Source organism: Rutidosis leptorrhynchoides, chromosome 1 (genome assembly GCF_046630445.1).
Source record: "Rutidosis leptorrhynchoides isolate AG116_Rl617_1_P2 chromosome 1, CSIRO_AGI_Rlap_v1, whole genome shotgun sequence".
NCBI classification, from domain to species: domain Eukaryota; kingdom Viridiplantae; phylum Streptophyta; class Magnoliopsida; order Asterales; family Asteraceae; genus Rutidosis; species Rutidosis leptorrhynchoides.
In genome coordinates, this window is record NC_092333.1 from 95,268,387 (window position 1) to 95,340,475 (window position 72,089).

General features: G+C 30.9%; 1 protein-coding gene and 1 non-coding gene across 2 annotated transcripts; one reads left to right on the forward strand and one right to left on the reverse strand.

Moving 5' to 3' along the window:
- The first annotated feature begins 27,279 nt into the window (after positions 1 to 27,279).
- LOC139863143 (protein IQ-DOMAIN 22-like) lies at positions 27,280 to 32,232 on the forward strand. The gene is made up of 4 exons (XM_071851793.1): positions 27,280 to 27,757; positions 31,000 to 31,176; positions 31,367 to 31,432; positions 31,541 to 32,232. Exons 1-4 carry the CDS (start codon positions 27,419 to 27,421, stop codon positions 32,168 to 32,170), a joined length of 1,212 nt encoding a protein of 403 aa, XP_071707894.1. The 5' UTR covers positions 27,280 to 27,418; the 3' UTR covers positions 32,171 to 32,232.
- A 439-nt stretch (positions 32,233 to 32,671) lies between these two features.
- LOC139887499 (U6 spliceosomal RNA) lies at positions 32,672 to 32,773 on the reverse strand. Its single transcript, XR_011773320.1, has one exon. It is a non-coding gene; the product is annotated as a U6 spliceosomal RNA (small nuclear RNA).
- Positions 32,774 to 72,089: the final 39,316 nt, after the last annotated feature.

Here is a 72,089-nt window from a genome sequence, read left to right on the forward strand (position 1 = left end):
GTTAATAATGTTAATAATGATAATAATAATACTAATACTAATAATAATAATAATAATAATGATAATAATAATAAAAATAAATGAAAACTACCTTATAAGTTTTTCTAAAAAGAATATGCCCAAAACAGGGATCGAACCCAAGACCTCTCGCTCACCCGCTAACACTCAACACCATCTTTCTGTTTTAACTTTTCTGAATTTATTAGAACACAATTTCATGTATGATAGCCCACATGTAAACCGAATATAATAGCCTAAGAAATCGGCCCAATATGGATCACAGCCCAATCCATTTACAGTTTAATTAACCCAAGTAACTGAAATTGCTGTTAAATAAAAAGAAATGCTGCAGCAGCTGAGATTCGAACCCAGCACCTCTTCCTCAACAACACCACCCCTAACCATTGAACCATAAGACTATTCTCGTAATAATTCGTGCAGTTAAATATTTAACCTATACGAAACTGCTATCATCTTCCCCAAAAATTGACTATCATCAACGAGTTCTTCGCACTCATTAGTTTTGTTTTTTTTTTTTTTTATCAGTAAAAAAAAAAATATTATCATTATCATCTCAGTTCTTCACTCGCCATCATCATCCCGAATATCATCATCTAATCTTAGTGACAGTGAACAAGAAAAAAAATATGGATCGTTTTAATTTTTTTTTTTCTTCATTGTTGTTTGCGACTGTTCAAACAAAGAAAAAAAAAATATAGTGGTGTTTGTTTATATGATGATGGGTTTAGTAGTAGCTCGATTTGATAATGGCGATTATGGGGTTTTAAGTTTGAGAGAGAAATAGAAAGGTGGCGGGTTTTAAGGTGGTGGTGGAAGCCGGTGGTTGTGGTGGTTCTTGAGGTGATCGTACAGGAAGGTGACAGGCTGTGTGGAGCTTGACAAGAACAAGAACAAGAAAGAAGAGGAGAAAGAAACGCAGGTGTTGGCGGTTATTGTTCGAAAAAAAATATATTTATATATAGTAGTCACCATGGTGGTTCATGGTAGTGATGAATTCAAGGTGGTGGGTGTGGTTGTTCTTGGATGTTTGGCTTGATTAAAAAGGAAACCCAGAACTGGGTTTAGTTGCACTGAATATTTGCATAAGTATATGTTTATGCTTGTGCCTATTATATACCTATTATCTATTATATTATATATAGCCTAGTTAGTTGGATTAGGTTGAAACAATGAAAAGCAAAAGTAATATCCCATAATTAAATCACGGGGGGAATATATCTTGTGCCGACACTATATCTCGAATAGTGATATCGTGGTTCATTGCTAAACAGCTATCGTATAAAAATGTTCCTAAAAATCCCAAATTTTTAGATTAAGCATATTAAATTATTTCACTCATTACCTGTTTGAAACCTGATCGAAAAGGTTTGAAAATTATTTATTTTCTATCCCAATTTCTATGTACGGAGTACTAAAACTTAAACTAAAAAGGGTAAAAAATATTTTTATCAAGCCCATACTCTCTTTAATCAATATGCGGACCAACTTTTATTTAAACCCTGATAGATACATATATATAGGTCTATATTAAAATCAACGAAATGTCAACCGGGTGTTCCAAACGTTTACAGTTTAGACTCGAAATCATTTTTATTTAATGTATACTTTAAATATATAAGAACATTCATAAATTTTACTTCGTAAATAAATGTATTAGTTAAATATATTAAACATTTAAATTTAATATATTAATATGTATATACAAGTAATATTCATATATATATATATATATATATATATATATATATATATATATATATATATATATATACATATAATAATAGTTTTCGTTACAACGTATTTTATTTTAATTATTTAGTCATAATAATAATTCGTATAATAGTTATTATTGTTTTAAGTTATATATACACATATACATACATTTATATATACACACATTTCCAAATAATGGTTCGTGAATCGTCGGGAACAGCCAAAGGTCAATTAAATAAATGAAACAGTTCAAAATTTTTTTTTTTTTTGAGACTCAACCTAACAGATTTCTCTTATCGTGTCAAGACTACGAAATCGTATCGAGAGTTTGGTTTAAAATTAGTCGAAATTTTTCGGTTCGTTACACATATATATTATATGAAATATTATCCATGCATTTTGAAACTCCTATATTTGTTACTATTCATACTCAAACGTATATAACTCCCTGTTATATCACGTACCTATATGCCTTATGCCTTTATGCATCGGTTTGCGAACCAGAAAATGTCATTGAGTTATCGAGAATCTCAAAAACATTATAATGACATCACTATTCATATTCATTACTTTCTTATTGTTTTGATCATTGAATTTTCTTGACGGATGACTTCTACGAAACTATAGAATAGAAAGCCTTTGGATTACTGATTTAAAGAATCCTATAGCTCAAGCCCCTGGACCTGAATAGGTCATTACGAATTGAAAATCTTTAAACAAAAGATTATCAGATTACATACTTATCATCTAGACACGTCATACTGCCATTATTAGAGTGTAGACACATCATATCTTATTATATCTTATCGTATCTATCCCAATAATCGTTGGCTAACATTTTTCCTAAATTTCCTCCGTAAATTACGGAAATCTTTTTGCTACATATACATATTCAAGGAGATGAATATATCATCCAGTATTCAACACTAATTTCATATCAAACCCTATTCCAAACACATAATATGAATTTCTCTAACTCCTCGAGCTCCCATGGCAGCGTAACCGGAACAAACGAACCAATCAGCCATCATCTATTCTGGATGAATTGGGGATGGGTTCGTAGCTGACTCAATCAATGGAGGCAAGAAGAAGGTGATCCCTTCCACCAACCAAATTCACCTCTTGGCGAAGAACCTGAAGCTCTTACCGGCGAACCAGTCCGAAACACTATTTTCTCTCTTCTTTCCAGGGTATCCCGTCACGAATATATAATATCAAAGATTCTAGATCTTATTCACCCCCTTGTTCCAACTACCAATCATCCCGGAATAATAAAAGAAGTCAACGAGCTTCGCGCTCGAGTGGTGGCTCTGGAGAATATGGTGCGAAACCTACGAACACCAGAAGCATAACCAGCATCACCACCAGTACCATCAGTACCATCAACATCACCACCAACAACATCAGCTTCATCAAGAACAACATCCGCATCCCACGCCTCAACATCACACTCAGTACCTCAAATATCAACATCATACGCCCATAGATACCATGGAATATTAATAATAATGAGTTAAGATGTATTGACTCATTCTTCGTAAAGAATTATATATGTATACCTTATATATATATGATTTGGAACAATAATAAATCTTGTCGTACTAAACAATTACGTGTGAATCTCAACTAGTATGTACTACTTGGTTAATTCATATCACTAGTATGCTATGATGTACACCTTTCGTTAACGACTTAACAATTGTTAATCACTGCTTCAGCACAATAAACTCCATTTCATAATGAATCAAGTGTAACGATGAATGTATTGATTCATAACTTCATTAGCGAAATATTTCACGACAATTATGAAATCTCTAAGGTTTTGGAGATTATTTACTCTCGTACCAAACCGCAAATCAGATGAGTTTAATATATATTAACTCATTAAAAAAACATATATGAACGTATATCTTCATAAAGATTGTAAATTCTGTTGTACAAACTGTTAATTGTGAAAATATTTTAACGGGTAGGTAATACCAGAGAAATATTTACATCTCACATTAATACACTGTACATTCTTCAATTTCGATTCATAAATCATTAATTATACGCATCACCTTCACAGTGATACACAATCATTTTCATACCAATTTAATTACACATTCTGAAATTAACATATCAGAATTCAGGTAAAGCTTTAACAGGTGTTATTTTCCTAAAGATCACTACATTCACGAATTATATTCATTTGTATTCTGCAATGAATTATCACATCAAACCACCGAAATTATCATTCATTACTTTCGAAATCAACAACGCCTATTCGTTAACCATTAGATCCGTTAAAGATTACAATCAACGTTTAATCATCTAAAAATAAAATTTCTTGAAACCATCTCGGATTGATAACCAATGATTCAGATATGGTAACATTAAATGCAGAGGAAACAAAAGAATTTTCCTCGTCATTGGATCTTAGAAATTCTAAGATACCATCGTATCCTTCGTTATAAATATCCTCTATATTTCTAAAGATATCTTCATAACGATTCTTGTCCGCAATTAATTATCTCTTTGCGATAACTTTATCACATCATAAAGGAAAATGTTTTAGTTTAAATTATAAATGTTTTGAAGAAGTGTTGGGAATTGAAGCATGAGTTAGTATAATATAATGACGTCAGGCCAACATGATTATATTACAGTAAGTCATGCTAAATTTTTAATGGAAGATGATGATTCATAGATTTTATAATCATCATTTGCCATGTTACACGACTCTTACATTCTACTTAAAATCTCTAAACATATCAAGAACATATTTTCTTGATAGTTCTATCTTTTTCGGATATTCTGGTAATTTGACAAATCAAATCGTGCTATTTCCTTTCCTTTCTACTTTGTATATTATGATTATTCGAAACTTCATACCTATGAATTCTGGACCATTACTCGCTTTACTTAGAGTCGAGAGGAGAACAAAAAGGCAAAGAGCTTCGACATATAAGGGAAAATATAAAGCTCGATAACGATACTGAAATTACAAACCGTTTATATCAATGCGTATAGCAATATAAAGACACGGGAGAACTAAAAATACAATAAATCCTAGAGCATAATAGAAGTAAATAGACTCCTCTGGTGGGAGTTGGAAAAGAAGGAAGATTGTGGCTATAACCAATATAAGGTCAAGAACAAGAACTGGATTGAGCATATTAACAAAACTTTTGAAAGTATGAATTGAGAAAGAAAGTATAGAAGTGGTGAAGATAATGAAACAGAAGAAGCTAATTTATAGCAAAATTCCAAACACATCATTCGAGGCAATTCACCATATTTAATTAAAGAAAATCCTAATTTCCGTAATTACCGGAAAAATCAAATCTTATAAAGATTTCGAAGATTTCTTTAATTTCTTGAAATCCGGAAATTAATCGTGACTACGTCAAAAGTTAAAGCGAACATTTAATTTTCTCATTTACTCTTTTACGATAGCTTCATTTATACGCTTCCTATAATCGAATCATTTCATCCATAATACCTAATGTATATAAAACTCTAATTTTCAACTCATATTCATCATTCTTGTTGTGAACAATGACAATCTCTATCAAATCTCATAACTGTGATTTACATGAACTACTCTCTATTTTGTCTACCCTGATATTGTGACATACACGCTCAAGATTTAAATGAGCTCAATATTATTCATAACACATTTCATGTATCCAATTTACTGAAATGACTTGCATAACACCATCATTTTGAATGATCTCTGCATTAATGACAAAATGCACTTCATCGAAGAACCTGTAGAATTTATGATTTGTAAGATTTAAACTCTTGAAAAAAAAAATATTCTATCTGTTGGAATTCACGCAAGGCCCCGAGCATACCTGGGAACGTGAAAACCAAATAAAACGAAAATATCCTCACCTGTTTACAAACAACGCCGACTGATGGCAACAACTAAAATTTCGGGACGAAATTTCTTTTAACGGGTAGGTACTATAACAACCCGGAAATTTCAGACAAAATTTAAACAAAATTTTTTTACATGGATTAAATTATACTTCGACAAATTCCAACGATTCACGAACAAATAAATAAATATATAAACTTGAAATATAATACGACTTAATTATAACTAAAAATGTAAAACTTTATACAAAATGATAATGTTGTTATATTATTACTTTATTGTTATATTTAACAAATATCATCATTATCATTTACAGTTATTATTACTTTTGATATCAATATCAATATCAATATCATTAGTGTTATTATTATTATTTGTATTATTGACTAGTATTAATAATTATTATTTTTATTATTATTACCATAATTATTATTATTTTTAAGCATTATCATTATTCTTATTATTGAGATTTTTTTTTTATTATTATCAGTATTATTATTTATATAATTATAATTAATACTTATTATTATTAATATAATAATTATTATTGTTATTATTAATATATTTATTAAATACCAATATTAATTAAAGATAAGAGAAAATGACAACAAATACCTAAATTAGGTTTTCAACTTTTAATTCTTCATATTTTTTTTAAAAAAAACCACGATCTACTTTATATCTGTATTATTATCATGAGCTGTTATTTTATAAAAAGAAGATTAGCTTTTATTTATTTAATCTCCTAAATATTTTTAATCCCTACTGGTTTAGCTTTTAACCTCTAGTGATCGAGCTGTTATTTTTGTTATAAGAATCAGTTGGTGCAATATCATGAAGGATACAAAAACGAATCCACCACTGCAAGCTATTAATCAAAACAGAAATACATTTTTTTTTCTTTCATGTATCTCGGTTCTTGTTCATTTTTCCAAACACCCAAATTCGAAACCCATTTTAAAAAATGTAAATGCAGAGATGTTAGGAATCTCCTATGTAAACTATCTGCAAAATCTTAAGTCTCAATTCCTAGTATCGAGCTTTAATTCGCGAGTCAAAGTTTTGAATTGAAAAGGTCAACATTTGTTCATCAATCAAATTCAAGTTTTATGTTATGTTACAAGTCAAATTAATGGTCCAGAAAGTTTATAGGATCGATTTTGAACTTATTTCATGTAGTAACCTTTATCTAAAACGAGCTCGAATTCGATAATCACAATTTTTTTTTTTAAAGTGGTGCGACAGCAGCAGCGACTGCTCTAGTTTTTTTTAATTTTTTTTATTATTTTTCTTTTCTGTTAAATCCACTCACCACCATAGATCGTTTCTGTTTCAAAATTCATAATATAAATTCCATACACTAAAATAGCTGAGTTAAGAGTGATCGATTTATATTTGAAGAAGAAAGAAGGAAACAGTTCAGACACATAGATTAGGATAAATAGATGTAGAATACCAAATAAATCAGAAAAACGTGAGCAGAGCAATGGTATAGGTTGTTTTCGGGTTACGAGAGGTCACGGGTTCGAGACCCTGCTGTGACATTACATTTTTTTGGGACTTCTTTTAAGGTAGTCTATTTTCTTAATTTGTTATTATTATTATTATTATTATTATTATTATTATTATTATTATTATTATTATTATTATTATTATTGTTATTATTATTATTATTAATTATTATTATTATTATTATTATTATTATTATTATTATTATTATTATTATTATTATTATTATTGTTGATATTAAGATTATTATCGTTAAAAGTAATTGAATCATAAGTATTATTATTATTGTTATTATTATTAGTATAAGAATCATTTATAAATTGTTATTATTATTGATAATACTAATATTATTATTATCTTAAAATAAAATCGTATCATTTTATTACTAAGTATAAATATTATTATCATTATTACGATTATGATTATTATTATTATTATCAAAAATTATTATTTTCATTATCATTATTATTAAACCCTTCATTTTATTTAAAAACTACTAATATCATTATTACTATTATTATTGTAAATATTACGAAAATTATTAGTATTAACATTATTACTATTATTATTGTATTGTTATTGATATCTTTAATTGTTATGATTAAGATTATGTTTATATTAAATATTGTTATCAAAAATTATAAATTTTATTATTATTATTAAACTTTTCATTTTTATTAAAAACTGTTATCATTATTATCTTTATTATTAGTATTATTATATTAATAAAATTATTATTACTATTATTAGTAAATCATTATGATCAAAACTATCATTTTTATTGAAAACATCATTTTAGTAAAATTACCATTTTTACTATCATTAAAACTATATCATTATTATTATTAACATTTAATTACCAGAAATATTATCATTATTGTTATTACAAAATGATACAACTCTTTATTCATTATCATTATTAAAATCATTTTTATATATAGAAAATACATAAACGTATATGTATATAGAAATATATAATAATTGAAATAATACATATAAACTTATTCGATTACAAGTATATGTGTTAATATATATACTTGATATAGATCCGAGGACAACTCCGCACTTGTTCAGTGCCATCATACACATATTAACCACAAACTATCTTATCGTATAGTTGACTTTTCCGTGCTTCGATCATCCATACTTTCTCTTTAAGGAATACTTTCACTTACCGAATTACTAAGGTGACTTTCATAGCCCTACTTTTATTGCTATAACACTTTTTATACTTACTGGGGTGAGACACATGCTGCTTTTATACTTTAAACAACTTAGACACAAGTACGAACTTAAACTGTGCTATGACTAGCTTATGCTACTAAGACCCCACAGTGATATTTTTTAATTGCTTTCAGGATAAGGCATTCTTAATTATTGGGGGTAGGCCTATCGGGAGTAATGTCCCCAATACATTTGACTGCGATGTCTTTGTATTACTTAATAATGATTTAAACATGGTGATAAGGTACTGCCAACTTATCATCGGGGCAACAAAACAAACGTTTAGTCTAAAATATCACGAATCAGTACTACTTTTGAATCTGCGAGATCTACTTTTATAACAAATCTTGTGGTCTAAAAACAAACGATCAATCTTATTTGTTAAACCTATGAATTTCACTCAACCTTTTTGGTTGACACTTTTAGCATGTTTGTCTCAGGTACTTAAGTATTGCTTCCTCTGTATATCTACTGCTTTGATGATGATTGCTTGCTATGCTTGGAGTCTTCATTACATATCATATCAATTGAAGACATTTTGTAAACTGTTTATCTTCCGCTGCAAAACTCAACAAAACGTCTCATATAGAGTCGTTCTCGTTTATACAACTGTGATTTGATGTAATTAGTGACAAATAACCCCAGGCCCTATTTGGGGGTGTCACATATTGGTATCAGTGCAGGTTGTTGTAGAGAACCAGGATTGCATTTTATGTGTGCCTTATACAATTAGGTACCTTAGCAATGTAGGACTACAACTTTCCTTGACCATAGTGCCTTTAATTATTGCCTTTAATTGTTAAATGCTACACTATACTTTAGAAACTTTACTTATCTTAGAATGCCAAGTCAATCTAAGAACTCTGTTCACTTTCCTAAGTATTATCCAATTACGCCACCGCATTTAAATGCGACACTATGATTTCCGAAATTCTTGACATTTCTAAGTCATCTATCATGGTTTGTGTATTACATATATATTATATGAAATATTATCCATGCATTTTGAAACTCCTATATTTGTTACTATTCATACTCAAACGTATATAACTCCCTGTTATATCACGTACCTATATGCCTTATGCCTTTATGCATCGGTTTGCGAACCAGAAAATGTCATTGAGTTATCGAGAATCTCAAAAACATTATAATGACATCACTATTCATATTCATTACTTTCTTTACTTTCTTATTGTTTTGATCATTGAATTTTCTTGACGGATGACTTCTACGAAACTATAGAATAGAAAGCCTTTGGATTACTGATTTAAAGAATCCTATAGCTCAAGCCCCTGGACCTGAATAGGTCATTACGAATTGAAAATCTTTAATCAAAAGATTATCAGATTACATACTTATCATCTAGACACGTCATACTGCCATTATTAGAGTGTAGACACATTATATCTTATTATATCTTATCGTATCTATCCCAATAATCGTTGGCTAACATTTTTCCTAAATTTCCTCCGTAAATTACGGAAATCTTTTTGCTACATATACATATTCAAGGAGATGAATATATCATCCAGTATTCAACACTAATTTCATATCAAACCCTATTCCAAACACATAATATGAATTTCTCTAACTCCTCGAGCTCCCACGGCAGCGTAACCGGGACAAACGAACCAATCAGCCATCATCTATTCTGGATGAATTGGGGATGGGTTCGTAGCCGACTCAATCAATGGAGGCAAGAAGAAGGTGATCCCTTCCACCAACCAAATTCACCTCTTGGCGAAGAACCTGAAGCGCTTACCGGCGAACCAGTCCGAAACACTATTTTCTCTGTTCTTTCCAGGGTATCCCGTCACGAATATATAATATCAAAGATTCTAGATCTTATTCACCCCCTTGTTCCAACTACCAATCATCCCGGAATAATAGAAGAAGTCAACGAGCTTCGCGCTCGAGTGGTGGCTCTGGAGAATATGGTGCGAAACCTACGAACACCAGAAGCAGCACCAGCAGCATAACCAGCATCACCACCAGTACCATCAGTACCATCAACATCACCACCAACTACATCAGCTTCATCAAGAACAATATCCGCATCCCACGCCTCAACATCACACTCAGTACCTCAAATATCAACATCATACGCCCATAGATACCATGGAATATTAATAATAATGAGTTAAGATGTATTGACTCATTCTTCGTAAAGAATTATATATGTATACCTTATATATATATGATTTGGAACAATAATAAATCTTGTCGTATTAAACAATTACGTGTGAATCTCAATTAGTATGTACTACTTGGTTAATTCATATCACTAATATGCTATGATGTACACCTTTCTTTAACGACTTAACAATTGTTAATCACTGCTTCAGCACAATAAACTCCATTTCATAATGAATCAAGTGTAACGATGAATGTATTGATTCATAACTTCATTAGCGAAATATTTCACGACAATTATGAAATCTCTAAGGTTTTGGAGATTATTTACTCTCGTACCAAACCGCAAATCAGATGAGTTTAATATATATTAACTCATTAAAAAAACATATATGAACGTATATCTTCATAAAGATTGTAAATTCTGTTGTACAAACTGTTAATTGTGAAAATATTTTAACGGGTAGGTAATACCAGAGAAATATTTACATCTCACATTAATACACTGTACATTCTTCAATTTCGATTCATAAATCATTAATTATACGCATCACCTTCACAGTGATACACAATCATTTTCATACCAATTTAATTACACATTCTGAAATTAACATATCAGAATTCAAGTAAAGCTTTAACAGGTGTTATTTTCCTAAAGATCACTACATTCACGAATTATATTCATTTGTATTCTGCAATGAATTATCACATCAAACCACCGAAATTATCATTCATTACTTTCGAAATCAACAATGCCTATTCGTTAACCATTAGATCCGTTAACGATTACAATCAGCGTTTAATCATCTAAAAATAAAATTTCTTGAAACCATCTCGGATTGATAACCAATGATTCAGATATGGTAACATTAAATGCAGAGGAAACAAAAGAATTTTCCTCGTCATTGGATCTTAGAAATTCTAAGATACCATCGTATCCTTCGTTATAAATATCCTCTATATTTCTGAAGATATCTTCATAACGATTCTTGTCCGCAATTAATTATCTCTTTGCGATAACTTTATCACATCATAAAGGAAACTGTTTTAGTTTAAATTATAAATGTTTTGAAGAAGTGTTGGGAATTGAAGCATGAGTTAGTATAATATAATGACGTCAGGCCAACATGATTATATTACAGTAAGTCATGCTAAATTTTTAATGGAAGATGATGATTCATAGATTTTATAATCATCATTTGCCATGTTACACGACTCTTACATTCTACTTAAAATCTCTAAACATATCAAGAACATATTTTCTTGATAGTTCTATCTTTTTCGGATATTCTGGTAATTTGACAAATCAAATCGTGCTATTTCCTTTCCTTTCTACTTTGTATATTATGATTATTCGAAACTTCATACCTATGAATTCTGGACCATTACTCGCTTTACTTAGAGTCGAGAGGAGAGCAAAAAGGCAAAGAGCTTCGACATATAAGGGAAAATATAAAGCTCGATAACGATACTGAAATTACAAACCATTTATATCAATGCGTATAGCAATATAAAGACACGGGAGAACTAAAAATACAATAAATCCTAGAGCATAATAGAAGTAAATAGACTCCTCTGGTGGAAGTTGGAAAAGAAGGAAGATTGTGGCTATAACCAATATAAGGTCAAGAACAAGAACTGGATTGAGCATATTAACAAAAATTTTGAAAGTATGAATTGAGAAAGAAAGTATAGAAGTGGTGAAGATAATGAAACAGAAGAAGCTAATTTATAGCAAAATTCCAAACACATCATTCGAGGCAATTCACCATATTTAATTAAAGAAAATTCTAATTTCCGTAATTACCGGAAAATCAAATCTTATAAAGATTTCGAAGATTTCTTTAATTTCTTGAAATCCGGAAATTAATCGTGACTACGTCAAAAGTTAAAGCGAACATTTAATTTTCTCATTTACTCTTTTACGATAGCTTCATTTATACGCTTCCTATAATCGAATCATTTCATCCATAATACCTAATGTATATAAAACTCTAATTTTCAACTCATGTTCATCATTCTTGTTGTGAACAATGACAATCTCTATCAAATCTCATAACTGCGATTTACATGAACTACTCTCTATTTTGTCTACCCTGATATTGTGACATACACGCTCAAGATTTAAATGAGCTCAATATTATTCATAACACATTTCATGTATCCAATTTACTGAAATGACTTGCATAACACCATCATTTTGAATGATCTCTGCATTAATGACAAAATGCACTTCATCGAAGAACCTGTAGAATTTATGATTTGTAAGATTTAAACTCTTGAAACAAAATAATATTCTATCTGTTGGAATTCACGCAAGGCCCCGAGCATACCTGGGAACGTGAAAACCAAATAAAACAAAAATATCCTCACCTGTTTACAAACAACGCCGACTGATGGCAACAACTAAAATTTCGGGACGAAATTTCTTTTAACGGGTAGGTACTATAACAACCCGGAAATTTCAGACAAAATTTAAACAAATTTTTTTTACATGGATTAAATTATACTTCGACAAATTCCAACGATTCACGAACAAATAAATAAATATATAAACTTGAAATATAATACGACTTAATTATAACTAAAAATGTAAAACTTTATACAAAATGATAATGTTGTTATATTATTACTTTATTGTTATATTTAACAAATATCATCATTATCATTTACAGTTATTATTACTTTTGATATCAATATCAATATCATTAGTGTTATTATTATTATTTGTATTATTGACTAGTATTAATAATTATTATTTTTATTATTATTACCATAATTATTATTATTTTTAAGCATTATCATTATTCTTATTATTGAGATTTTTTTATTATTATTATCAGTATTATTATTTATATAATTATAATTAATACTTATTATTATTAATATAATAATTATTATTGTTATTATTAATATATTTATTAAATACCAATATTAATTAAAGATAAGAGAAAATGACAACAAATACCTAAATTAGGTTTTCAACTTTTAATTCTTCATATTTTTTTTTTAAAAAACCACGATCTACTTTATATCTGTATTATTATCATGAGCTATTATTTTATAAAAAGAAGATTAGCTTTTATTTATTTAATCTCCTAAATATTTTTAATCCCTACTGGTTTAGCTTTTAACCTCTAGTGATCGAGCTGTTATTTTTGTTATAAGAATCAGTTGGTGCAATATCATGAAGGATACAAAAACGAATCCACCACTGCAAGCTATTAATCAAAACAGAAATACATTTTTTTTTCTTTCCTGTATCTCGGTTCTTGTTCATTTTTCCAAACACCCAAATTCGAAACCCATTTTAAAAAATGTAAATGCAGAGATGTTAGGAATCTCCTATGTAAACTATCTGCAAAATCTTAAGTCTCAATTCCTAGTATCGAGCTTTAATTCGCGAGTCAAAGTTTTGAATTGAAAAGGTCAACATTTGTTCATCAATCAAATTCAAGTTTTATGTTATGTTACAAGTCAAATTAATGGTCCAGAAAGTTTATAGGATTGATTTTGAACTTATTTCATGTAGTAACCTTTATCTAAAACGAGCTCGAATTCGATAATCACAATTTTTTTTTTAAAGTGGTGCGACAGCAGCAGCGACTGCTCCAGTTTTTTTTTAATTTTTTTTATTATTTTTCTTTTCTGTTAAATCCACTCACCACCATAGATCGTTTCTGTTTCAAAATTCATAATATAAATTCCATACACTAAAATAGCTGAGTTAAGAGTGATCGATTTATATTTGAAGAAGAAAGAAGGAAACAGTTCAGACAGATAGATTAGGATAAATAGATGTAGAATACCAAATAAATCAGAAAAACGTGAGCAGAGCAATGGTATAGGTTGTTTTCGGGTTACGAGAGGTCACGGGTTCGAGACCCTGCTGTGACATTACATTTTTTTAGGACTTCTTTTAAGGTAGTCTATTTTCTTAATTTGTTATTATTATTATTATTATTATTATTATTATTATTATTATTATTATTATTATTATTGTTATTATTATTATTATTAATTATTATTATTATTATTATTATTATTATTATTATTATTATTATTATTATTATTATTATTATTATTATTATTATTATTGATATTAAGATTATTATTGTTAAAAGTAATTGAATCATAAGTATTATTATTATTGTTATTATTATTAGTATAAGAATCATTTATAAATTGTTATTATTATTGATAATACTAATATTATTATTATCTTAAAATAAAATCGTATCATTTTATTACTAAGTATAAATATTATTATCATTATTACGATTATGATTATTATTATTATTATCAAAAATTATTATTTTCATTATCATTATTATTAAACCCTTCATTTTATTTAAAAACTACTAATATCATTATTACTATTATTATTGTAAATATTACGAAAATTATTAGTATTAACATTATTACTATTATTATTGTATTGTTATTGATATCTTTAATTGTTATGATTAAGATTATGTTTATATTAAATATTGTTATCAAAAATTATAAATTTTATTATTATTATTAAACTTTTCATTTTTATTAAAAACTGTTATCATTATTATCTTTATTATTAGTATTATTATATTAATAAAATTATTATTACTATTATTAGTAAATCATTATGATCAAAACTATCATTTTTATTGAAAACATCATTTTAGTAAAATTACCATTTTTACTATCATTAAAACTATATCATTATTATTATTAACATTTAATTACCAGAAACATTATCATTATTGTTATTACAAAATGATACAACTCTTTATTCATTATCATTATTAAAATCATTTTTATATATAGAAAATACATAAACGTATATGTATATAGAAATATATAATAATTGAAATAATACATATAAACTTATTCGATTACAAGTATATGTGTTAATATATATACTTGATATAGGTTCGTGAATCCGAGGACAACTCCGCACTTGTTCAGTGCCATCATACACATATTAACCACAAACTATCTTATCGTATAGTTGACTTTTCCGTGCTTCGATCATCCATACTTTCTCTTTAAGGAATACTTTCACTCACCGAATTACTAAGGTGACTTTCATAGCCCCACTTTTATTGCTATAACACTTTTTATACTTACTGGGGTGAGACACATGCTGCTTTTATACTTTAAACAGTTTAGACACAAGTACGAACTTAAACTGTGCTATGACTAGCTTATGCTACTAAGACCCCACAGTGATATTTTTTAATTGCTTTCAGGATAAGGCATTCTTAATTATTGGGGGTAGGCCTATCGGGAGTAACGTCCCCGATACATTTGACTGCGATGTCTTTGTATTACTTAATAATGATTTAAACATGGTGATAAGGTACTGCCAACTTATCATCGGGGCAACAAAACAAACGTTTAGTCTAAAATATCACGAATCAGTACTACTTTTGGATCTGCGAGATCTACTTTTATAACAAATCTTGTGGTCTAAAAACAAACGATCAATCTTATTTGTTAAACCTATGAATTTCACTCAACCTTTTTGGTTGACACTTTTAGCATGTTTGTCTCAGGTACTTAAGTATTGCTTCCGCTGTATATCTACTGCTTTGATGATGATTTCTTGCTATGCTTGGAGTCTTCATTACATATCATATCAATTGAAGACATTTTGTAAACTGTTTATCTTCCGCTGCAAAACTCAACAAAACGTCTCATATAGAGTCGTTCTCGTTTATACAACTGTGATTTGATGTAATTAGTGACAAATAACCCCAGGCCCTATTTGGGGGTGTCACATATTGGTATCAGTGCAGGTTGTTGTAGAGAACCAGGATTGCATTTTATGTGTGCCTTATACAATTAGGTACCTTAGCAATGTAGGACTACAACTTTCCTTTGTAGTGACCCGAACTTTTCCATGTTTATATATATTAATTGAGATTGATGTTTACATGATTAAATGTTTCCAACATGTTAAGCAATCAAACTTGTTAAGACTTGATTAATTGAAATAGGTTTCATATAGACAATTGACCACCAAGTTGACCGGTGATTCACGAACGTTAAAACTTGTAAAAAAACTATATGATGACATATATATGGTTAATATATAGTTAACATGATATTATGATAAGTAAACATATCATTAATTATATTAACAATGAACTACATATGTAAAAACAAGACTACTAACTTAATGATTTTGAAACGAGACATATATGTAACGTTTATCGTTGTAACGACATTTAATGTATATATATCATATTAAGAGATATTCGTACATCATAATATCATGATAATATAATAATTTAAAATCTCTTTTGATATTATAAACATTGGGTTAACAACATTTAACAAGATCGTTAACCTAAAGGTTTCAAAACAACACTTACATGTAACGACTAACGATGACTTAACGACTCAGTTAAAATGTATATACATGTAGTGTTTTAATATGTATTTATACACTTTTGAAAGACTTCAATACACTTATCAAAATACTTCTACTTAACAAAAATGCTTACAATTACATTCTCGTTCAGTTTCATCAACAATTCTACTCGTATGCACCCGTATTCGTACTCGTACAATACACAGCTTTTAGATGTATGTACTATTGGTATATACACTCCAATGATCAGCTCTTAGCAGCCCATGTGAGTCACCTAACACATGTGGGAACCATCATTTGGCAACTAGCATGAAATATCTCATAAGATTACAAAAATATGAGTAATCATTCATGACTTATTTACATGAAAACAAAATTTCATATCCTTTATATCTAATCCATACACCAACGACCAAAAACACCTACAAACACTTTCATTCTTCAATTTTCTTCATCTAATTGAACTCTCTCAAGTTCTATCTTCAAGTTCTAAGTGTTCTTCATAAATTCCAAAAGTTCTAGTTTCATAAAATCAAGAATACTTTCAAGTTTGCTAGCTCACTTCCAATCTTGTAAGGTGATCATCCAACCTCAAGAAATCTTTGTTTCTTACAGTAGGTTATCATTCTAATACAAGGTAATAATCATATTCAAACTTTGGTTCAATTTCTATAACTATAACAATCTTATTTCAAGTGATGATCTTACTTGAACTTGTTTTCGTGTCATGATTTTGCTTCAAGAACTTTGAGCCATCCAAGGATCCATTGAAGCTAGGTCCATTTTTCTCTTTTCCAGTAGGTTCATCCAAGGAACTTAAGGTAGTAATGATGTTCATAACATCATTCGATTCATACATATAAAGCTATCTTATTCGAAGGTTTAAACTTGTAATCACTAGAACATAGTTTAGTTAATTCTAAACTTGTTCGCAAACAAAAGTTAATCCTTCTAACTTGACTTTTAAAATCAACTAAACACATGTTCTATATCTATATGATATGCTAACTTAATGATTTAAAACCTGGAAACACGAAAAACACCGTAAAACCGGATTTACGCCGTCGTAGTAACACCGCGGGCTGTTTTGGGTTAGTTAATTAAAAACTATGATAAACTTTGATTTTAAAGTTGTTATTCTGAGAAAATGATTTTTATTATGAACATGAAACTATATCCAAAAATTATGATTAAACTCAAAGTGGAAGTATGTTTTCTAAAATGGTCATCTAGACGTCGTTCTTTCGACTGAAATGACTACCTTTACAAAAACGACTTGTAACTTATTTTTCCGACTATAAACCTATACTTTTCTGTTTAGATTCATAAAATAGAGTTCAATATGAAACCATAGCAATTTGATTCACTCAAAACGGATTTAAAATGAAGAAGTTATGGGTAAAACAAGATTGGATAATTTTTCTCATTTTAGCTACGTGAAAATTGGTAACAAATCTATTCCAACCATAACTTAATCAACTTGTATTGTATATTATGTAATCTTGAGATACCATAGACACGTATACAATGTTTCGACCTATCATGTCGACACATCTATATATATTTCGGAACAACCATAGACACTCTATATGTGAATGTTGGAGTTAGCTATACAGGGTTGAGGTTGATTCCAAAATATATATAGTTTGAGTTGTGATCAATACTGAGATACGTATACACTGGGTCGTGGATTGATTCAAGATAATATTTATCGATTTATTTCTGTACATCTAACTGTGGACAACTAGTTGTAGGTTACTAACGAGGACAGCTGACTTAATAAACTTAAAACATCAAAATATATTAAAAGTGTTGTAAATATATTTTGAACATACTTTGATATATATGTATATATTGTTATAGGTTCGTGAATCAACCAGTGGCCAAGTCTTACTTCCCGACGAAGTAAAAAGTCTGTGAAAGTGAGTTATAGTCCCACTTTTAAAATCTAATATTTTTGGGATGAGAATACATGCAGGTTTTATAAATGATTTACAAAATAGACACAAGTACGTGAAACTACATTCTATGGTTGAATTATCGAAATCGAATATGCTCCTTTTTATTAAGTCTGGTAATCTAAGAATTAGGGAACAGACACCCTAATTGACGCGAATCCTAAAGATAGATCTATTGGGCCTAACAAACCCCATCCAAAGTACCGGATGCTTTAGTACTTCGAAATTTATATCATATCCGAAGGGTGTCCCGGAATGATGGGGATATTCTTATATATGCATCTTGTTATTGTCGGTTACCAGGTGTTCACCATATGAATGATTTTTATCTCTATGTATGGGATGTGTATTGAAATATGAAATCTTGTGGTCTATTGTTACGATTTGATATATATAGGTTAAACCTATAACTCACCAACATTTTTGTTGACGTTTTAAGCATGTTTATTCTCAGGTGATTATTAAGAGCTTCCGCTGTCGCATACTTAAATAAGGACAAGATTTGGAGTCCATGCTTGTATGATATTGTGTAAAAACTGCATTCAAGAAACTTATTTTGTTGTAACATATTTGTATTGTAAACCATTATGTAATGGTCGTGTGTAAACAGGATATTTTAGATTATCATTATTTGATAATCTACGTAAAGCTTTTTAAACCTTTATTGATGAAATAAAGGTTATGGTTTGTTTAAAAATGAATGCAGTCTTTGAAAAACGTCTCATATAGAGGTCAAAACCTCGCAACGAAATCAATTAATATGGAACGTTTTTAATCAATAAGAACGGGACATTTCATCCTTGACCATAGTGCCTTTAATTATTGCCTTTAATTGTTAAATGCTACACTATACTTTAGAAACTTTACTTATCTTAGAATGCCAAGTCAATCTAAGAACTCTGTTCACTTTCCTAAGTATTATCCAATTACGCCACCGCATTTAAATGCGACACTATGATTTCCGAAATTCTTGACATTTCTAAGTCATCTATCATGGTTTGTGTATTACATATATATTATATGAAATATTATCCATGCATTTTGAAACTCCTATATTTGTTACTATTCATACTCAAACGTATATAACTCCCTGTTATATCACGTACCTATATGCCTTATGCCTTTATGCATCGGTTTGCGAACCAGAAAATGTCATTGAGTTATCGAGAATCTCAAAAACATTATAATGACATCACTATTCATATTCATTACTTTCTTTACTTTCTTATTGTTTTGATCATTGAATTTTCTTGACGGATGACTTCTACGAAACTATAGAATAGAAAGCCTTTGGATTACTGATTTAAAGAATCCTATAGCTCAAGCCCCTGGACCTGAATAGGTCATTACGAATTGAAAATCTTTAATCAAAAGATTATCAGATTACATACTTATCATCTAGACACGTCATACTGCCATTATTAGAGTGTAGACACATCATATCTTATTATATCTTATCGTATCTATCCCAATAATCGTTGGGTAACATTTTTCCTAAATTTCCTCCGTAAATTACGGAAATCTTTTTGCTACATATACATATTCAAGGAGATGAATATATCATCCAGTATTCAACACTAATTTCATATCAAACCCTATTCCAAACACATAATATGAATTTCTCTAACTCCTCGAGCTCCCACGGCAGCGTAACCGGAACAAACGAACCAATCAGCCATCATCTATTCTGGATGAATTGGGGATGGGTTCGTAGCCGACTCAATCAATGGAGGCAAGAAGAAGGTGATCCCTTCCACCAACCAAATTCACCTCTTGGCGAAGAACCTGAAGCGCTTACCGGCGAACCAGTCCGAAACACTATTTTCTCTCTTCTTTCCAGGGTATCCCGTCACGAATATATAATATCAAAGATTCTAGATCTTATTCACCCCCTTGTTCCAACTACCAATCATCCCGGAATAATAGAAGAAGTCAACGAGCTTCGCGCTCGAGTGGTGGCTCTGGAGAATATGGTGCGAAACCTACGAACACCAGAAGCAGCACCAGTAGCATAACCAGCATCACCACCAGTACCATCAACATCACCACCAACAACATCAGCTTCATCAAGAACAAAATCCGCATCCCACGCCTCAACATCACACTCAGTATCTCAAATATCAACATCATACGCCCATAGATACCATGGAATATTAATAATAATGAGTTAAGATGTATTGACTCATTCTTCGTAAAGAATTATATATGTATACCTTATATATATATATGATTTGGAACAATAATAAATCTTGTCGTACTAAACAATTACGTGTGAATCTCAACTAGTATGTACTACTTGGTTAATTCATATCACTAATATGCTATGATGTACACCTTTCATTAACGACTTAACAATTGTTAATCACTGCTTCAGCACAATAAACTCCATTTCATAATGAATCAAGTGTAACGATGAATGTATTGATTCATAACTTCATTAGCGAAATATTTCACGACAATTATGAAATCTCTAAGGTTTTGGAGATTATTTACTCTCGTACCAAACCGCAAATCAGATGAGTTTAATATATATTAACTCATTAAAAAAACATATATGAACGTATATCTTCATAAAGATTGTAAATTCTGTTGTACAAACTGTTAATTGTGAAAATATTTTAACGGGTAGGTAATACCAGAGAAATATTTACATCTCACATTAATACACTGTACATTCTTCAATTTCGATTCATAAATCATTAATTATACGCATCACCTTCACAGTGATACACAATCATTTTCATACCAATTTAATTACACATTCTGAAATTAACATATCAGAATTCAAGTAAAGCTTTAACAGGTGTTATTTTCCTAAAGATCACTACATTCACGAATTATATTCATTTGTATTCTGCAATGAATTATCACATCAAACCACCGAAATTATCATTCATTACTTTCGAAATCAACAACGCCTATTCGTTAACCATTAGATCCGTTAACGATTACAATCAGCGTTTAATCATCTAAAAATAAAATTTCTTGAAACCATCTCGGATTGATAACCAATGATTCAGATATGGTAACATTAAATGCAGAGGAAACAAAAGAATTTTCCTCGTCATTGGATCTTAGAAATTCTAAGATACCATCGTATCCTTCGTTATAAATATCCTCTATATTTCTGAAGATATCTTCATAACGATTCTTGTCCGCAATTAATTATCTCTTTGCGATAACTTTATCACATCATAAAGGAAACTGTTTTAGTTTAAATTATAAATGTTTTGAAGAAGTGTTGGGAATTGAAGCATGAGTTAGTATAATATAATGACGTCAGGCCAACATGATTATATTACAGTAAGTCATGCTAAATTTTTAATGGAAGATGATGATTCATAGATTTTATAATCATCATTTGCCATGTTACACGACTCTTACATTCTACTTAAAATCTCTAAACATATCAAGAACATATTTTCTTGATAGTTCTATCTTTTTCGGATATTCTGGTAATTTGACAAATCAAATCGTGCTATTTCCTTTCCTTTCTACTTTGTATATTATGATTATTCGAAACTTCATACCTATGAATTCTGGACCATTACTCGCTTTACTTAGAGTCGAGAGGAGAACAAAAAGGCAAAGAGCTTCGACATATAAGGGAAAATATAAAGCTCGATAACGATACTGAAATTACAAACCGTTTATATCAATGCGTATAGCAATATAAAGACACGGGAGAACTAAAAATACAATAAATCCTAGAGCATAATAGAAGTAAATAGACTCCTCTGGTGGGAGTTGGAAAAGAAGGAAGATTGTGGCTATAACCAATATAAGGTCAAGAACAAGAACTGGATTGAGCATATTAACAAAACTTTTGAAAGTATGAATTGAGAAAGAAAGTATAGAAGTGGTGAAGATAATGAAACAGAAGAAGCTAATTTATAGCAAAATTCCAAACACATCATTCGAGGCAATTCACCATATTTAATTAAAGAAAATCCTAATTTCCGTAATTACCGGAAAAATCAAATCTTATAAAGATTTCGAAGATTTCTTTAATTTCTTGAAATCCGGAAATTAATCGTGACTACGTCAAAAGTTAAAGCGAACATTTAATTTTCTCATTTACTCTTTTACGATAGCTTCATTTATACGCTTCCTATAATCGAATCATTTCATCCATAATACCTAATGTATATAAAACTCTAATTTTCAACTCATATTCATCATTCTTGTTGTGAACAATGACAATCTCTATCAAATCTCATAACTGTGATTTACATGAACTACTCTCTATTTTGTCTACCCTGATATTGTGACATACACGCTCAAGATTTAAATGAGCTCAATATTATTCATAACACATTTCATGTATCCAATTTACTGAAATGACTTGCATAACATCATCATTTTGAATGATCTCTGCATTAATGACAAAATGCACTTCATCGAAGAACCTGTAGAATTTATGATTTGTAAGATTTAAACTCTTGAAACAAAATAATATTCTATCTGTTGGAATTCACGCAAGGCCCCGAGCATACCTGGGAACGTGAAAACCAAATAAAACGAAAATATCCTCACCTGTTTACAAACAACGCCGACTGATGGCAACAACTAAAATTTCGGGACGAAATTTCTTTTAACGGGTAGGTACTATAACAACCCGGAAATTTCAGACAAAATTTAAACAAAATTTTTTACATGGATTAAATTATACTTCGACAAATTCCAACGATTCACGAACAAATAAATAAATATATAAACTTCAAATATAATACGACTTAATTATAACTAAAAATGTAAAACTTTATACAAAATGATAATGTTGTTATATTATTACTTTATTGTTATATTTAACAAATATCATCATTATCATTTACAGTTATTATTACTTTTGATATCAATATCAATATCAATATCATTAGTGTTATTATTATTATTTGTATTATTGACTAGTATTAATAATTATTATTTTTATTATTATTACCATAATTATTATTATTTTTAAGCATTATCATTATTCTTATTATTGAGATTTTTTTATTATTATTATCAGTATTATTATTTATATAATTATAATTAATACTTATTATTATTAATATAATAATTATTATTGTTATTATTAATATATTTATTAAATACCAATATTAATTAAAGATAAGAGAAAATGACAACAAATACCTAAATTAGGTTTTCAACTTTTAATTCTTCATATTTTTTTTAAAAAAAACCACGATCTACTTTATATCTGTATTATTATCATGAGCTGTTATTTTATAAAAAGAAGATTAGCTTTTATTTATTTAATCTCCTAAATATTTTTAATCCCTACTGGTTTAGCTTTTAACCTCTAGTGATCGAGCTGTTATTTTTGTTATAAGAATCAGTTGGTGCAATATCATGAAGGATACAAAAACGAATCCACCACTGCAAGCTATTAATCAAAACAGAAATACATTTTTTTTTCTTTCCTGTATCTCGGTTCTTGTTCATTTTTCCAAACACCCAAATTCGAAACCCATTTTAAAAAATGTAAATGCAGAGATGTTAGGAATCTCCTATGTAAACTATCTGCAAAATCTTAAGTCTCAATTCCTAGTATCGAGCTTTAATTCGCGAGTCAAAGTTTTGAATTGAAAAGGTCAACATTTGTTCATCAATCAAATTCAAGTTTTATGTTATGTTACAAGTCAAATTAATGGTCCAGAAAGTTTATAGGATCGATTTTGAACTTATTTCATGTAGTAACCTTTATCTAAAACGAGCTCGAATTCGATAATCACAATTTTTTTTTTAAAGTGGTGCGACAGCAGCAGCGACTGCTCCAGTTTTTTTTTAATTTTTTTTATTATTTTTCTTTTCTGTTAAATCCACTCACCACCATAGATCGTTTCTGCTTCAAAATTCATAATATAAATTCCATACACTAAAATAGCTGAGTTAAGAGTGATCGATTTATATTTGAAGAAGAAAGAAGGAAACAGTTCAGACAGATAGATTAGGATAAATAGATGTAGAATACCAAATAAATCAGAAAAACGTGAGCAGAGCAATGGTATAGGTTGTTTTCAGGTTACGAGAGGTCACGGGTTCGAGACCCTGCTGTGACATTACATTTTTTTGGGACTTCTTTTAAGGTAGTCTATTTTCTTAATTTGTTATTATTATTATTATTATTATTATTATTATTATTATTATTATTATTATTATTATTATTATTATTATTATTATTATTATTGTTATTATTATTATTATTATTATTATTATTATTATTATTATTATTATTATTATTGTTGATATTAAGATTATTATTGTTAAAAGTAATTGAATCATAAGTATTATTATTATTGTTATTATTATTAGTATAAGAATCATTTATAAATTGTTATTATTATTGATAATACTAATATTATTATTATCTTAAAATAAAATCGTATCATTTTATTACTAAGTATAAATATTATTATCATTATTACGATTATGATTATTATTATTATTATCAAAAATTATTATTTTCATTATCATTATTATTAAACCCTTCATTTTATTTAAAAACTACTAATATCATTATTACTATTATTATTGTAAATATTACGAAAATTATTAGTATTAACATTATTACTATTATTATTGTATTGTTATTGATATCTTTAATTGTTATGATTAAGATTATGTTTATATTAAATATTGTTATCAAAAATTATAAATTTTATTATTATTATTAAACTTTTCATTTTTATTAAAAACTGTTATCATTATTATCTTTATTATTAGTATTATTATATTAATAAAATTATTATTACTATTATTAGTAAATCATTATGATCAAAACTATCATTTTTATTGAAAACATCATTTTAGTAAAATTACCATTTTTACTATCATTAAAACTATATTATTATTATTATTATTAACATTTAATTACCAGAAACATTATCATTATTGTTATTACAAAATGATACAACTCTTTATTCATTATCATTATTAAAATCATTTTTATATATAGAAAATACATAAACGTATATGTATATAGAAATATATAATAATTGAAATAATACATATAAACTTATTCGATTACAAGTATATGTGTTAATATATATACTTGATATAGGTTCGTGAATCCGAGGACAACTCCGCACTTGTTCAGTGCCATCATACACATATTAACCACAAACTATCTTATCGTATAGTTGACTTTTCCGTGCTTCGATCATCCATACTTTCTCTTTAAGGAATACTTTCACTCACCGAATTACTAAGGTGACTTTCATAGCCCCACTTTTATTACTATAACACTTTTTATACTTACTGGGGTGAGACACATGCTGCTTTTATACTTTAAACAACTTAGACACAAGTACGAACTTAAACTGTGCTATAACTAGCTTATGCTACTAAGACTCCACAGTGATATTTTTTAATTGCTTTCAGGATAAGGCATTCTTAATTATTGGGGGTAGGCCTATCGGGAGTAACGTCCCCGATACATTTGACTACGATGTCTTTGTATTACTTAATAATGATTTAAACATGGTGATAAGGTACTGCCAACTTATCATCGGGGAAACAAAACAAACGTTTAGTCTAAAATATCACGAATCAGTACTACTTTTGGATCTGCGAGATCTACTTTTATAACAAATCTTGTGGTCTAAAAACAAACGATCAATCTTATTTGTTAAACCTATGAATTTTACTCAACCTTTTTGGTTGACACTTTTAGCATGTTTGTCTCAGGTACTTAAGTATTGCTTCCGCTGTATATCTACTGCTTTGATGATGATTGCTTGCTATGCTTGGAGTCTTCATTACATATCATATCAATTGAAGACATTTTGTAAACTGTTTATCTTCCGCTGCAAAACTCAACAAAACGTCTCATATAGAGTCGTTCTCGTTTATACAACTGTGATTTGATGTAATTAGTGACAAATAACCCCAGGCCCTATTTGGGGGTGTCACAATACGCCTCTGAGCAGAGTGGTCAATATTGTGACCATGGTAAGGCGAGATGTTACAATACACTCCAAAAAAAATCTCGCACGAATCGATTCAAGATTTTAGGACAGATTTCCGGCTTTTGAAGATCGACATAGAATAAATCTCGAGAATACCCATGACCGATTTGATCAATGTTAATCTACCACCCGACGACAAGAACTTTCCTTCCAAGATGCTAATTTCGTTCGAAGTTTGTCAACCAGCACCGACCAATTCGAAATACGTTTCATACTAGAAAATCCTTCGGGTATCTTTTGGTTGGTGACTACAATGTTAAGTGTATCTTTTAAAATTTTAAAACATAATGTAACACTTAAAAAATTCTTTGAATAATTTAATTTTTCAACAATGAAAAAAAGTGAATATAGTTTTATTATTCGGTGTTATACCGTTCTCACCATCAAAATTAAAAACGTACTACTCCGTAAATAAGTTCACCTTTTATTTTATTTTTTTTAACTTCGTAGTCGCTCGGTTATCGTTATACGAGTATTTATTTACTCCGTATTTCATGTTCCATTCTTACTCCACTCCCATACACACATTTTACACACATTTCTCTCGTTATTAAATGAATAAAGAGAAATAATTATAATTATACTCCTATTAATCCAACCAAACGACTCACCGGAACCACCATAACTCCTCACTTAACCACCGTAACCCAACACTACACACAAAATGGGTAAGCCATCAAAGTTGTTCAACTCACTTTGTTGCTTCTTCCAACCCAAAATACAAAATCTTCCGGAAACATATGACAAGTCACCTTCTCCTCTACGTGACACGCCACGTCACCATAATTCCTCCAACCAAACATGCGGTGTCGTAGGTTCAGCCGATCATGCAATTGCAGTAGCTGCCGCCACTGCCGTAGCCGCCGAAGCTGCCGTGGCTGCTGCTCATGCTGCTGCTGAAATTGTACGGATGACTAGCAGAACCGCCGGTGGCGGTGGTGAGTACGGCGTTGATGGTGAATGGGCTGCCGTTAAAATCCAGTCTTATTTCCGAGCTTATTTGGTACGTAGTAATTAATTTCTTAATCTTTCCATTAAGGGTTTTTTTCGTCTTTTTAAAAATAAATTTTATGTTCTACGTCAACGCACGAGGTACGTTATCATTAAATAAAATAATATTAAATCTTTAATTATTGGTCAAAGTGAAATCTAAGCGTGTTCATACCATATTGAAGTTACAATTTGTAGTGCTTGAAGTACACATAATAATTAAGTTGCACCGGCTTAATTTAATTTCTTCACTAATTTTAATGCAAAAGAAATTACCAATAAACTTGTTGAAGTAATAACTCTTAAAATTTTGTGTAGCTACATTCTAATTCTATGTCATTTATCGTATATTTAATTTAATTATTTTCGGTCATTTCAGTAATTATGTTAACTTATCAATATTAGGGCTGGTTTTGGTTTCGTTTACGTCTAGAATAATTTTGTATTGCAAACAAAACAACTTGTCTATTAATTTTAGCAGAAAAGAAATATTTACTTTTGTGAATAAGTTTTTTCAGCCAAAAAATTTAGTTAATCTAATACTCTGTATGCATTAACAACTTGTACTCTAGGGGATTGACATTTGTATATAAATTGTACGTAATGTACAAGAATAAAAGACAACGTAAGCAGTAGGAAAGGGAGTGGTCGATTGGGGTTAATCAGAAAGTGTAAAACTTGTCATGTGGACCACAAAAATGAATTTCTTTTCATAATTTCTTGTTTGCATTTAAGGTTTGTATCTCGGATTGCTACATTTTTATCCTGCATCCAAACATATTATTCACTATGTTCACTATGGAGTATTATTTGTTAGTATTATTGGGTACATTAGTACATAGTATTGTAGTAATTTTTTTAATGTCATGGTACATCTATTTTATTTAATTTGACATTTAATTAATATTTCTTATATAGTTACTGGATAACTTAGAGATTGTTAACGAGTGCAAAAAGATGGTAAATTTTTGGATTGGAATTTTAGAATATCGGCAGCTTTTTTCATTTTCTCGTGAATATATCCAAAAGTGAAAATCAGGCTTTTTCAGACTAAAAGGAAGCAAATACAGTATAGACCTCTACTGTCTAATGCAAATAAAGAAATAAAGTTCAAGATGAAGTTAGAAAATGACATCTATTATTAAATTAACAAATATTATGTAAAGAAACTTGAAATGGAAGTAAGGTTAAATCATTCATAAAGAAGTTGTACCATAACTATATTTTTCTAGTGACAATCTATAAAGTTATCGTTAACGTGTTAAAAAGTGTTGTATGAATTGGTTAATTATTATTTTTAAGGTGACATTTATTCATACACAACACTTTAAACAGTAATTAGTTGTGTCTTTAGAAATATTCATATATAAATAAATAAATAAATAAATAAATAAACGCCATTATTTCATGCCTTTAGAATGGCGCATTTAGGCATTTGTGAGTTTGTGTGTAGGAACTAAAAAGGCAAAAACAGAGAGCATTTTTCTTAGAGTACAGTCCGTGATTGATTTGGATAAAAGGTAGAAAAGGAGTTGTCATAGCTGATAATGATATGGCTTGATTATTATAAGTGCTACAGTCTGGCTTTAGGGGTTGAGTTGGTTATTTTTACAAACTATTGTCCTTGTCATCAAACATTTCATAAGCTATCTTTTAGGGGTTGTTTACTTTTTTCTGAATTTTACTCTTTTTTCATTTGCTCCTTATTCCGGAGGAAACATTACAAATTTCAGATTAAGTAATAAAGAAACATAAGTTTTACTTCGTGAGTTAAGAGCTGAGCTGTACAGAAACTGATGTGTTTACTGATCATTAAGTGGAAAGTAAACATGCCTTTAGTCTTTTTGCCTAAAACAAAATACTTAAAATTATTTTATATTTTACGCAAAGTTAGTTATGTTTTGTATGTTATACTTGTAATGATATTTTATGAATTTTGCCTCCCTCGATATTTTAAATTACTTGAAATATTTTTGTAAGGCTAGTAAGTAAGGGCTTGTTTACCTTCCACTTCATGATCTGTTTCTGTACAACTCTTAATTTAGCAAGTAAAATTGCCGTTTCTTTGTCACTTAATCTAAATTTGGTCTGTTTCTGTGAAACATAGAATCAGACATCCGTTCCCTTCCCGTAAGGAGGCAAATGAATAGAGGACTTAATACAGAAAAAGTAAACAACCCCAAATTTTGTCAGCTTAAAAATGAGAAAAATAGAGTTTTTTTGGGCCCCTCAATGGGTCTATCCTATCTCTGCCCTTGGTCCTCATACCTGTTTCGATCAAGTCAAAAGGCAGCCGAGGTATGCGGCCATTAGGCCTAAAATGCGTTCTTGTGTGCATTTAAACACAAATTCATACCTCACAAGTAGTTTTGATATTTATATATCCAATCGTTAAGTATGTAAATGTAAATTGATTAGAAAACTTATTTCTACTTTGTTAGATTGATGGCTTAAGAAATAATTATCTATATATCTAATAGACAAAACCCTGCAATAGTAATCAGGGGTATTTTCGTTATTTCACCTTTTTTTTTTGTCTCCAAGGATAAAAGAAGCAACTCTCATAAAAGAACCAACTCTTCAATGTTACCAAAAGATGTCGAAAAAAATTCTTTTTTACCAAAAAAAAATCAACTAACTTTTTTTTTTTTTTTCCTTTTCTTTCTCAACGATAAAGGAGACAACTTTCATAAAAGGAACAACCATTCAATGCTACCAAAAGATGTCGAAAAACATTCTCTTTTACAAAATAGATCAACAAACTTAAAAAAAAAAAAACGAACGCTAAAAGAAACAACTTTCACAAAAGGGACAACCCTTCAATGTTAGATGTCGAAAAAAAAAATTCTTTTTTACAAAATAGAGCAAGACTTTTTTTTTTTTAACTCGCATTTAAAACGGAGCCCCCGGCGCGAAGCGAGGGCTCCACAACTAGTTAACAACAATTTAGGATGTACAAGTATATAATGAATGTCGAAAGTACTGGTTTACGTACTGTTAGTTTCTTAGTAATAAAAGTTGTAGTAAAATGGGTTGGCACATTAGAGGGTTCTAGACATGAAGTGATGTAGTGCCCATAATAAGATTTGTTTGTTGTGCACCTATTTACTTTTAATTATCTTGACTAAATATAACAATAGTACCATATGGTGACCTAAATTAATGAACTGTTTGGTCCTTAGGAGGCCATAATCCCATGCTGATTGATTGTTGTATGTTTGTACACTTTGAATTTACGTTTGTGAGTAATTGAAGGCAAGGAAAGCGTTACGAGCATTGAAAGCGTTGGTGAAGCTTCAAGCACTTGTGAGGGGTCACATTTTAAGGAAGCAAGCTGCTGATGATATGAGACGTTTGCAGGCTCTCGTTAAAGCTCAGGATCGAGCACGCGCTGCCCGTTTACAGATCGCTGATTCACCCCATTCATCAAAGGTTGCATATTTGTTCATCACAATTTAAGTTTAATTTCTATGCAACCCTAACATTTGTTTTACATGCTCTAGTGAGATTTTACATAAAATTTCCTGTTAATTAATGGAGTTCCTTTTTAGTTGTTGAAAATGTACAAGTTTTAATGCTTGTGATACTGCCCTGTAATGCATTTAAATTCTCGGGTTTGCAGGGTCCTCCAACTCCTGAAAAGTTCGAGCATGTTCTGCGATCAAGGATCTCCAAATCGGCACTAAAGGTGTTTTTTTGTGTATACATTTTTGTTCTGGCTTTAGATGTGTGTGTGTGTTTTTGTGCGTGTGTGTATGTGTATATATATCTGAAAATTACATGTCTATCTATACAGAATAATGGTTCAAGATTGTATGATGAAAGGAACGAAAGAATCCTTGAAATGGACAACACGAAATCTCACATAAGACGACGGAACCTCTTCCACCCGGACCAAACAAGTTACAGCCACAGTCAAAGTTTGACCACTTCTCGAGGATCAACGATCCATCCATCAGGCCTAAGCCCAAGTGGGTCCTACGAAGTAAATTCAATAGCCGCCCCATTGGATGAGCCTTCGTTCTACACCGCTCAAAACAGCCCTCCGTACTACACGGTTTCTTCGAAGTGCAACACGTCGTCCATGCGAGTGAGCCCGTTTAATCCGGCCAAGAGTGACTGTTCACGAAGCTGTAGTCTTAGTGGGTACTCGGACCACCCAAACTACATGGCGTACACCGAGTCATCAAGGGCTAAAGTGAGGTCCTTAAGTGCCCCTAGACAAAGGCCTCAGTTCGAGTTTCCTAGCTCTACAAAGAGGTATTCTGTGTATGGATTCAGTTCGGGTATCCAACGTGGTCCGAATTTGCGGGATAGTTTTGCGAGCAAAGCGTATCCAGGATCAGGCCGGCTAGACAGGCTCGGGATGCCGGTTGGAGGTTTTGGTTTCCGTGAAAGCGACTTTAGCGGTGGTTACTGGAATTAACAACAATGATCTTTGCTAACTTTATATATGTCGTAGGACATGTAATTCTCTGTTTGTTTTAGGGTTAGTTGATAATGAACCTTTTAGTTGTTACTAATCTAGTGGAACTTTTATTATTATGAATGTAAACTCTATATTTTGCACTGGACCCCTTCAAGTTTATGCCACATTGCATCTTATTAAGCCTTGATACCAATCAACTTGAAAGTTTGACTGTTAAAAAAGCTGTCTTTTTACCACCGAGGCATTGCCTGAGTGGTTTCCAAGCCTTAGTAGGGGGAATCTGCGATTAGTTGTCAAGCAACTCGGGTTCAATTCCGATAAGGGGAAGGTTTTCTCCAGGATTTTTTCACGATTAGTTGTCAAGTAACCCGGAACTTGCGATTAGTTATCAAGCAACCCGAGTCAATCCTTGGAGTTTCCTATCTAGCTTGTGTGGGTCGCAAATGAGAGGGTATTCGATGCGAAAATTTGTCGTTAAAAAAAAAAGCTGTCTTTTTTTTTTGTGTGTGACAATTTCTCGATTTTTGCGTAATCCTTATGTATAGGCCATGCTAATTTTCTTTGTATTGTTTTTATAATATCGGACGTCCATGAATAGACGTTAGGGAACCTGTCTTAGTGACTACACGGCCCAAAATATTTACGGCAGAAACATAAGTTTAAACGAATACCGTAAGTCAGCGGGCTTATATCCACAACAGATTTATAGAGTATAAGAACAAAAGAATTAAAAATTGGGGAAGTAATGCAATATTACTCATTATTGATTGTTACAGTGCCATCTTGAAGTAGGTATACAGCTCAAGTAATGGCACCAGCTGCAATGATCATTACCATTCTCTCCTTTAAAAAGCATTAGCAAGCCAACACCAAATCTGCAACCGAAACAAGCCAAGTTTCAAAACTGCAGTTTTGTAATCTTTTAAATCTCCTAATGTCATCTATCATAATAAGCGTAATTACACGTTGCTGGTACTGGATTTTAAAAAGTCAATAGCAAATGTGTTTTCTCTAAAGTCAATGATTTGACCCAAAAACTCAATGTTACCAGACTCGGAGAACGATATAAAAGCAAATTGTGGTTAATAGAAGCATACTGCATACCCGGAAATCAGTGAGATCAAGGAAAGAATCCAGAAAACATATTGGAAAGGTGTGCACTTCGATTTCTTGCGAGCGTCAACAGGAAGATGGTGACGTTCTTGCCAAGCAAATTGAGGACGGACAAGCAATACAAGGAGGAAACCCGATAAGAAACCTCCGATATGTGCAAAAATATCAACATGAGGAAGAATCCCGACCGCTAAACTGATCAAGATGATTTTGATTTTGTATTTCAGTTAATTAGTAACCACGTCCTAATCATTAAACAACAAGCACCAGAGATGGAATCGTTGAAATTAGATGCTCTACAGGAAGAAATGAACATTACAACTGAAACCGAAAATTTACAGCATACTTTAACTAATTCTTTTTCAGGAAAATTATTTGTTGATAAAGGAGTTATTTCTTCTATGAATAATTTCTCAAATCAGATCTCAAAAAAATCTAGGGAGATTATCCGTTGTCAAGAACTTTATGATCATATAACATCTCAACTATCCCAGTTTAAATACCTTACAATCAAATTCTAGATTACTTAGGATCTCCAATTAAGTAAACTTTCTCATGTTGTACAGGCGGATGATATTTCTACCTTGAAAAAGATGCAAGATATACTAACTATAAGACAAAGATCGATGACATTGTTTGCACTTCACAACTACCATAAACAAATGATTTTCTTTAATCACTAATGGGAATCCATACCTACATAATTCATGTTAATTTTTTGTCCGACGGTTAGTTTTTTTATTAGATATTTTTTTTTTTGGGCAAAAGGGAGAATTATATTATTAATAAACAAGGTCAAACATACAAAAGGGCCAAAACACCCCAAAAACAACAAACATACATCCAAAAACACAAAAGATAAACTGCTAAACCAACCTATCTATTACAACTTCCAATTTGCATTCCAAATTTCTACAGCCTTCTTCACAGCAGGAGAATTTTTGACTTTTATAGTCAAAAGTTTGACCCGAATACACTCTTTAGCCACTTCCAGTAAATCCTTCGCATCCCTTTTCCTTCCATGAAATGATCTTTGATTCCTCTCCTGCCAGATATAATAGACAGCAACAGCAACCACAATTCTCATAATAATGCTCCAAATTTTCTTTTTAAAAGGAATTTTTGCAATACCCAGAATAACATCAGAAAGGCAATTTGGGTGATTCTTTTCCAATAACATCTTTTTTAAATCATCCCAAACCTCCTGTAAGACCCTGTTTCAGTTCAGTCCGGTTCAGTTGATTGGGACGCCGTCTAAGTTTTGGGACGTCGTCCAGTACTGAAGAGTTGGACGCCGTCCAATATTTGGGACGCCGTCCAAATGGTCTGTCGGGCCAGCTGTGTAATTTTAAGATTTTAAAAGGGGTATGTTGATCTTTTCACTTGGTGGCCGGTTTTAAGTCACAAATGGGCAAGATTGATCTCATTCAACCTTATCTTCACCAACACAAACACTCTCATCCATATCTAGTGAGAGAGTAAGATTTTAGAGAGAGAGAGAGAGAGCTTGATTTGGAGAGGAAGGAGTCGGATTCTCGCCAAAGCTCGGGTTTTAAAGTTATTCATCTCGTTCACGGCTACGTTGTGGTAGTATTGGTAAGTTCAAACTTTGAATTTCATTGTTAGATTTGATATTCAAGTTAGGGTTTGAGGTTGATTAGTTGTGAAACCCTTTTAGATGATGAAGTGGGTTTATGATGACTAGTTATTGTGGTCACTTGGCGGGTTTTGGGTTGGTTGACGTTTTGGCCATGATTAGGCTTTGATAATGGGTATAATCACTAGGTTTAGTGATTATGGAAGTGTTGGAACACTTTTGAGTGTGTTTGGTTGATTAATTTTGAAATGGGTCAAAATTAGGGTTTATGTGTCAATTTGAGCAAGACGAGTGTTTAACACTTGTGTTTGGGTTTAATTGGCGTATTAGGACCATTTTCACTTGTGTTAGTGATTATTGGTTGGTTTGGACGCGGTTTGGTGCTTGGAAGTGCAATGGGTCGAAATTGCACTAAGGGTCAATTGGGTTGGTTTGTAAATCCACCCTAATTGTGTTATTTGTATTGTGATAATGGAATAGGTACTTTCCATTGGCGAATTGCGGATTATTCGGTTGCATTCATCAAGACAACAAGGAGAGTGTTAATATCCAATGTGCATATGTATGTGTAGGATGGGTGCGGGTCGGGTGAAGTGGTTCTCTGTTATAGAGCTTACTTCACATATAGGTGGATTTGATGGACTTGTGTGATAGGTCCAATTGGCACGGTTGTGCGTTTTGGTTGACTACCTTTGGTGAGGTGCACACTTCGTGCATACGTTATCACATGGACTTGTGATATGGAGTTATATAATCCCGATGTAGTGGGATTGGTATTGAGATACGGTTGAGTAACCCCGATGATGTGGGTATTGTTGAGGTAATGAATCTCGGGTAGTGCGGATTCATGATGACTCGGGTTATTCGGTCATCTTATTGATGAGGTAGTGAAGCTCGGGTTGTACGAATTCACTAAGGCTCGGGTTGTTCGGCCGTCCTCGGTGGTTGAAGTGGTGAAGGAAGTGAATCTCGGGTTGTGCGAATTCACTAAGGCTCGGGTTGTTCGGCCAACCTTCATGGGGTTTAAGGTTAAGGGGTTAACCTTGTTGTAGTATCGGATGTATTTTTGTATATGCGTATATATACTTATTGTATGATGTAGCTAATCTTACGGATTTGGCTTGGTGGTACGTTAGGTATAACATTGCTTAGTTATGCTCGGATTGCGGTATGTGTTTACTATTTGTGTGTTGGCGATGCGTATTCATTTTATGCATATATATGTATGTAGTATATTCTCACTCACTAAGCTTTAGCTTACCTGTGACGACCCGAAAATTTTCGACCAAATTTAAACTCAATCTTTAAATGAGTTCGACACGATAAGCAAAGTCTGTAATGTTGAATGTCAAAATTTTTGGAACTGTTTTCATACAATCAATCAACTTCAACTATTCCCGACGATTCACGAATAATTGTTTGTAATTAAATATGTGTGTGTGTGTGTGTATATATATATATATATATATATATATATATATATATATATATATATATATATATATATATATATATATATATATAGTGGTAGGATCAAGAGGGAAGTAACCATTCGGGGGGAAGCGGGGGGAAGCAAATTTTTTTTTTTTCGTTTTTTGAAAAAACTTTGTTCACGAACATTATAGATGAGATGAAAATATGAACATTTAGTAGAGACACTTTGTGATAAATGTTTTTATTTTGGCGGGAAAACGCTCGAAGAAGTAATATATAATAATTATCGCGTTTTTCGCGCGTATTTTGAGGTTTTAGCTATTGGGGTTTATATATTAGGGTTTAGATATTAGGGTTTATAGGGTTTAGATATTAGGGTTTAGAAATTTAGGGTTTAGGGTTTAGATTTAGGATTTAGATTGAGTTTTTAACACGAACGGTTTAGAATTTAGGGTTTAGGGTTTGGTGTTTTGGGTTTATGGAATAAACCCAAAACACCAAACACCAAACCCTAAACTCTAAATCGGGCTAAATTTTACTTCACAAAACATGAAAAAAAAAAACGTTCATATTCTTCACGAACAATATTATCTTGAATGTTATTTTTGTCGATCGTTTTCCAGCCTAAATAATAACATTCATCACGAAGTGTCTCTTCTAAATGTTCATATTTTCGTGTGATCTTGATGCCGGAAAAAAAAAATTCAAAAAAATCGAAAAAATAAATTTTTTTTGCATCCCCCCGCTTCCCTCTGATTGGTTACTTCTCCATTGATCCTGCCCCTATATATATATATATATATATATATATATATATATATATATATATATATATATATATATAAATGAAAGTATATATAATAAATTGAAATTATAAAATATAATTTAAACATTAGAATTAAATATGTATAATAATATACAAAATAAATAGGTTGCAATTAAAATGATTATATATATATATATATATATATATATATATATATATATATATATATATATATATATATATATATAATATCTATATATAATTATTATTATATCGTAATGTATAAATATTAAATACTAAATATATGTAAATATATACATGTAATATTAATATAATAAGTTTGATTGCAAGTTAAAAATATAGTTATTATGGTTACTTTCATTATTACTATCATTAATATTAATATCAATATCTGTATTATTAATATTAATATAATATATAACATATAGATAAAGAAATTGAAACATATAGCTTGTTATTACTAGTATTATTATTAGATATAAATTTGATACATATAATTTGTTATTATTATTATTTTTATAATTATTATTACCGTTATCATTAAAAATCATTATTATCATTATTATTATTATTATAGTTATCATTAGTATTAATTATTATTAAAATTATTATAAAAGATATCATTATTGTTATTATTAATATTATCATAATATTATTATCATTATTATTATTAAAGTCTTTAACAAATATTATTAATGTTATTACTAATAAAATTGTATTATTAATAAAATTGTTATCAATTAGTATTATTATTATTATTATTATTATTATTATTATTATTATTATTATATCTAATTATTTTTTTATGTTTATTAAATATATAATATAAAAGCAGATATAAACAAAACCTGTTATCTAATCTGCGTTTTTTTTTTCTTTATTGATTGAAGATGCTGTCGGCTCCCGTACTAATTCTGTTAGCAGTCTATTTCAACCTTTAATTTTTTATCTTCTTCTTCATGTCTCTGAGTTTGAATGTCGATACCATTTTTTTCTTTTATATAACGATCGATTTCCTCTCATTATTGATATAATCATACGAGTCCTCCAACTCTATATCAATTACTCAGACAAATCCAATTATCACAGCAATTCAAGAATTAAACAGAAAATAAACATGTCGACCTATGTTCTTCACCTTTTTCAGCCAAATCTCGATTTCGTATTTAATTTCAAAATGTAATATTGCAGAGTTGTTAGGAATTGTCTTTTCAAACTATCTGTAAAGTTTCAGAACTCAATTCTTCCTATCGAATCCTAATTTCCGAGTCAAACTTTAAAATTTAAAAGTCAACAATTTTGTTCTTTGTAAAATTCATGTTCGTTTTAATGATTCTGGTACAATTGATGATCCAAAAAGTTTATAAGGATGATTTAAAACCTTTTTCATTTAGCAATCATGGTCTATAACAGCCTCAAATGTCGAATTCGATTTAAAGTTAATACGTGTTCTTATTTTTCTGTTTCAGTTTTATTTTAATTAATTTTCTGTTGTTTTAATCAGTTCAAACACTTCTAAAACGTTTCTGTATAATTTTAAATCTTAAAACTAATTAGTAAAATTCGTTGTTACTTGGAGTTGAGCTCTGATCGATTTCAAGAGGAAGAAGAAGATGAATACGAGTAAACGGGTTATAAGATTTTCATTTGGGTTTAAATCAGATAAAAACATATGGTCGAATGGTTAAGGGACATAAGGGGTGAGCTAGTGGTCGTGGGTTCGAGTATGTACCTGGGCTGTTATTTTTTTTTAAACTCTATGAGGTAGTCTATCTTCATTTATTATTACTATTATTATTATTATTATTATTATTATTATTATTATTATTATTATTATTATTATTATTATTATAATTATTATTATCATTATAGATTATTATTGTTATTATTGATATTATTATTAAGTATTAGTATTATTATTAGTATAGTTATTATTATTAATTATTATGAATATCATTTATTACTAGTATTATCAATATCAATATTGTTAGTATTAGTATTATAATTGTTATTATTACAAATATAAGAACAAGGATAAAATTTATTATTAATTTCAATAATATTAGTATTAGTATCATTTTTATTAGTATTATTAACATATTTAAAGTTTGTAATATCATAATTATCATTATTATTATTACATGTATTATCATTAATATTATCATAACTATCATTTTTAATCGATAAATAATGTACATAGAATATACTTATTATATATATTCTAACTATATAACCATATATCAAACATAATAACATTTTTATAAATACTTATATATAACAAATTATTGAATTTTAAATTTAATACTAAACATATAGATAGATATAGATATGGTAATATAACTAAATGTATAGATAATAATTATTTTAAATATATATACCAAATAAACAGATATAACATAAGATATAATATATATAAATAAAATATATATTTTAAATGGAATTTAGTATAAAATTTATATAACTACAAACACATAAATATTATATAATTAATAAATGAAATTATGAAATTTTCATTATATGTTTTAATAGATATACAATTGATATAAGTTCGTGAATCCGAGGGCAGCCATGCATTGTTCAGTTGTTCAATGCCGTCTGATGTTATGCGAGGTGTATAAAAAATAGTTATTAATTTTAGCAGAAAACACTATTAAATACGATACAATTTTACACAAGATATTTATTTATTTATAGAATGGATATACTTAAACCTTGCTACAACACTTATAGGCAGTGTACCTAATCGTACAGTAGTGTAGTTTTTAGTAAGTCCGGTTCGTTCCACAGGGAAATCTTTAAACAAAGCTCAACGCTATATTAGTTTACTTTTATAAAAATACAAACATATATATAAGTAATATTATTATTATAAAGGGGGGTTTTTTACCGTTTAATGACCGGTTTGTCGATTTTAAAACTTTAGTCGCAGTTAAAACCTAATGTAAAATATAAAATAAATACAAGACTTAAATTTAAAGCGTAAAGTAAATAACGATAATGAAATTGCGAATAATAAAAGTGCGATAAAATAAACTTGCGATAATTAAAAAGTACGATAATTAAAAATGCAATTAAATATAATAACAATAAAAAATGCGATAATTAGAAGTGCAATTAAATATAAAATAAAGGAAATTAAATATGAAATAAAAGAATTATGCTTATTTAAACTTCCGTAATCATGATGTTTGACGTGTTGATTTTAGTTTTATGCCCATGGGTTAATTGTCCTTTGTCCTGGATTATTTAATATGTCCGTCTGGTTTTTGTCCATAACAGTCCATCAGTCATAAATATAAAGTGCGAGTGTCCTCATCAAATTATTCTTATACCTGAAGTTAAATATTCCAACTAATTGGGGATTCGAATTGTAACAAGGTTTTAATACTTTGTTTAATGAATACACCAGGTTATCGACTGCGTGTAAACCAAGGTTTTACTACTTTGTTAATAATTACACCAATTACCCTTGAATGTAATTTCACCCCTGTTTTAATTATTCTAGTGGCTATTAATCCATTCCCGTGTCCGGTTAAATGAACGATTATTCGTACATATAAATACCCCGCCCATCGTGTCTGATCGAGTGTATATGGTAATTTATAGGGACGCCCAATTGTAAATCTTTATATTAACATTAACAAACTTTCATTTAGTTAAACAAATATAAAGCCCATTAATAGCCCATAGTCTAATTTTCACAAGTGTCGTTCTTTTGTCCAAACCCCAATTATGGTACAAAGCCCAATTACCCAATTTTAGTAATTAGCCCAACATCATGATTACTTCGTTTTAAATAAGCATAATAATAACTTAGCTACGAGACATTAATGTAAAAAGGTTGAACATAACTTACAATGATTAAAAATAGCGTAGCGTTACACGGACAGAATTTCGACTTACACCCTTACAACATTCGCTAACATACCCTTATTATTAGAATTAAAATTAAAATATAAATTATATATATATATATATATCGTATATATGAGAGAAGAGAGAAATAGATTATGAAAAATGATCAGAATTCGGTTTGCTTTATAGGCAGAGTCGATTTTTGGGGCTCCGCGACTCGCGGCAAAATCCTCTTCAAACTCCGCGAGTCGCGGAGAATGAATTTACAGCTCACACCCTTGGAGTCTTTCTCTGCCGACGGTTTTATAATATATATATATAATATATATATAATTAATATAATTAATTATATATTATATTATATTTATATACATAGTTAACTTGTAATTTTTAGTCCGTTGCGTCGAGCGTTAAGAGTTGACTCTGGTCCCGGTTCCGGATTTTCGAACGTCCTTGCGTACAATTTTATATTTTGTACTTTGCGTTTTGAATCTTGTACTCTTGTAATTTCGAGACGTTTCTTATCAATAATTGGAACCTTTTTGATTGTCTTTTGTACTTTTGAGCTTTTTGGTCGTTTGCGTCTTCAATTCGTCGAATCTGTCTTTTGTCTTCACCTTTTATTATTTAAACGAATATCACTTGTAAATAGAACAATTGCAACTAAAAGCTTGTCTTTCTTGAGGAATAATGCTATGAAATATATGTTCGTTTTTAGCATTATCAAATATTCCCACACTTGAGCGTTGCTTGTCCTCAAGCAATATTGTCTTGAAAGACTAGAATCACTTCTTTATTCTTCACACTTTGTACATCAGTGATTTCTATACGGCGGTATAAACAATGGTAGTAACGATATGGTTTACAGTCCCACATGACTATAAAAATTTAGATCCATTAAGGAAATTGGATCTTTATGAAAACATTTGATCTTTTGAAAATTAAATCTAGTTTTTACCCTAGATAAGTTTTCCGGGATAACCCTTTACCGGTGTTTGCAAAATATTTTTGTGGGTTTGGTGGGGTTCAGAATTGAAAATTTTAGCTCAAAACTTGCTGTTTTGTGTCACCCACTTGCTAACCTTGTATTAGGAAAGCAACATGTCCAGTTTACTTGTTCCGTATATTACCTTTCGGCAAACTACCGTCCGGTTGTAAAGGAAAGCGTTGAACAAGCAACTGTTAAGGCAATGTCCCGTGACATGCTTTTGATTATGGTCTATAACGTGTCGGACGCAATTACTATCCTTGGTAGGAGCAATAGTAAAGCTCACCCTTATAATTTTTCGGTCTGGCACAAGGTCCTGTCTTTGACCACTATGCAACCACCGTTCTTACGGTTGACACCCGATTTGGTTCAGGTGACCTAATGAATTCCAGGTGAATTCCTAGGATTTTACGTTCAATGGTAATGAACGTATTGAAAATAGGGCTTTCAGAAAACAAATCGGTTTGTAATTTTGATCAAAATATTTTCTCGTTTAAGCTCGAGTTTAGATATCATTGAATTCCATGAGTTTGTAATTCTCAATCTTTAAGGTCAATCTCTAGGATTGAGTAATATCAGTCTTAAAAGCTGATTTTTAATCTTTAAGGAGATTATCCTTTCTGGGGATCTGATTCATTAGTCTTATCAAGCTAATTTGCACGGTGCCCCCCCATTGTACGAGATAAATCCTTCTCATGGTTAGGATAAATCTGACCACATGGCGACCCTGTTTAATGCTGAGGTCCGTGGATTTCCTGCTGATTTTAGTGATGACTTTTCTAGATTTTTCGTCAACCTACAGCTGGTCTGGACGACAACTTCATGACCTAAATCAAGAAGCGCGTGTCTTTTTCGGAAGACTTTACTTCCTTTTAATGATGGAATTGATTCATCATGTAGATCCATCTCTTCTTTTCTTTCATCGGGTAAAACAGTTTAGTTTAGTCCAAAGCAAAAGTATTTTCAGTTATTTGTTACAGATATATGTGACATATGTTTAAGATAACTTGGTAAATTTTCCCACACTTGGCTTTTATTTTCCTTTTTATCGTCCTCTATTCCATTTTAAATGAATTTTAACATTTTAGTTTGTTTCTTAATTTATGTCCTTTCCGAGGTAACAATAATTTCGGTGTTAAAACCTAGTTTTATCGTTCATAAATATGTATAAACATGATTTTGAATTCATTTAATTGAAAATTTTGAAAAATTTTACTAGAATTGGGTAGTCAGTATATAAGACTAGGGCTGTTCTTTATTATCAGAGAGCACTAGATTCTAATACAACTACTGCTTTACTAGTATTTTTAATGGTAACCAAGTGTTTAAGATAAAAATTTTAAAATCCGAAAGAATTTAACCCCTTCCCACACTTAAGATCTTGCAATGCCCTCATTTGCAAGAAATCAGTAACAATTTAAATTATTGAGGGTGATTAGTGTGAAAATGATTAAATTTTACCAAAGTTTCCAAATATATTGGCGTTTGTTTGCTGAATGATAAATGGTGCACATCATTTGTTCATTCCGTCTTGTTGTTAGTTCACATATATTTTGCATCTTGTCGTCAAAATTAGTTGCTTTTGCTGAACTTAATGCCAGTCTTTGAAAATGCGTTGTTTTACCCTGTTGTGTACATAAGATAAACTCCAAACATATATACATATTTTTGAAGTTTGGTATATTACCCCACATTCAAAAATTATTAAAATCTAAGAATAAAAGTTAGACAATTATAAAAATGATTACAATATTAACAAAAGTATTAAACGTATCAATAATTACAAATTACAAAATAAAAAAAAATAATAAGTAAACTAAGGATGATATTGGTACCAATAGGGGTTCCAGGCATAACCATAAGTGCTATAGAATGCTTCGGCAGGGTCGTACGTAGGATATGGTGGCTGCATCTCTATAGACCAAGGAGGGAAGATGGGTTTCGGTGTAGGAATATAGTTTCTACCTATATGTTGGCAATGAGCTATGATCTGGTTCTGATGAACTTGCCAATCTTCAAATGCTCTCTGTCTAGCATTTTCGTATTCCTGAGAAGCTATAAACCTATGCATTTCTTGCATCTCATTCCCCCCTCCTACATTACCTTGCTGCTGGTTTCTCTCCACCTGTGGATGTCTACCATGGTATCGTACTGCGGCGTTATTTCGCCTCTTCAAAACTTTCGCACCATGGTATACATTTAAACCTATAGTATCGCGGGGTTCCAGCTCTTCTAGTAATAATCCCCCCCGACTTACATCCACACCGAGATATTCACCAATCAAAGTAATAAAAATACCACCTCCTATTATGCTATGTGGTCGCATCCCCCGAACTATAGCTGATAAATAATAACCCACACAATATGGTATACTTACAGCGCTTTGTGGGTCTCGAATACACATATGGTAAAACAAATCCTGTTCATTTACTTTTTCCTTGTTTTTACCCCTTTGTGTAATCGAATTAGCTAAAAACCTATGTATCACTCTTAATTCGGCTCTATCTATATCCAAATAAGAGTAATTTCCCCCTTTGAAACGGTGATGGCTTGTCATTTGACTCCACACACCGTGTGTATCAAAATTTTCATCTATCTTTCTACCGTTTAGTATCAATCCTCTACAATCGGCAGACGCTAACTCCTCAGGCGTATATATACGTAAAGCCTGAGCCATGTCCAGTAAAGACATGTGGCGCATCGAACCGCCTAACAAAAATCTAATAAAAGAACGATCGGTTAAACTAGCTACCCGATCATTCAACTCTATACTACATAACAATTCTTCACACCATACTTTATATACAGGTCTACGTATGGTGAATAAACATATCCAGTCATTAAAAGAAGAATTACCATACCTCTGTACAAGTAATTCCCTAATTGGCCCGGCCAATTCTACAGCTTCTAAGGGTCCCATTCTATGACCCTCGGTACCTCAACAACCTTAGAATGAAGAGTATGCAAACCCCGTTGATATTTTGGATAATCTATCCAAAGTCTGTCAAATCTCAGGTTCGGGTGCAAATCTTCCAAGTGCATATCGGAAAAGGTCATGACTGGATGAGGTATATCCTGCTTGTAGTAGTTATCCACCTCCTGTTGTTCCAAATTCTCAGCAGGAGCATTGCGGGCTTGGGATGAAGATTCACCCCTTTCATTCTGCAAAACACATCAAACACAATTTTTGTGCATCCAAATATGCATTAGTGTCAGCAAAATCATCAATCAAAATAATTATAATGACATTATCAATTTATATCAAACTTAAGCTTATTTTCACATTTTTATCAAATCTACATTTTTTCAAATAAGCATATACAAAAATTTTCGCCAAGTTCATAAGCATTCAACTCAAATAACATGTCAAAATAATCATTACTAGCAATCAAACAAGTCTCAAATGGCATTATCTTTCAAAAATCAAGTTCATGAATTTTAGACTTGAAAAAGTCCACTTTAATTCTCAAAATCATGTTTAGGCTCAAAGTTTGGATCATTTAACTACCTAGACATGTTACACTACTCAATTTAGCAACAATTCATGACAAAAATCGACCATAACCTGTTTATATCAAAAAGCCCCAAATTTGCTCAAGAACACAAACCCTAGATTATTCAAAATTTGAAGTTTAAGGCTTCTAATCATGTTAAACAGCATCAATCTAGGTTATACAAGCATAATACATAAACAATTTAAGTCTAATTACACTAAAAAGCATCAAAATCAATTTGGGGACAAAATTGCTCAAGAACATCAAATTTCGAATTAAATGGTGTTTAGGTGTAGAAATTTACCGTTTTTCTTGAGTAATTCTTAGATAGCATCCTTCTCAACATGATTTTAGCAAAAGATTTGGTGATTAACGGTTAAAAATTGGGATTTTTGTGGTGTTTTTGGGTGTATTTTCGCAGCAGTTTTTGAGTTTGTGGAGTGTGAAACTGAGCTGTGGCAGCTCTTATTTTTTTTTCTGTAATCCGACTCCTCCGCGAGTCGCGGGGATTTACCCTCCAAACTCCGCGACTCGCGGAGTTTGTTTGTTTGTTTTTTTTTTTTTATAATCATTAACTTTTGAAAACAATTAAGAAATTAATTTTAAAATTTTGTTTCCCTTATTATTTAGGACGAGGTCGTTTCGGATCGATGTCCTAGTCCGTCTCTCGACAAAATTTTAAAATTTGTCTTTTTGTAGCGATTGTTTTAAAAGCTAAGATTTTTGGGTTTTTTAATGTTTTTGGCATACTTTAAATTAATAAGATTAAAAATAATGATAATAAAAGTTCTCGTCCCTCCCTTGGGTAAAGCAATTTCGGTTCAAAGACCTAGTCTTCAACTTACGACGAATTTTAAAAATCATATTCTTAACTTAATGAGATAAAGTAAATTTTTGTTTTTAAATTCACTTAACTTAAATATAAAATTCAAAATTAATATTAAAAATTCACACCAAACTCAAAATTTGAAATGCATAAAATTAAAAATTCATATTTTAAAAATTAAAAGTTCACACTGATCTTAATTTTAAAAAAAATCATATTATAAATTCATACCAAACTTATATTAATTTTTCAAATATTTACAATTTTAAATATATTGTTTTTACAAAGTTTACAATATTAATTTAAGATTTAAATATTAATTTTAAAAACATGGTAAAAATAAATTTAAAAATCTTTTTGTCTTTTTATCCCACTTTAATCAATCAAATATTATCAAAAATATGCGCCACTCTTTTCGGTAAAGTAATTTCGGTTCCAAGACCTAATTTAACTCATGACGAATTTTTGAAATATTTTGGGTTGATTGTTTAAAGATATTTATACCTTAAGAATAAACGTTAAATTTCGCAGTGATGTAATAAATTTTTGAATGATATCAATAATTTCGGTCGCCAAACCTAATTTTATTTAATACCAATTTAATACTTTTTAGCGAACAAATTAGCGTTTATTATCAAAAGTTTAAAAATAAAAATAAAAATAAAAACTGTACATACATACCTGTGAAATAGATTTCTTAGTTATATGATCTATTCCATTCATAAGATAGTCGGTTTAATTGGTTTTCCATGGCTACATAGGCGTAACCTCGAGCATTCAGTGTCTTTTCTTCTAAACATATGAACGGTCCGTCTCTGCATAAAGTAACAAATTTGGTATTTGAATAGGTTTGATTATTTGAACATTTACCTCCATGTGACCATTTTCTGCATTTGTGACATCTTTCTAGGTGTCGTGCTCTTCTTTTCGCTGCGGATTTTGATTTTCCTTTACCAAATTGTAACTTATTATCTTCGCATCTGGATTCTTTTCTAACTCCGTCCATTCTTTCTCTGATTACTGATACTAATTCACTCGGTAGTATGTCATTATTACGTTTAGTGATCAAAGCGTGTAGCATTAGACCATGGTTTAGTTCACAGGCAGTCTTCATTTTGTAAAAACCTAAAAAAAATAAAAATTCAGAATGGGGGGAGAAGACTAGTTCTTTAGGGTCTGCTAGGGAAAGACCATTCGGGTTCCATTTTCGAGAACTACACGAAAACAGACAATCTAACTCTAACAGAAATACATATTATCCTTTAAAGACTTGATTCTCCCCACACTTAGTTAGCTGTGGTGTCGAAATTGTGATTAACTTCGTTGTCGACTTCCATCGGACCATGTATGTAATGTTTAACTCTGTGACCATTAACTTTAAATTCAATCCCATTTGAATTTATTAATTCTATCGTTCCGTATGGGAAAACTCTTTTGACTATGAATGGTCCAGACCATATTGATTTCAATTTTCCAGGAAATAGCTCGAATCGTGAATTGAAAAGAAGAACTCTGTCTCCTTCTTTAAATTCTTTTGAACTTCTGATTCTTTTATCATGCCATTTCTTCATTCTTTCTTTATAGATTAACGAATTTTCGTATGCTTCATGTCTTAATTCTTCTAATTCATTTAGTTGACTTAATCGTAGACGTCCGGCTTCATGTAAATCAAGATTACATGTCTTCAAAGCCCAAAATGCTTTGTGTTCAATTTCTACTGGAAGATGACATGCTTTTCCATAAACAAGTCTAAAAGGTGTGGTTCCAATTGGAGTTTTGTAGGCTGTTCTAAAAGCCCAGAGTGCATCCTCCAATTTAATGGACCATTCCTTCGGATTTGATCCTACGGTTTTCTCTAAAATACGTTTTAAGGCTCGGTTGGTATTTTCAACTTGTCCACTTGTTTGTGGATGATATGCGGTGGAGATTTTATGAGTTACTCCATATCTTTTAAGAACTTTCTCAAGTTGATTATTACAGAAATGAGTACCCCAATCACTTATTAAAGCTCTCGGTGTTCCAAACCTTGCAAAAAGACGTTTTAAAAAGTTGACTACAACTCGTGCATCGTTAGTTGGGAGAGCTTGTGCTTCCGCCCATTTAGATACATAATCAATGGCTACGAGTATATATAGATTATTATGAGATTTTGAAAATGGACCCATAAAGTCAATACCCCAAATGTCAAATACTTCACATACTTGGATGACATTTTGTGGCATTTCATCACGTTGACTTATTTTTCCGGCCCTTTGACATGCATCACAGGATTTGCAAAGAAGGTGTGCGTCTTTGTAAATTGTAGGCCAATAGAATCCAGCTTCATAAACTTTTCTTGCTGTTAGTTGAGGCCCATAATGCCCTCCTGTTGGTCCTGTGTGACAATGGTTTAAAATTTTACTAGCTTCATCTCCAAATACACATCGGCGTATTATTCCATCGGGACAACTTTTAAACAGATGTGGATCTTCCCAAAAATAGTGTTTTATATCACTGAAGAATTTCTTTCGTCTTTGGTACGATAATCCTTTTTCAAGGAATCCACAAACTAAGTAGTTTGCATAGTCTGCAAACCATGGGATTTCTTTATAATCTATCTTCAATAGATATTCATCATGAAAGTTGTCTTGTATGACTGATTCATTTAGAACTTCTAATTCGGGATTTTCAAGACGAGAAAGATGATCAGCGGCGAGATTTTCTGCTCCTCTTTTATCTCGGATTTCAATATCAAACTCTTGTAAGAGTAAGATCCAACGGATTAATCTTGGTTTAGCATCTTGTTTTGAAAATAGGTATCTAAGAGCAGAATGGTCGGTATAGACCACCGTTTTTCCTAGAACGAGATATGATCGAAATTTGTCAAAAGCAAAGACAATAGCAAGGAGTTCTTTTTCAGTAGTTGTATAGTTCGTTTGTGCTCCTTGTAATGTCTTACTAGCATAATATATAGGTTGAAATCGTTTTTCAATCCTTTGTCCTAAAACGGCTCCCATTGCAAAATCACTTGCATCGCACATTAGTTCAAATGGTAGATTCCAATTTGGTGTTATCATGATCGGTGCATTAGTGAGTTTTTCTTTAAGAATATTAAAAGATTTGATACATTCATCTGAAAAGATGAATGGCGCATCCTTTTCTAGGAGTTTATTCATAGGAGTGGCAATTTTAGAAAAATCTTTTATGAAACGTCGGTAAAAACCGGCATGCCCTAGAAAACTCCTAACTCCTCTAACATTGGTGGGATGTGGAAGTTTAGTAATTACATCTACTTTAGCTCTATCCACTTCAATTCCTTCTTTTGAAATTTTATGTCCAAGAACGATGCCTTCTTTAACCATGAAATGGCATTTCTCCCAATTAAGTACTAGATTTGATTGTTCGCATCTAATTAGCATTCGTTCCAGATTAACTAGACATGATTCAAATGTATCACCGAAGACTGAAAAGTCATCCATGAAAACTTCCATGCATTCTTCTATCATGTCGTGAAAAATCGCCATCATACACCTTTGAAAGGTTGCAGGGGCGTTGCAAAGTCCAAATGGCATGCGTTTGTAAGCAAAAGTACCATAAGGGCAAGTGAATGTGGTTTTCTCTTGATCCTCGGGTGCTATTGGAATTTGAAAATATCCGGAAAATCCATCTAGAAAACAATAGTAACTATTTCCGGCTAATCTTTCCAACATTTGATCTATGAAAGGTAAGGGAAAGTGATCTTTTCTGGTGGCGTCATTTAATTTTCTATAATCAATACATACACGCCATCCTGTTACAGTCCTAGTAGGAATAAGCTCATTTTTTTCATTTGTAATGACAGTCATGCCACCCTTCTTAGGCACGCATTGAACTGGGCTTACCCATGGGCTATCAGAAATTGGATATATCAAACCTGCATCTAGCAGTTTAATAATCTCTTTCTTAACTACATCTTGCATATTAGGATTTAGTCTTCGTTGGCGTTGCACATACGTTTTATGACCTTCTTCCATAAGGATTTTATGTGTGCAATACGAAGGACTTATTCCTTTAATATCATGAATCTTCCATGCAATGGCTGGTTTATGAGCTTTCAACACAGAAATGAGTTGTGATTTCTCATTTTCAGTAAGAGAAGACGATATTATTACAGGTAATTCAGATTCACCATGTAAATAAGCGTATTCCAAATGGTTTGGAAGTGGCTTTAACTCTAATTTCGGAGGTTCTTCTATCGATGATTTATATCGATATCTGTCTTCTTCTTTTAGCATTTGAATTTCTTCTATTGTTGGTTCATATCCATTAGCTATAAGTGTAGCTAACATTTCAGCTTCATCAATTGGTTCATTACCTTCTCCTAAAGAACATTCTCCTGTTCCTTGTAATTCTGGAAATTCTTCTAATAATTCTGCATGTGCATCTATAGTTTGAATATAATAACATGTATCATCTGCAGATTGTGGTTGTTGCATTGCTCTATCAACTGAAAAGGTAACACTCTCATCCTCTATACTTAGGGTCAATTTCTTACTGAACACGTCTATCATTGCTTTAGCCGTGTTTAAGAATGGTCTTCCTAATATGAGAGGAACTTGAGAATCTTCTTCCATGTCCAAAACAACAAAATCTACTGGAAATACTAAAGTACCAACTTTAACTAGCATGTTCTCCATTATCCCTCTAGGATATTTTATTGATCTATCGGCTAGTTGTATGCTTATTCTGGTTGGTTTCAATTCTCCAAGGTCTAGTTTAGCGTATAGTGAATACGGCATTAGATTTATACTAGCACCTAAGTTTGCCAATGCTTCTATTGAACTAAGACTACCCAGAAAACATGGAATTGTGAAACTTCCTGGATCAGATAGTTTTTCTGGTATCTTATTCAACAGCACTGCTGAACAATTAGCATTCATAGTAACAGCCGAGAGTTCTTCCATTTTCTTTCTATTTGAGATTAGATCTTTCAAGAATTTAGCATATCTTGGCATTCCTGAAATCACATCAATGAAAGGAAGATTTACATTTATCTGTTTAAACATATCCAAGAATTTGGATTGCTCGGCTTCAAGTTTTTCTTTCTTCATTTTACTCGGGTAAGGAAGTGGTGGTTGGTATGGTTTAACATAAGGTTTATCCTTAACTGTGTTATCTTCATTAACTTTTTCAACTACCGGTTCTTTTTCCTTATCTTGATCAGGTTGTGGTTCTTGTGGAGTAGGAATAGTTTCATCAGAAGTTACAGGTATTTCAGGTGGTTTAAGTGTTGTACCACTTCTTGTGGTAATAGCTTTAGCTGTTTCATTCCGGGGGTTAGCATTTGTATCACTAGGTAGACTTCCCTGTTTTCTTTCACCTATTAACCTTGCTAGGTTACTTACTTCTTGTTCCAGATTTTGAATAGAAGCTTGTTGATTTCTAAATGCTTGAGCATTTTGTTCATTAGTTTGTTTTTGAGATGTGAAAAACTGTGTTTGAGTCTCAACTAGCTTCGTCATCATATCTTCTAAATTCGGTTTTTTATCATCGGTTTATTGTGGTGGTTTGTTTTGAAAATTTGGTCTTTGCTGATTGTAAGTATTATTGGATATTTGTTGATTGCTAGGACCTTGTTGGTTGTTGTATGGAATATTTCGGTTATAATTCTGGTTTTGATTGTAAATCGGTCTTGGCGGTTGATAATTATTCTGATAATTATTTCCAGGCCTTTGGTTTATGTATGAAATATTCTCTCTTTGTTCCATTGTTAATTCAATACTGAGACAATCTTTTGTCAAATGTGGTCCTCCACACTGCTCACAACTAATTCGTATTGAGTGAATATCCTTAGTCATCTTTTCCATTCGTCTCTCCACAGCATCTATCTTTGCGGAAATGGAATCTAAGTCATGACTAGAATCGGCTCTAGCTGCTTTAGATGATCTAATGATATCTTTTTCTTGGTGCCACTCATGTGAGTGGGAAGCAGTATTATCAATAATTTTTTAAGCATCAGTTTCGGTTTTCTTCATAATAGAACTACCAGCTGCTATATCTATGTCTTTTCTTGTAGTGATGTCGCATCCTTGGTAGAATATTTGTACTATTTGACAGGTGTCTAAACCATGTTGCGGACATCCTCTTAACAACTTTCCATATCTTGTCCACGCCTCATATAGAGTTTCATTTGGTTTCTGTGTAAACGTAACAATTTCTGCTTGAAGTCTTACGGCTTTAGATGCAGGAAAGAATTGTTTAACAAATTTGTCAACTAAAACATCCCATGTATCAATCGCCCCTTCAGGTAACGATTCCAACCAATCTTTGGCTTCTCCCTTTAAAGTCCAGGGAAATAACATGAGATATATCTGTTCATCCTCCACTTCTCGGATTTTAAATAGTGTGCAGATCCTATTAAAGGTACGTAGATGTTCATTTGGATCTTCCTTCGGCGCACCACTAAATTGGCATTGATTAGTCACCATATGTAGAATTTGTCCTTTGATTTCATAATCTGGCGCATTAATGTATGGACGAGTAATTGCGTGACCTTGGCCAGTGCGTTTAGCTCTCATTCGGTCTTCCATACTTAGAGGTTCCAGATTCTCCATAATTGAATTTGTTGAATCGGTATCACTAGATGATTCTGATTTAATGGTTCGTTCCTCAACAATCTCTGTTTGAATGATTGGTGGTTCCGGAGGAAAGTTTAATGGTTCAGGATCTACGAACCGTTCCTGAATATTCTCTGGATTCTCAATTGTGATGTTGGGTTCAAAAAATGGATTATCGGAGATTTGAATTGGAGTACTTGGTCGACTGGATGACGATTCTAAAGAAAAATCAACGGCGGTTATATTTGCTAAATGTCTTGATCTAGTTACAGGTGGTGAACGTACAAAAGGTGGTGAACGTCTTGCTCGGTGCATTCACTGAATATCCTATTAGTTTTTAAAAGGAAAGAAAAATTATAATAAGTTATCCAATTAATAGACTTTCCTGATTTTGCCCACGTTTCGAATAGCCAAAAGATGCAGCAGAGGGGCAGGATTCGTTTGGTCTCAATATAATTGAGGACTGTTTGGCTCCAATAACCCGGTCCACGTACAAATCCAACTATTACTACGAACCAGAAAATTTTGATGTCTATCAATTTAACCACTCAAAATAAATTTTCGTAATTTTAAGAAATTTAGATAAGAAGTAGAATAAAAATCTATGTCCTAAAACTAGAATAGCGAGAAATAAGAAAGAAAAAGAGTTCGTCGAAAAAGGTCGAAAAAGAAAAAAAATGGTTGAAAAATAAAAGGTGACGGAAAAATAAAAGAAACTTATAAAAACTTAAAAATAGTTGACTAACCTAACCTTATTACTACAACTAACTTAAAATTATAATCGCAAATTGAAATTACTAATTGAAATGATAATTGATACATAGTAAAAGGTGTCTAAAAATATTAAAGCTTACAGGAAAAACTAAATCCCAAATGGAAATAACTTAAAAAGAAACTAAAACTTAAAAAGGCGTCGCAAAATTCTAAAGTACCTAAATCTTAGTCTAAAGAAAAAGCACTTAAGGAATTCTACGGCAAAGCCTAAAAATCTAGGAGTAAAAATAACTATAGCAAAAACTAAGTTTAAAATTAAATATGAGCTAAAAATACAAATATTACGCTACAATGATTAAAAAGGGACAAAATATAAAAATATACAAAAAGTTGTAAAAAGTACAATTTTTATAAAAATATTATTTTTATATTATTTATTTAATAAAACTACTAATTTTACAATTTAATAAAATTAATTTAACTAAAGTATATAAATTAAATAAAACTTAAATAAAGTTAATTATAATAATAATAATTAGGGTTAATAATAATAATAATTAATAATAATCCGTAATTAATGCTGAATTAGGGCTTCTGTCCGTGTGTCAGGTACCCTCCACGAGTCGCGGTAATTAATGCAGAAAACCCCGCGAGTCGCGGGGTTCAGAATTTCAGATCTGGAGCAGTTTGAAATTTTTACGCGTTTTTTTTTTTATTTTCTGTTTTTAATTTTTTTCTATAAATAAAAGATAGTTAATAAAACTTATATTTTTATAAACTAAAATAAAAATAAAGAAACTTATAAAACTTAAATATTTAACAAAATCTTAAAAATGCTTATATTTTTGTTTTTCTTTTTATATTTTCGAATATTTAAAACGTATTTTTACAAAAACGAATTTTAATAAAAGTAAACAAAAAAATCCTTTTTTTTTTATATATTAGCGTTGCGCTTCCGGCGTTTAAGAGTGTCCCCGGCAGCGGCGCCAAAAATACTTGATGTTATGCGAGGTGTATAAAAAATAGTTATTAATTTTAGCAGAAAACACTATTAAATACGATACAATTTTACACAAGATATTTATTTATTTATAGAATGGATATACTTAAACCTTGCTACAACACTTATAGGCAGTGTACCTAATCGTACAGTAGTGTAGTTTTTAGTAAGTCCGGTTCGTTCCACAGGGAAATCTTTAAACAAAGCTCAACGCTATATTAGTTTACTTTTATAAAAATACAAACATATATATAAGTAATATTATTATTATAAAGGGGGGTTTTTTACCGTTTAATGACCGGTTTGTCGATTTTAAAACTTTAGTCGCAGTTAAAACCTAATGTAAAATATAAAAATAAATACAAGACTTAAATTTAAAGCGTAAAGTAAATAACGATAATGAAATTGCGAATAATAAAAGTGCGATAAAATAAACTTGCGATAATTAAAAAGTACGATAATTAAAAATGCAATTAAATATAATAACAATAAAAAATGCGATAATTAGAAGTGCAATTAAATATAAAATAAAGGAAATTAAATATGAAATAAAAGAATTATGCTTATTTAAACTTCCGTAATCATGATGTTTGACGTGTTGATTTTAGTTTTATGCCCATGGGTTAATTGTCCTTTGTCCTGGATTATTTAATATGTCCGTCTGGTTTTTGTCCATAACAGTCCATCAGTCATAAATATAAAGTGCGAGTGTCCTCATCAAATTATTCTTATACCTGAAGTTAAATATTCCAACTAATTGGGGATTCGAATTGTAACAAGGTTTTAATACTTTGTTTAATGAATACACCAGGTTATCGACTGCGTGTAAACCAAGGTTTTACTACTTTGTTAACAATTACACCAATTACCCTTGAATGTAATTTCACCCCTGTTTTAATTATTCTAGTGGCTATTAATCCATTCCCGTGTCCGGTTAAATGAACGATTATTCGTACATATAAATACCCCGCCCATCGTGTCCGATCGAGTGTATATGGTAATTTATAGGGACACCCAATTGTAAATCTTTATATTAACATTAACAAACTTTCATTTAGTTAAACAAATATAAAGCCCATTAATAGCCCATAGTCTAATTTCCACAAGTGTCGTTCTTTTGTCCAAACCCCAATTATGGTACAAAGCCCAATTACCCAATTTTAGTAATTAGCCCAACATCATGATTACTTCGTTTTAAATAAGCATAATAATAACTTAGCTACGAGACATTAATGTAAAAAGGTGGAACATAACTTACAATGATTAAAAATAGCGTAGCGTTACACGGACAGAATTTCGACTTACACCCTTACAACATTCGCTAACATACCCTTATTATTAGAATTAAAATTAAAATATAAATTATATATATATATATATATATATATATATATATATATATATATATATATATATATATATCGTATATATGAGAGAAGAGAGAAATAGATTATGAAAAATGATCAGAATTCGGTTTGCTTTATAGGCAGAGTCGATTTTTGGGGCTCCGCGACTCGCGGCAAAATCCTCTTCAAACTCCGCGAGTCGCGGAGAATGAATTTACAGCTCACACCCTTGGAGTCTTTCTCTGCCGACGGTTTTATAATATATATATAATATATATATAATTAATATAATTAATTATATATTATATTATATTTATATACATAGTTAACTTGTAATTTTTAGTCCGTTGCGTCGAGCGTTAAGAGTTGACTCTGGTCCCAGTTCTGGATTTTCGAACGTCCTTGCGTACAATTTTATATTTTGTACTTTGCGTTTTGAATCTTGTACTCTTGTAATTTCGAGACGTTTCTTATCAATAATTGGAACCTTTTTGATTGTCTTTTGTACTTTTGAGCTTTTTGGTCGTTTGCGTCTTCAATTCGTCGAATCTGTCTTTTGTCTTCACCTTTTATTATTTAAACGAATATCACTTGTAAATAGAACAATTGCAACTAAAAGCTTGTCTTTCTTGAGGAATAATGCTATGAAATATATGTTTGTTTTTAGCATTATCACCGTCATATGTATTTTTACTACAAAATACAGTATCATGAGTTTCATTACTCCCTTTTTAAATGCTTTTGCAATATATATATATTTATATATTTTTGGGACTGAGAATACATGCGCTGCTTTTATAAATGCTTTACGAAATAGACACAAGTAATCGAAACTACATTCTTTGGTTGGATTATCGAAATCGAATATCACCCCTTTTAGCTTGGTAGCCTAATAGTTAGGGAAATGGCCCCTAATTGACGCGAATCCTAAAAATAGATCTATGGACCTTGACAAGTCCCATTTGGGTTACGAATGTTTTAGTACTTCGACGATATATACTGATTGCGACGGCCGGTATATAGCATGCAGTTTGCGAAATGCCTGTATGTGGGGGATATTCTATATGCATCCTGTCAGTTCGGTTATCAAGCGTTCACCATATGAATGATTTTTATGCAGATGGCTATATGCATGCATGATGTTTATGAGAAATGAAAATATGAAATGGTGTGGTCTATTAAAAATGATAGAAATGAATATTGATGATAAACTAATGAACTCACCAACCTTTTGGTTGACATTTTAAAGCATGTTTATTCTTAGGTTTGAAAGAAATCTTCCGCTGTGCACTCGCTCATTTTAGAGATATTACTTGGATTCATTCATGACATATTTTAAAAGACGTTGCATTCGAGTCGTTGAGTTCATCAAGATTATTATTAAGTCAATTATAGTTGGATATATTATGAAATGGTATGCATGCCGTCAACTTTCGATATAATGAAAGTTTGTCTTTTAAAAACGAATGCAATGTTTGTAAAATTTATCATATAGAGGTCAAATACCTCGCAATGAAATCAATTATTATGTAACGTTTATAATCGATATGAACAAGGCATTTCAGTTGGTATCAGAGCGGTGGTCTTAGCGAACCAGGTCTTGCATTAGTGTGTCTAACAGATAGTTGTTAAGATGCATTAGTGAGTCTGGACTTTGACCGTGTCTGCATGTCAAAAGTTTTGCTTATCATTTCTTGTCGAAAATTACCTGCTTATCATTCTTAGAGAATTAACTGCTTAATAATCTTAGTCTAGACATGTTTTACTGCATCGACTGCATGAATAGTGTATAGACAAAATTCATATCTTAGCGTATCTGTAATTCATATCTTGGTGTATCTGTTACTGTTACCTTTGCCTGACAACTTTCGAAATTTTCTTCGTAATCTGCAGAATCTTATGCTATAAATAAGTATTCTATGTAATTAGAATATCATTTGACATCCGAAAATCATTTCATATCGAAAAATCCTTTATTTAATCGTACGAAATGGAACTCGTCATTAGTTCAAACTCCTCGGATTCTGACAACTATTTCGATATGGATTTTCACTTGAGCTCCGAAACCAGTGTAAACGGAATGGATCAACCAATCAGCCATCATCAATTCTGGATGAATTGGGGCTGAGTTCGTAGTCGACTTAATCAATAGAAACGAGAAGAAGGCAATCCTTTCCATCAACCAAATTCACCTCTTGGCGAAGAACCTGAAGCACTTACCGGTGAACCTGTTCGTAATACCATTTTCTCTCTCATTTCTAGAGTATCTCGTCATGATTATATACTATCTCAAATTCTAGATCTTATTCATCCGCTCGTCCGAACCGCCAATCATTCCGGAGTAATAGAAGAAGTCAACGAGCTTCGCGCTCCAGTAGTGACTTTGGAAAATGTGATGCACAACTTGCAGAAAGACAGCACCATCCGTACCAGCAACACCACTATCATCAACACCAACAGTATCATTATCACCACCAACAACAGCATCCGCATTTCACACCTCAACATCACAATCTGTACCTCGAACATCAACGTCGTACGCACCATAGATACCAAGGAGTACTAATAAAAATCAACGATGAGGTATTGATTCATAACTTCATGGGAGAACTATTAAGCCGCGATTATATAATCTCTAAAGTCTTAGAGATTATTTATTCTAGCTCAAACCGAAAACCAAATGAGTTTAATATCATATTAACTCATTAAATCTTTGATTACATCTAAAAAAAATATATATGTATATATGTTTTCATAAAGATTGTAAATAAAAAAAAATTCCTTTGTACAGACTGTTAATGGTGAAAATATTTTAACGGGTAGGTAATACCCGAGGAATATTTAGATTTCACATTAATAAGTTACATTGTACATTCTTCGAATCTGATTCAACGGTCATTTACTATCCTACCTACATCCATAGATATACGAATCCGTTCACCACAGAATAACCATTTTCATTCAATTTCATATTTGGATTTTGACCTATCAGAATCCAACAAGTGGCATAATGAAGAAAACATTGGACAAAAATAAAATTTGTTAGAAACAAACAAATTAACTATGAGAATTTTGTTAAGAAACCACGCTAACAAAATCCTAGCTAACTGTTCCTAGCTAACTGTTAATTCCTTATTACATTTTATTTATCGCAATTTATTTATCACAATTTTAATTCTCGCAATTTTATTTATCGTCATTTAATTTCTGTTATTTATTTTACGCACTTTATTTATCGTCATTTAAATACTGTTATTTACGCATTTTAAATATCGGGACACGTATACAATGTTTTGACATATCATATCGATGTCATACATATATATTATTTGAAATAACCATAGACACTCTATATGCGATAATGCTCGAGTTAGCTATACAGGGTTGAAGTTGATTCTAAAATAATATATATACTTTGAGTTGTGATCGAGTCTGAGACATGTATACAAAGGGTCACGATACGTATTAATTAATTCGAATATTATATATTAAACTATATATGAATTATTGAATTACTAACTGTGGACTACTAACTGTGGACTATTAACATTGGACAATTAAAATGAATTAAAATATTGATTATAACATATGAAACTAAACATTTCTTCAAATTTGCCACTTGATTTCATCTTAAACCTCATTTGTATATTGACGATTACAATCTGCGTTCAAACCTTTCAAGATTTTCGAAAACACCTCAATCGAGAGGATGAACCAACCGAACTTCATGTGACGACCCGAGAATTTCCAACCAAATTTAAACTTTATCTTTATATTATTCCGACACGATAAGCAAAGTTTGTTAAATTAAATCACAAGAATTTGAAACTGTGTTCATACATTTATTTAACCTCGACCAAATTTCAATGATTCACGAACCACTAAATGAACGTATATGATTAGGTATGTATATGTGTAAATATTATAACTTGAAAACGCCAATAAAGTATTAAACATATAATACTTTACATAAACGTAATTGTTTCAAAATATATATTCAAATAGTTATTGATGGAATTAGAAGATGTTATCAAATAATTGATTTAATAGTTACATTGAATTATGATTACGAGTCTCTGTTAAGAGGTCCACTTTGATTTAGAAAACCTTTCCTTTTTAACGGCATTCGGAATATTTGGTAAAAGTGATTTACAAAAATGTCATTAACGAGAGTTAGTCAAAAGTTAGTAATCATTTCTGTTTAAATTTCAAAAGTGTACGTACTTTGATTAACTCGTGTCCCTCGATAAACCGACTATTTAGTTTTCATATTAACATTATTGGTAAAATAACTACTATTATATAAAACGAGTTAAATTATATAAAACGAACTTTGAAATTTATTTGGTTTTGAAAGACTAAATATTATATCATTAGTTAAAATAATTCAAATATATTTATTATGTACAAATTTACGATTCTAAATAAAAATATATATTTTAACTTAGTCATAAAACGTCCCAATTTAAAATAATATATTTTGGTAAACAACGAGTCACTGATTTATAGAAGCAAATGACCACGACGCTCAAATTTTATAAGATACATTTTCATAAAGTAAATTTTTGATAAATAAGTCAAATTATTATTAAAGGTACACGTCGCGTAACATAAAAGGCTAGTTTTCTAAACGTACGAAAGTGCGCTGAAAAACCGAAAGTGGTGCATGAGTCGAGTGACAACATTCGAGTCATTTTAGTAAAAATTACATTTTTACTACGCACGTAAATATAATATAATATTTGATTAATTCTAAAGATTAAATATATTATTTATTAAAATAATATATATACATAATAACTATGTTAAGTAACATTTCGTCGGCAGCTTTGATTCGTGGGATATGAGCTGTGATTGAGCCTCATGCGATCGCATGGGCTCACCACACAACCCTTATGCGATCACATGGGGAGTAGGTGGGCTTGACATCCTTTAAATCTCGAACGAACGCAATTGTAATTCATTTCATCATTCATCTGTCTCTCGCATGCTCTCTTTACATATATATAAATTATAATATAATTATTATTATTAAGATTAATATTATTATTAATCTTATTATTAGTATTAGTAGTATTTTTTTATCATTAAGTAATATACATAAAATACTACGACGGAGTGCTGCTCGAGTGATATAAAATGAGTTTTCAAAACTAGTTTTATAGTAGGATAGAGCTAAGGAAATTATGGGTTATGGCTATGGAGGTTATGGGTATGGACCAGGGGTATGCTCGTGAGGTGAAACTAATATTTATCATCTCCGTTGCGTCTACGTACCTTTCCTGCAATATTGAATCTCAATATTGATACGTGAGTACTTGTAAATTAACTTTTATATATATATAGTGTATCCCTGACAAGTGCTCGAGTATATAGGATTATGCATGCTTGTACTTTTGATATTGCCCTTAGATAGGATATGTTGAATCTTGACTTAGTTACACCTGCGGTTGAGATAAGGTATAAGATATGCATGTCGTTGGAAAGCTAGCGAAAAATTAAGAACTTTTCATTTAGATATCGAATGGTTTCAATGAACGGATTAGAAGTTATAGTCAATTGAAATTTGGTATTATTATTAAAAATGATTATTATTATCGTCGTTATTATCGTCGTTATAGTTTTTTATCTAATTATTATTATTATTATTATTATTATCATTATCAATAAAAAGTATTATCATTAAAAATTGTTATTATTACTATAGTTATAATCGTTAAAGTTATAATTAGTATTATCATTAATATTATCATAATATTTATTATCATTAGTATTATTATAATTAAAAATTAATAGTAGTAACACCTAATTATTATGATTACTATTATTATCATTAACACGAACGCGATATAAAAGACGATTAAAAGCTATTAAACAAACCGATTAGGAAATAAAGAGTATGAATATCATGATGAAATTTAAATTATTGTTAGATATTGATCTAGATAAAATTATCGTTTCTCATTATTTTTATCACTATTATTATTATTAAAAGTATTATTAATATTAAACTATCATTTTTACAAAATTATTATTTTAATAGGAATATCATTGTTAATATAAAATTTCATTTATTTTTATTAATATGAATTACATTTTATCATAATATCATTTTAGCAAATATAAATATTGTTATTACTATTAATAGAATAATAATAATTATTATTACAAAATAATATAACTTTTACTTACTATTATTATTATCGATATTATTTTATCAAATAAATATGTAATAAAAAGATGTTTTACTACGTGTAACATAATTACATTAATACTTCCTATCATATTATTTTTATGATGTTAAATGAACTATATAAATTTTAATACTTAAGATATATAAAAGTATATTTTATATAAAATTTTATTTATTAATAAATGAATTATATTATTTACTCTAATAGATCTTTTAAAAATATTTAAAAATATAAAACGACGATATTTAAACTATATAATAATCATGTATAAATTTTGGAAATCATTTTGAGTCAAATTGACTTTTGTTGACTTTTGCATATTAGTCTCGAGCATTAGGATTTTGGTACACTATGACTTGACCTAATTTGTTAAGACAAATATTGACCAACATATAAATATATATACTTAATTTAGGTTCGTGAATCCGATGCCAACCTTGCACTTGTTCAATGCCATCATATGTATTTCTACTACGAAATACAGTATTGTGAGTTTCATTTACTCCCTTTTTAAATGCTTTTGCAATATATATTTCTGGGACTGAGAATACATGCGCTATTTTTATGAATGTTTTACGAAATAGACACAAGTAATCAAAACTACATTCTATGGTTGGATTATCGAAATCGAATATCACCCCTTTAGCTTTGTAACCTAAGAATTAGGGAACAGTACCCCTAATTGACGCGAATCCTAAAGATAGATCTATGGGCCTAACAAACCCCATCCGAGGTACGGATGCTTTCGTACTTCGATTTTTATACAGACGAGAGGATTCTGTTATACAGACGAGAGGATTCTGTTTTGGGGATATTCTATATTCATTATGTTAATGTCGGTTACCAGGTGTTCACCATATGAATGATTTTACCTTAATGCAGACGAGAGGATTCTGCTTGAGGATTATGTTTATAAATTTACCTTAATGCAGACGAGAGGATTTTGCTTGAGGATTATGAAAAAATGAAAATCTTGTGGTTTATTAAAATAATAGAAATAAATAATTATGAAAAAAACTAATGAACTCACCAACCTTTTTGGTTGACACTTGAAAGCATATTTATTCTCAGGTTTGAAAAAAATCTTCCGCTGTGCATTTGCTCATTTTAAAGACATTACTTGGAGTCATTCATGGCATATTTCAAAAGACGTTGCATTCAAGTCGTTGAGTTCAATAAAGATTATTATTAATTAAATGATACATTAGATCATTTATAGTTGGATATTATGAAATGGTACGCATGCGTATCAACTTTTGATGTAATGAAAGTTTGTCTTTTGAAAACGAATGCAATGTTTGTAAAATGTATCATATAGAGGTCAAATACCTCGCAATGTAACCATATGTTATTGTATTCGTCCTAATGGATTAGTACGGGTCATTTCACTTCATCTACGGAAGAAAAGATTGATGCATATAGTTATGCACCTGAAAACACTCGGAACCTGAGTAAACGTTTAAAACGTATCTGTGCTAGCTCCTTTGACATTGTTATTACCGAAAATAACATTGCAATTCTTTTTCAAACTAGCCAATTTTGTCACAGCTCCAGCAAATCAGCTTCAATTTTTCATTTGAATAAACCTTATTATAAAGATTACCCCTTCATCATCATTACTGGAGAACCGTTTATATCCCATCACATTAGCAACAAGCTTACCAATAACTTCATTACTCATCGGCTTAAGTTTCTGAGAAGAACCATTATAACTGTTCTTTAAAACCTTATCATATACTCAACCACATCTTATAACGAGAATTGTCATACCAATTACCGGGAATCAACAATCAGTATTTTGAAATCTCGCAGCATGTCTACATCAACAGTTATATGTATACATATAACATTTATCTCTTAGAATTATGATCTTCCATTCTGAAATTTTGAAAAACACCCAGTCTACGAATCAATACTCCAAGTTTTGAGAAAGATGAATGAAGCAACAGAAACTGTAGACAACTGTAAACAATCCTAACCGTCAGAAGTTTGATGACAAAGAATTTTATGTTGGCAAAGCTCCGAAAAGTTGGAACTGGAAAACGGTTTGAGCAAACCACGAAGGAGGCTGTGGACAAATCACAAAGACTAAACCTGCCTTCAAAGAATCCAAATGATTCAGTATCTGCTGAAGTCATTATCGAATACCTTGCTCCTGACTCTAAACTTTTACGAAAAAAATTTCATCATCATCCAACGATATTAGAAATCCTAAGATATCATCGTATCTTTCTTTACAAATATCCTCGATATTTTTGAAGATATTTTCATAACTATCCTTATCTGAAATCATTTATCTCTTTGCGATATCAGTGTTACATCAGAAAGGAAACTGTTTTAGTTTCTAAATTCTAAAAAATTCGAACTTAAAATCTGAATGTTTTTGAAGTAGTGTTGGGAACTGAAGCATGAGTTAGTATAATATAATGACACTTGATCAACGTGATTATATTATAGTAAGTCATGCTGAGTTTCTAATGAAACATGATGATTCACAGACTATAACGTCATCATGTGCCATGTTACACGACTCTTACATTCTATCTAATCTCCAAACATATCAAGAACGTATCTTCCTGATAATTCTATCTTTTCTCGTGACTTCTGGTAATTTGAAAAGTCAGACCGAGCAATCGAGACATATTATTGCATTTAAGCAAAGAAAAATTTAATTTCTTTAATTATCAAAGAATCGAATCTTATTACAAAGATTTTCTCTAAATCCGTTGAATTCCGGAATTCAACAGTAACTATGTCAATAGTTAAGACAAATCTTTATTTCCTCATTTCACTATTTCGTGATAGCTTCATTATACACTTCGAGTAATCGAATTGCTATATTCATATTACTCAATGATGATAAAACTCTATTTATCAACTCATTTTCGTCATGAAAACATTTTTATTGTTAGCCATGACGACCTCGATCAAATTTCGGGGACGAAATTTCTTTAACTGGCAGGTACTGTGACGACCCGGAAATTTCCAACCAAATTCAAACTCAATCCTTAAATGAGTTTGACACGATAAGCAAAGTCTGTAATGTTAAGTGTCAAAATTTTTGGAACTGTTTTCATACAATCAATCAACTTCGACTATTCCCGACGATTCACGAATAATTGTTTGTAATTAAATATGTATATATATATATAAATGAAACTATATATAATAATTTGAAATTATAAAGTATAATTTAAACATTAGAATTAAATATGTATAATAATATACAAAATAAATAGGTTGTAATTAAAATGATTATATATATATATATATATATATATATATATATATATATATATATATATATATATATATATATATATATATATATATATATATATATATATATATATATATATATATATATATATAATATCTATATATAATATATAATTATTATTATATCGTAATGTATAAATATTAAATACATAATATATGTTATTATATACATGTAATATTAATATAATAAGTTTGATTGCAAGTTAAAAATATAGTTATTATGGTTACTTTCATTATTACTATCATTAATATTAATATCAATATCTGTATTATTAACATTAATATAATATATAACATATAGATAAAGAAATTGAAACATATAGCTTGTTATTACTAGTATTATTATTAGATATAAATTTGATATATATTTTCTTTTTTATAACGATCGATTTCATCTCATTATTGATATACTCATATGAGTCCTCCACCTCTGTATCAATTACTCAGACAAATCCAATTATCACAGCAATTCAAGAATTAAACAGAAAATAAACATGTCGACCTCTGTTCTTTACCTTTTTCAGCCAAATCTCGATTTCGTATTTAATTTCAAAATGTAATATTGCAGAGTTGTTAGGAATTGTCTTTTCAAACTATCTGTAAAGTTTCAGAACTCAATTCTTCCTATCGAATCATAATTTTCGAGTCAAACTTTAAAATTTAAAAGTCAACAATTTTGTTCTTTGTAAAATTCATGTTCGTTTTAATGATTCTGGTACAATTGATGATCCAAAAAGTTTATAAGGATGATTTAAAACCTTTTTCATTTAGCAATCATGGTCTATAACAGCCTCAAATGTCGAATTCGATTTAAAGTTAATACGTGTTCTTATTTTTTTATTTTAGTTTTATTTTAATTAATTTTCTGTTATTTTAATCAGTTTAAACACTTCTAAATTGTTTCTGTATAATTTTAAATCTTAAAACTAATTAGTAAAATTCGTTGTTACTTGGATTTGAGCTCTGATCGATTTCAAGAGGAAGAAGAAGATGAATACGAGTAAACGGGTTATAAGATTTTCATTTGGGTTTAAATCAGATAAAAACATATGGTCAAATGGTTAAGGGACATAAGGGGTGAGCTAGTGGTCGTGGGTTCGAGCCTGTACCTGGGCTGTTACTTTTTTTTTTTTTAACTCTATGAGGTAGTCTATCTTCATTTATTATTATTATTATTATTATTATTATTATTATTATTATTATTATTATTATTATTATTATTATTATTATTATTATTATTATAGATTATTATTGTTATTATTGTTATTATTGTTATTATTGATATTATTATTAAGTATTAGTATTATTAGTATTGTTATTATTATTAAGTATTATGAATATCATTTATTACTAGTATTATCAATATCAATATTGTTAGTATTAGTATTATAATTGTTATTATTAAATATAAGAACTAGGATCAAATTTATTATTAATCTCAATAATATTAGTATTAATATCATTTTTATTAGTATTATTAACATATTTAAAATTTGTAATATCATTATTATCATTATTATTATCACATGTATTATCATTAATATCATCATAACAATCATTTTTAATCGATAAATAATGTACATAGAATATACTTATTATATATATTCTAACTATATAACCATATATCAAACATAATAACATTTTTATATAAATACTTATATATAACAAATTATTGAATTTTAAATTTAATACTAAACATATAGATAGATATAGATATGGTAATATAACTAAATATATAGATAATAATTATTTTAAATATATATACCAAATAAACAGATATAACATAAGATATAATATATATAAATAAAATATATATTTTTAAATGGAATTTAGTATAAAATTTATATAACTACAAACACATAAATATTATATAATTAATAAATGAAATTATGAAATTTCTATTATATGTTTTAATAGATATACAATTGATATAGGTTCGTGAATCCGAGGACAACCCTGCATTGTTCAGTTGTTCAATGCCGTCATATGTATTTTTACTACAAAATACAGTATCGTGAGTTTCATTACTCTCTTTTTAAATGCTTTTGCAATATATATATATATTTTTGGGACTGAGAATACATGCGCTGCTTTTATAAATGCTTTACGAAATAGACACAAGTAATCGAAACTACATTCTTTGGTTGGATTATCGAAATCGAATGTAACATCCCGCCTTTTTCCATTTACTTTTCCGTTATACTAATATAAAGTCCGTTATATGTTTATAACATCTCCCGTTGATACGCGTTTTAAATTATCTCGTTTAGGTAATTCCCGCACCCGAACGAAAGTTGAGGGACTAAACTTGACAAGGGATCAAACCCTTGACTAGGTCAAAGGGTCAAACCCCTTTCACCCATTCACTTTCATCTCCATCTCTCTCTTTCTCTCTAGCAAGAACACACACCCAATTTCCAAATTCATTCAATCATCATCTAAATTCGATCTAGGAGGCTTACAACAAAATAAATTACATATTCGTGATCCTCTCTTCATCCTCTTCATTTTGGTACCAACTTCATCTCGTTTGGGTAACTTTCTAAAATCACTAGATTTTGTGTTCTTGATGTTTTTAACTTATAAAAGTGTTAATTAGTGTCTATGGCTCAAGTCTAACATGAATATATGATTTATATGCTCGATCTCGTTGTTTTAGTGTAACTAGCATGAACTTGAATTTTGGTGTGTTGTTCTTGAATTTTGGATGATCATATGTTGTTAGATGTTAAAAGTTGATGTTTTAATTGTGTTACTAGCATCACTAGCTTCAATTTGATGTGTAGGTTGCCTTAGAAAACTTCATGAACTTGATTATGGATTTTGGTGAATTTGGGTTAGGGTTTGATGAACTTGAAATGGACTTTTGATGCATTGAATGCCATGGATTATTATTGGAAAGTGTTTAGTTGGATTGTATGCTTGATTACCTTCGAAACGGCATATCATTCATGTAAATTGGTTGCCCGAATCATTGAATTACATTTATGAACTTGTATGCGGTTAATGTTAAGCATTAGATGCGGTTTTGGTTGTTGTAATAGGTAGATTGATTGATGAAATGTGTTTAGTTGTTTTCCTCGTCAAATTACCTTCTCAACGGTATAAGATACTTGTCTTGATTGTTTGCGGATCATAAATGGTGATTGTTTGAAGTTAGGTTCGTGCATAAAACTTAAAAACTGCCAGAATTCTCTGCACAGGTATTGGCGCGGCGCGCCATATACCCGCGCGGCGCGCCGTTTGGGTCTGTCCAACTTGGTCAATTTTCGAATAATGTTTGCTATGCTACGCACCTCCGATTCACATGTAACTTGTCCTAGCATGCTCATACATGATTAAAAACCTCAGAAAAATAGTTCGGGACACGACCCGAACGTGTTGACTTTTTCGTTGACTTTGACCGACCAAAGTTTGACTTTTTGTCAAACTTAACCAAATGATTTTGCAACCTTCCTAACTTGTTTATATACTTGTATCTTGCATGAAACTTGACAATTTGATTTCACATGCTAAATAATCGAGTCGTAACGAGCCATAGGACTAATTGAACATCTTTGACCTATCGTGTTTACCGTTATTGATACGACCTATTTGTTTAGGTCAAGACTAGCACTATCCTTCGCACACGTTATTTTGTGAAGTACTTTACTACTCGTGCACTCAAGGTGAGATCATAGTCCCACTTTTACTCTTTTTGAACTTACATTTGGGATGAGAAAACATAAACATTTCTTTACTAAGTGAACACAAGTACAGGAAAACAAACATTCTACATACGAGTTTAGAACAAAATCCTCAATTCGATTATCATTAGTTACACTTGCCGGGTGTAAGCGAGAACTTATGTTATATGGATCCATATGGGTTTGACAAACCCTCATTCAAACGGTTCGCTACCGTTTACGAATGAAATATATTTTCGAGAAACAGTGTATGTTCTAGCACTAAGTGATGGGGTTCAATGGAAGGAAACGTTAAGCATTGATAATTGGGTGCTCGTGAAACAAACTTTTGGAATGTATTACTATTATTTCATTGATGCAAATCTTGTGGTTCACTTGTACTTACTTACTTAAACCTATGATTTCACCAACGTTTTCGTTGACAGATTTCTATGTTTTTCTCAGGTCCTTGAACGATACATGATACATGCTTCCGCTCATTATTTTGATACTTGCATTGGATGTCGAGTATATATGCATACATGGAGCGTCTTTTGGATACTTTTAAATTGTGTCGCATAAGTTTCATTTGTACTTAAAACTTTGTATCGTAACTTGTGGTGGAACTATTCTTGTAAACTTGAACAACCTTTACATTTGAAATGAATGCGACATATCTTTTGGTCAAACGTTGTTTTAAAGACTTATGACCACGTAACGGGACCTAAGTAGACGGCGCCGTCAATGACGATTTGGTCGGGTCGCTACAGATGGTATCAGAGCGTTGGTTGTAGGGATTTAGAGTTTATTAGTGTCAACCCCGAGTCATAGGGTACATTGGTGAGTCTAGACTACAACCGGCATATAGACTTGAAGTAGGAATTACTTGACTACTTGTGCATTTATACTCGAACGCTTCTACTCATATCTACTCTTAGTTCATCTTAATCTCACGTTGTTTAATTTGATTGACGCGCCACCTTGACTATATGAAATGATGTCGAATGCACATATGAATCAGGGTAATATAATTTCCGGGATTATATTACGGTGACTCATATGAACGTTCCGACATTATGACATAAAGAATTTAAGGCGAGTCGAGGAAAAACTTCTCTTTATCTTTATTCTATATCACGGTTAGTATTATTGAGAATACTAATCAATGATATTCTTGTGTCTTGAAGGAACAATGGCTCCTCGTCGTGTACGCCGCAATGAAACTCCCGAACAAGCTCTCGAACGGATGATAGCTACCGCCGTAGATGCGGCCATGGCCGGTCACTCATCCAACAACAATAATAATAACAACCACAACAACAACAACAACAACAACAACAATGGAGCCGGAAACTCAAACGAGGGATGCTCCTATAAAGCTTTCATGGGGTGCAAACCTCACACTTTTGATGGAACCGGGGGACCGGTCGTGCTCACCCGATGGTTTGAGCAAACGGAAGCCGTCTTTAGCATAAGCGGTTGTCGGGACCAAGACAAGGTCAAATACTCCACTCACACCTTCGCCGGTGTCGCTCTTACATGGTGGAATACTTATGTACAATCGGTGGGTACCGATGAAGCTCATGCCCTCTCTTGGGCCGATCTAAAGGAAAATATGATTGTTGAATATTTTCCGCGCGAAGAAACCCGAAAGCTTGAGGAAGAACTAAGAGCTTTGAAAGCGGTCGGAAACGATCTTAAAGCTTATAATCAACGCTTCGCCGAACTATCCTTGATGTGTCCTAATCTTGTTAACCCCGAATCTCAAAGGATTGAGCTCTACATGCTCGGTCTTCCAAAAAGCATCAAACAAGGGGTGATGTCATCCAAACCCACTACTCATCAAGCCGCTATGAACATGGCTCGCCAAATAATTGAAACGGTTGACGAAATCGTAGTTCCGGCACCCAAGGCCGAGGATAAATCGGGCGGCAACAAAAGAAAGTGGGAACCCTCCCAATCAAGCAACAACAACTTTGCCAAGAAATCTTTCACTTCCGACGGCAAGAAGGGTTATGCCGGGAACCTACCTCTTTGCAACAAATGCAACAAACATCACTTTGGCGAATGTAGTAAGATAATTTGCCACCGGTGCCAAGGAGTTGGTCATAAGGCCAACGATTGTAAAAGTGCCACTCCCGTTGCTCGAAAGTGGCCCAATGCACCAAAGACGGGCACTTGTTACGAATGTGGTCAAACGGGTCATTATAGAAATGCATGCCCGAAAAGGAAAGATAACCCCAACACGCGCGGCCGAGCTTTCAACATCAACACCGAGGAAGCCCGGGATGACACTGAACTAGTCACGGGTACGTTTCTTCTCAACAATTCTTATGTCTCTTGCTTATTCAATTCGGGTGCCGATAAATGCTTTGTATCCAAGACCTTGACTCATTCTTTTAGCACTCCACCTCTTCCATTAGATACCACTTATACCATTGAAGTGGCTAACGGGAAACTATTAAGTGCCAACACATATTACCGGGGGTGTACGTTAAACATTTTGGGTAAGGAATTTGAAATTGACTTGATACCCATGGAACTAGGAAGCTTTGATGTAATAATCGGTATGAATTGGTTAGTCAAAACGAAATCTCACATTCTTTGTGATCTTAACGCAATCCGAATTCCTATCGAGAATGGTGAACCTTTGATGGTCTATGGCGATAAGAGTTGCACCAGACTCAACCTCGTTTCGTGCCTTAAAGTTAGAAAACTGCTCCGTAAGGGTTGTTTTGCGATCCTTGCCCACGTTAAGAAAGTCGAGTCCGATGATAAGCATATCGATGATGTGCCAATTGTTAGTGACTATTCCGATGTATTTCCCGATGAATTGCCGGGTCTTCCGCCTCATCGACCGGTTGAATTCCAAATCGATCTTATTCCGGGAGCCGCACCCGTAGCACGTGCACCATATAGACTCGCTCCATCTGAAATGCAAGAATTGCAAAGTCAAATCCAAGAACTACTTGATCGAGGTTTTATCCAACCTAGCCATTCACCTTGGGGCGCTCCGATTTTGTTTGTTAAAAAGAAAGACGGATCCCTA

What these genes read in the sequence shown, in the direction of transcription:
- LOC139863143 (XM_071851793.1), top strand. Translation starts at nt 27,419, where the DNA reads ATGGGTAAGCCATCAAAGTTGTTCAACTCACTTTGTTGCTTCTTCCAA. An exon ending in ATTCACCCCATTCATCAAAG is followed by an intron (nt 31,177 to 31,366) that starts GTTGCATATTTG and finishes TCGGGTTTGCAG; the next exon opens with GGTCCTCCAACTCCTGAAAA. An exon ending in TCTCCAAATCGGCACTAAAG is followed by an intron (nt 31,433 to 31,540) that starts GTGTTTTTTTGT and finishes CTATCTATACAG; the next exon opens with AATAATGGTTCAAGATTGTA.